Genomic DNA, 72,089 nt, shown 5'->3' on the forward strand with positions numbered 1-72,089 from the left:
CATTATAAGTATTACAACCCTTTCATATACCATAACTTGTTCAGCCATTTCCCAATAGTGAATACACCATCAATTCCAATTCTTTGCCACCACAGAAAAGAGCTTCTATAAATATTTTTGTATAAATGGGTCCTCTTCCTCTTTCTTTAATCTTTTAGAAGCATTGACCTATTTTGGGATATTAGTGGGTCAGAGAATATACACAGTTTAATAGCTTTTTGGACATAGTTCCAAAATGTTTTACAGAATGGCTAGACCAGTTCACAGTTCCAACAACAACACCTTAAAGTACCTCGCCTGCCTAATCCCCTCCAACATTCATCATTTTCCTTTTTTTTGTCAACATTGTTAGTCTGATGAAAATGGGGTAGTATCTCAAAGTTGAAATATGCATTTCTCTAATTATTAGTGATTTATGGTAATTTCTTTATATGGCTATTGATAGCTTGGATTTTTTCCTCTGAAAACTGAATACTCATATCCTTTGACCATTTATCAATTGAGGAATGGTTCTTATTTTTAAAATTTTGACTAGGTTCCCTATCTATCTTAGAAATAAGACCTTTATTATTTATTTGTTTATTTATTTATTTTTTTTTTTAGTGAGGCAATTGGGGTTAAGTGACTTGCCCAGGGTCACACAGCTAGTAAGTGTTAAGTGTCTAAGGCTGGATTTGAACTCAGGTACTCCTGACTCCAGGGCCAGTGCTCTATCCACTGTGCCACCTAGCTGCCCCAAGACCTTTATTTAAAAAAAAAAAAAACTTGCTGCAAATATTTCCCCCTGAATCTCCCACTTCACTTCTAATTTTAGTTACATAGTTTTGTTTGTGCAAAAACTTTTTTGATTTTATGTAATCAAAATTGTCCATTTTCCCTTTTATGAACTTCTCTATTTCTTGTTTTGTCATGAACTCTTCCCCTGTCCATAGATATCAAAGATAATTTCTTCCATATACCTCTAATTTGCTTATGATGTCACTTCATAAGATGGAACAATTTTCAAGATGATTGTTTTAAAATCAGAGCTTTTGTTTTCATGTGATTGTTTAAGATTTGACATAAAACCTCACAGTCATCAAGGACCATACAAGGCATCAAGACCAGTTTCCTATCTTCATATAAGAATCCCTTCTATGAAAACCTGGAAAGATTTATATGAACTGATTCAAAGTGAGTGAGCAAAACCAGAATAATGTAGTAACAGCAATACTGTAAGGGAGATCAACTATGAAAGACTTAGCTACTCTGATCAAGACAATGATCCAAGATAATTCCAAAGGATCCACAGTGAAAATGCTATCCAACTTCTCAGAGAGAACTGATGATCTCTGAGTGCAAATTGAAACATATTCTACTTTAAAAATTTTCTGGTTGTGTGTGTTTTCTTTTGTAACATGGCCAATATTGAAATATGTTTTGCATGACTTCATATATATAACTGATATAATTTTGCTTGCATTCTCGAAGGGTGGGTGAGGGGTGAGAGGGAGGGATAGAATTTGAAACTCAAATTTGTTTTAGATGAATTTATAATGTTTTTAAATATAACTAGGAAATATTTAAGGAAATAAATAAAAATATACTTTCAAAGACAATCTCTTCCATGACATCTCTGAAAGATGGTAGCCAGGCTATGCCTATCTACTTCAAGACAATACTTTCCATTTTTTGAGATTCCACTTTTTTATGGTTCTAATAATTACAGAATCACAGAATCTCAGAGTTGGAAGTGATCTCAGAGGGAACACACTCCAATCTTTGCTCAAACAAGAATCTTCTCTACATTATCTCTAATCAGTTGTCAGCCCCATATGAAGACCTTTAGTGATTCATTCAATACTTATTGAAGATGCATTTATTAAGTGCCTAATGCATGCCAAGTACTGTGCTAGACACTGGTGATAAAAATGAAAATATCCATACTTCTAGGAGTTTACACTCTTGTAGGGAACAGCACATATAAATACAAATAAATTTAACTACCCCTTGAAGCAGTCTAGTCCACTTTTGGTTAGCTTTGGTTGTTAATTACTTTTAGCAAGTGGTGTTAATTTCCACGGATTGCTCCTACTTTTGCCCACTGAGAGTGAAGAAGAATTAAATTAGGTTCTCCTGCATATGCTAGATTTTTAGCTACTTGAAGACAGCTATAATATATCCTCTAAAGGTTTTCTTTGCCAGCTAAATACCCTCATTTCTTTTATATTAAACTTGTGTGGTATGAAGTGATGTGATTAGAGAGGAGAAAGACTGGAAACAGGGGAACCAGTTAGAAAAGCATTACTATTGTCCAGGAAAAAAAACACACCATGAATTCTGGATTATTACTGTAATAGTAACAATGGAGATTTCTAAGGTTGAATTAAGAGAACTTGAACTTGACAACTCACTTGGAGATGGAGGAAGAGGAAATACTCAAGAATGACTGAGGTTTTGAGACTAGGTAATTGAAGATGATGGGTGTGTTTTGGAGGAAGAATGATGAGCTTGATTTTAGACTCAGTGAATTTGAAGAAAGACATCCTGATGTCCACCTGGCAGCTGGAAATCATGGCTTGGAACTCAAGGAGATAGAGACTTACATCTGGGAGTTATCAATGTGGAGATGGCCTTTAAGTCAAGTGAGGAGATCATCAAGGCCAAAAGGCAAGACCATTAAAAATTATTGTGTTAATTTCAGAAAATATGTAAGGAATTTGTAGTCTTATAATTGTCCAAACTAATAAAATCCAATTGGAAAGATTATTATCCCCTAAGCATTACATGATAAGGCAAAGACAATGAAGTTGGATCACTTAGCACCAATATATTATGAGCATCTGTTGTATTTCTAGGATTCTGCATTTATTGTTTATTTCTTTGATTTTTGTCCCTCTGTTACTCTTTTTATTTGATAGAGAAATCAATGGAATTAGTCATTAAATTACATGAATGCTATTTTAAAACAAATACTTAAAAATAATATGTATAAAAACGTTGGTTTTACCAAAGGGAATCCGGGTCTTCTGAGTTTACTTATTCCATTATTGACTCTAATCATTAAGCTTCATTTTCCCTAACTGCATTTCCTTGGAGCTTACTTAGCAAGCACATGGATATTCTACTAATTATGTTAGCAATAAAGTAATGGAAATAATTGAAAAGCAGCCTTTTAAAAAGTTATTTGGTAATATTTACTGTTTAAATAATTCCTGTAACTGACATTCAAAAATATTAGTTTCTTCATATTGTAGGATGGTTTTATGTTATGTTAGTTGTGTGTATTATCTGTACCAATATAGATGTCATTTAAAGAAGATCAACCAAAGTTAAAAAAAAACACTTTTTAAAAATGCAGGGCCAAGAAATTATTTCATTTTATATAAAATGAAGTAAGTAACATACAACATACCAGAAAAACTGTTAACCAGGATAGCACATATTTTAAGGATCTGATGAGACAGCAGACCTTGAATTTCCTTCTCCTGTTTCAGTGATGTTATCAGAAATCCTAAGTGTAGGTATAAGTCCAGTTTGCTAGCTTTCTTTGTAGGGTTGAATAAAAGCATATCCTTAATCTCACCTCTCTAGGTTTTAAAACCTGAGGAAAAATTGTTTGAATTTAAATATCTAAGGGTGTAGCTAAATGAAATCGTTTTCATTCTCATTTGAGGTAATAAATCGATCCATGGGAGTTGGGGGGTAGGGAAGCCAGTTGTGGTGGATAGAGTGGTCTTGTGGTCACCATAGTAACCAGTATTAGCTACCGGTTAAGTGCTGGGGTTAGTTTTTAAATGTAAGAATGTGCTATCTTTAAAAGGTCAGAAACTTTAAGCTAAACCTAAAGACACTGCAAGCATACTCTTCCTGTCTAAATTCTTGAAGTATGGATATTGCCTGTCATAAAAGCTATTATGACATCATGTCTTGGTATCAGGAAAATCGTCATTGTTTGGAAATGACAGTTTATGACTCTAGAGTTTCAAAGCAGGGTCACTGAAAGTACTGTGGTAGCATCAACAGACATTAGAAAGTTGGAAGAAGGGCCAAATCTAGAGGGAGATAATGACGTTTGCTTGGGGCATGTTGAGAGACCCAGAGGTCATTTAGGTATAGAGGTCTATTGGACATCAGATTTATAAATTATGAATCATTAATGACTCTTAGGAGAGCAGCTTTGGTAGTATCTTGGAGTATGAAGCCATAGTGTAAAGGCATTAGGAATGAATAGATATCTGGGAAGTAGAAGTAGTAAGCATTAACTAGGAGTTTTGTAGTGAGCAGGAGGAAAAACCTAGGGTGACATTTTCAGAGGGTCAACAAAAGGTATGTTTTCCTTAAAATAATTTTGTTTTGCTTTTTAGAATACAGAAGACATAATCGTGCATCTAAACAGTGGGACTACTGATAGGTAAAAGAAATATTGAAGATGAGAGAGAATAAGAGGGAATGATCAGTGGAACAAGATCCCAAGGCAGGAAGAATAAGAGACAAAGGTTAAGAGGTAAGTCATCACAACGAGGAGACCACCTCATTTTGAGACTAGAGTACAGGAAGAGAGGATGAGTGAGAACAGCCAGAAATTTAAGGAACTGAGGGAATTCACATTGGGCAGTCTATTGAGAAGACTGAGTAAATCTTCTCAATAAACAGGAAGCAAAGTCCATACAGTGAGAGGATGGCCTGGGTGTAGAAGCAAGAGCTTGAATAGACAGAAAGTTTTACTAAGTGAACATCAATGCTCTATGCCTCCATGAGGGATGGGGATGGAGTGGGGGGGAGGGGGTATGGAGGGGTGAGAAATTGGCAAAAGTTAAAGAAAAGCGAGGTCTGGACTCTACAGTCTCTTAAGTCTCTTAACTCTCTTTGGGTGCTTCTAGCTTCCAGAGTCCAGAGTGAAGATCACAGGATTCCAACCTCTTTTCATTGTCATGAGGAGAGAAGACTATGGGAAGAAGTTGGCAAGAGAGGATCTACCAGTCTTTGAGCATGTCCCTATTCCTAGTTTGCTACACTAGCAACACTGGTGAAATTTCCCACCTTGGAAGAGATATAGGACTCTCTTTTTGGTTGAGCTAAGTTACCTTGTTCCTTCACCCTGTATTGTCTGTCCTAAATATGCTCTTTCTGATTTCTGTCTTGCTACTGGCTCAGATAAATGGGTTACTTTGCTCTTTGCTATGTGAACTCATTGTGGAATTGGCATTTGGTGGGAAGGGAGTTAAGCCTTGGATGGGGAGCCTGGGGTTTCTCCTTTCCATATTAACCAATAACAATCAAGAATTTGGCTTGAACCTAAACAAATCACATCCCCTAAAGTAATACTGTTTAAGGGACTGGATAGATAAAATTCTAGCACAGCACCCCCTCTCTATGAGGATGGCAGAGTATCCTACCTTCTGGCCCCAACCTTTTGCTTTCCCTCCTGGAAGGAAGTCTCTCTTGGAGAAGCTGGTGGGGCGGGGACTGGGGTGGAGGGGAGGATACACTAGAGATGTATCTAATCTTGTTTCCCTTTGAGTCACATATCACACCCCATGTTACATTAACATATCTATTTTATACTTCATCTCCTTACTAAAGAGAAACTAATCAGCCAAGAGCAACACCAGATTAGAGCACAGGTTTAATTGCAAAATAATATCATTTTACTAATTCTTCAGACTTCAAAAAATATTTATAAAAAAGAGCTTGAATTATGTTCAAAACTATTGAGATGATAGTCCTGTTGTGCTCTGCCCTATTCAGCTCCCACCTAGAACACTGTGTTCAATTCTGGACATCACATTTTAGGAAGGGTTTTGACAAACTGAAATACTTCCAAAGGTGAGAAAGGAGACTAGTGAGAGGACTTAGAGACACTTCCATACAAGATGCTGCAGTTGTGTAGGATAGAAAAAAGAACTCAGGGGAGGGGCTGGGGAAAGGTGAGAAAGTAGAGGATGGAGGTGGAAGGGTATGGTCCAGGGAAATACTGAGTGTGATAACTGTCAAGATTTTGAAGGGAAGTAATGTAGAAGAAAGTTGGGGGCAGCTAGATGGTGCAGTGGATAAAGCACTGGCCCTGGATTCAGGAGTACCTGAGTTCAAATCCGGCCTCAGACACTTGACACTTACTAGCTGTGTGACCCTGGGTGAGTCACTTAACCCCTATTGCCCAGCAAAAAAAAAAACCAAAACAAAACAAACAAAAAAAAAGAGGTTGGCTAGGTGGCGCAGTGGATAAAGCACCGGCCCTGGATTCAGGCTTACCTGAGTTCAAATCCAGCCTCACACACTTGACACTTACTAGCTGTGTGACCCTGGGCAAGTCACTTAACCCCCATTGCCCTGCCAAAAAACAAAACAAAACAAAACAAAACAAAACAAAAAAAAAAGAAGAAAGTTAAAACTCATTCTGATGCTTGTCTCAAAAAGACAAAACTAGGAGCAATAGCTTTAATTTTCATGCATATTTTACCTTCATTTGAAGAGAAAACATTTCAAAAATTATCTGTTCAAAAGGGCTGACTTAGTAAATGGTAAATTCCCCATCATTAGGGATCTCCACGCAGAGTGTGGATGACAATTTCTCAAAAATGTTATAGAGGGGGTTCTTATTCAGATACAAGTAGAACTAGATGCTCTCTAAAGCTTTTTTAAAACTCCTCTTCTGATGATTGTGTATACTGTGTATATGGGAACAGATTTTCAGGGTTTCATATTTAAAGATAAGTTTCCCTTGCCTACAGATCATCAGTATTTAACAGATCAGGACATCTTCTTGAGCTTGTTGTTCAGTCATGTCCAGTTCTTTATGTCCCCTTTTGTTTTGTTTTGTTTTGATTTTGGCAAAGATACTAGAGTGGTCTGCCATTTCTTTCTCCAGTTTTCTTTACAGATGAGGAAACTGAGGTAAATAGGGTTAAGTGACTTGCTCAGTGTCACACACCTAGTAAGTGTCTGAGGCCAGATTTGAACTCAGAAAGATGAGTCTTCCTGATTCCAGTCCTAGCACTCTATCCACTGCGCTACCTAGTTGCAATCTTGAGCTTACTTCTTCGTATTCAACAATGTGTTTTAGTCATGTGTATTCTACAAATATATTCCCTGTTTTTAAGGACATCTATATATTTGGTTTACGTTGGGTGGGGCATTCTATAAAAACACTCTGGAGCCACTGTCAGAGTCCTAAGTGCAATGTAAAAAATAATGATAATAATAAAGTTTAAAGGAACCTTTTGACTTGGGTTTTGTATTATTATCATCATTTTATGGAAGAGGAAGCTGAGACTTAGGGAGACTGTCACTAGTCTGAGAGTGCAGCAGACTGACTCTGAAAGTGAATTTGAGGCACTGAGTAATTGAGAGGCTGTAGAATCCCAGGGGCCTGTAGTGGATCCCAAAAATAGCCATCTCATCAGTGGAATTTACATCTTGGACATCTTTAAGAATACCATCTGGCTTGTATGGGTTAGATGGAATCCTGCCAGGAGGCAAGGGGCCAGATGACATGACCTCTTGAAGTCTTTTCTAGCTCTTTGATAGTATGAGTCAATGATTCCAGACTCATCAGATGGAAAATCTGCATAGGCTACAGAATTTTGAGAGTTTTCATGATCATCTAAATAACTGATGTTAGTCGAACACTTTTTTTCCAGTAGAAAAGTCCCTAAACCTATCTAAAAAGTTTTTTTTTTCAGTTTGAGTTTCTCTAGTCATATTATTACCCAATATCCAAAATAATTTATATATGGATTCTGGTTTCAGTTTTGTCCTTCATGAGCTGTGCCAGTCACTTGATCTTTCTTCGTCTCAGTTTCCTCATCTGTAAAATATGGGGTCAAGAAAATCTTTAAGTCCCTTTCAGTTCTAACATATCATGATTCAGTTGAATTCAATAAGCATATAAAAAGCATCTAATGTGTAGTTCATTGTGCTATGCCACTGTAAAAGACAGAAAATTTAGATGACCCAATCCCCATCCTTATGAAATTTATAGTCTGACAAATATCAAAAGGGCAAACAGTTATAATACACGCTATTTCATAGTAAGCAAACTAGGGAAATAGAATACACAGGGCCACATGAGGTTGAGGGGAAAGGTCATTCCTGACAAAGGGTTTTGGTAAGGCCCCTTGGAAGAGGTGGTATTAGAGCCGGCTTTAAAGAATGGGTAGGAACACAATAGATGAAGTAGAGAGGAAGGAAGACAGAAATTCCAGGGATAAGGAACAGCATTAATCAATAAACCTTTAAGTGCCCAATATATGCTAGTCCCTGGTCTAGGTGTAGGGAAAACAAACACTGAAGAAGAAGAATAAAATAATCCTTTCCTTCAAGGAGATTACTGGAAAGACAACTAGGGAGATCAGAGCAGGCTTCAAGATAAAAGATTATGCACAAAGTTGGGAAAGCATGGGGCATATCCTAGGGCAGTAACTAGTCCAATTTGGTCAAGGGCACAAGGTGCTAAAGAGAGTAATATGAGATGAGGCTGATTCTGTGCATTTTGCAAAATGCATGTACATTCTCTTTGGGGAAGGGCAGATTTTATTGATTTCCTCATCAGTTTGTGTTCTACTTTTTCCTTTGGCTGGGGATCAAGAATCTTGGAGACATTATCAGGTAAGGAAACACCACTTTCCACTTCAAGTCAGGTCAAACTCTACAGTTTTATTATATCTTTTTTTCAAATAACTTCATATTAGAACAAAAAATATATTAGCCTAAAAACTAAGTATCAAATAAGTGTGGGCGTTAATATATGGATATTGTTGTTGTTTTTTTTTTTTTTTAGTGAGGCAATTGGGGTTAAGTGACTTGCCCAGGGTCACACAGCTAGTAAGTGTTAAGTGTCTGAGGCTGGCTTTGAACTCAGGTACTCCTGAATCCAGGGCCGGTGCTCTATCCACTGCGCCACCTAGCTGCCCCTATGGATATTGTTAAGGGAGGGGAAGTCCGAACTAGTAAGAGGCAAACAAATGATTACCAGGTGCATTTATATTCATGAGAATGCTTTTGATATTTCTGTGGTTATAAAAATACATATTTGAATGTGAACATAGCAAGCAATTCATTCCTTAATAGAACAAAATTGCTGGATCTTATGAACATATATGAAGTGCAATAAATCATTAAACTTAAGTTGACAAACAAAAGGTACACAGAATGAGCACCTGCTTATTTAAGCTGCTAATCTGAGCAATATTTATCCTGAAATTTTAAGTTACTCACTGATCTCATAACTGAATCACAGCATTTTAAAAGTTGGAAGGGACTTCTGGAGCCCATGGAATTTAAGGGGCTCTGCCACTTGCTACTTCTGCGAGCCTGAATAGGTGACAATGGCTCTGGGCCTTAACTTCTTCCTCTATCTTCAACAAAATGAAGGGTATCAGTCCATTGATCTCTAAGGTTCCTTACAATTCTACATCCATGATTCTATGATCTATTGATGATCTGATAGTTCAAAGTAATGGGCCCAGCTATTATAGTCAGAGGTCCATGCATCTTTTTTTCCTCTGCTATAGTAAAGACCAAGACTTCAGCATCTGATGAGAAGGGTAAACTTATGGAAGCCCCTACAGAGTTAAGTGTTGTATTGCTGCTTTTTATAAAACAATCCTTGGGATACTGTGCCAGGGTTTACCAAAGGGACATTTTATCTTACTGTATGGAGTGTAAAAGTTACCATAGAAGTTAGTCATATCCTTAGACTTTCAGGATGTGAGACAGTTCCGAAGAGAAAAAAAAAATACATCATGGATAATATTTTAAAACAACAAATCAAAAAACAGTTTAAGGTTTAAAAAAAAAAGTCTTTTTTAAGTGGGTCAAAGATCATGGCTTTTTTTTAAGACCAGAGGATATGCTAAAATAGTATCTTAACCCAGTTCTTAAATTAGAATCAAACAAAAGCATGAATGTAATCATTGTAAAAGAAATATAAGAGAAATTCCACAGATACCCAAATCATTCCTTAAAAAGGTTACCACAAGAACTACTCTTGTGGAAAAGTGAGAGATGAGGTTGGTTGTTAGACATATTGGTGCATTAAAATGAGCCAGCACTATTACAGCCACATAGAATTGGGTGGGGATAGTTCAGCCCTCAAAGAGCTGAAATAACACATGACAGGCCACACAAATCCATTATGGTTTGAGGGCCTTTATACTTTGTGGACATAATGCTATGTATTATGAACTCTAAGGACTTGTGGCATTGCATCTCAAGTTGGTACAACAGTGAGGGCAGCTAGGTGGCACAGCAGATAAAACACCAGCCCTGGATTCAGGAGGACCTAAGTTCAAATCTGACCTCAGACACTTGACACTTACTAGCTGTGTGACCCTGGGCAAGTCACTTAACCCTCATTGCCCTGAAAAACAAAAACAAAAACAAAAGTTGGTACAACAGTGAATCTTGCCTAACATGGATACTCTGAGCATATTGTTACTGTCTAAGGTATTGATCCTATTCAGACCCAATAATATGAACTTAAGCCAAATCACAATAAAATCTTAGAATTAACAAAACTGCCACAATCTCGGACATATTGTGGAAACAATATTTGGAAATGACAAATACATAGGTGATAGATGAAGTCAGCTGAGAACATATGTCTACCCTACTGAGTATCTAGTCTTCTGTGATACAGTGGATAGAGTTCTGGGCCGGGAGGCAGGAAGACTCATCAACCTGAATTTAAATGTGCATTATCCTAGACAAGTGAATTAACCCTGTTTGTTTAGTTTCCTCATCTGTGAAATGAACTGGAGAAGGAAATGGCAAACCATGGCAATATCTTTGCCAAGAAAACCCCCAAAAGGGCCACAAAGAGTCAGACACAACTTAACAACAATGGCTTATATGTTCGTTTCACCTGTGATTTTTATCACCTTTATTATTGCGTAATTGCCCATAGTGAACATAGGCAAGAAAAGTCTCCTTTTCTTCAATAGCCACAACATAATCACAATGCCATCATCACCTTTGCATAGCGAGGTGCTAACTACAGGATTCGCCGGCAAGTTGGAAGGTCTATGAAATCTGCTTGAGATTAGGCCTAAAAATAAATGTAAAGAAAAGGAATGTTTTATTTGCTCAGATATTAGGACCAGCTTGAGGCATAGACCATCTTGGCAGTCATTGTCAGACCTCCCTGGTGTCTGAGGAATTGCAAGCTCCACTCCAAATCCTTTCGGAAATTGCCAGTTTGATAGAATAACATCTCAGGAAACCACTCAAATTGAACATATTTGTTGTTTCATGTTCTGCCCCAGTCAAGTGCCAAAACAATGACAGGACATTGGAAAAGGTCAGAGATCTGGTTGGAGGAAGGGGAAGAGAAGCAGAGTTTGCTGAGTGTGTGTGTGTGTGTGTGTGTGTGTGTGTGTGTGTGTGTGTGTGTGTGTGTGAGGCTGTGCCGACAAGAGAATTAAATGCATTTAAAATGGGAATTTTGGGGGAAATCATGCTTCTGAGAAATAAAAACAAAATATATCACACATGACTACCTTTTTGATTGCACAGTGGCCAGTGGCGTGATGGTTAGTGTGCCCATTTAGTTTTCCAATTTAAGTATGCAATTTGCTTGTTGCTGGAATAATTAATTCTGATTGCCTCTGATTGTAAATGCTGTGGAAGGACAAGACAGATGGGGATTTGATGTGTACTTCTTTGTTAGTAACTAGTTCTTACACCTTACTTTTCTTTTATGCAGAATTTGGTTTTAACGTTTCAACCAGGAGAGTTTTATTTACTGCACATAGATTTTAATAATTTTAAAGATTTAATAATACATAATTTTAATCACTTTTAATTGGATATGTCAAACAAATTATTTAATTTGTTTTTGCTGTTTGAGACTTGTGATTTCACTGGTGAGAGGAATCCCTCATGAGGAAATGCCATCTATCAGTGTAGATTGATAACTTTTCTGAAATGTATAGTCTTGAAGCCTTGCCTGGAATAAATACTGAGGCACTGAGGGGCATGCCCATGGTTACATTGTCAGGATATGTCAGAAGCAGGATATGAATGCAAATCTTCCTGGTTCTCTGTTCACTATACCATGTATCTCTAGTATTATCTATTGTCATTCATCATATATATTTTTAAAACTAGTCAGCTCAAGCTGTCCTAGTATAATGAGGATTTTAAAAAAACATTTTTCTATATTTTTCAAATATCTGCATTTCATAAAGCTCTGGAGGTGATTCATAATACTCTTGGAGCATTCATCATTGCAGAAGGATTGGCATGGAGAAATGTTTCATGAGCTCCCATGCTAGCCATTTTAAAGAGCATGTGTCATAAATTCCCAATTTGGTTCCTTTTCTCTAGTTTTGGATAATTTCCTAATGAGCTGGAGGGTGGATTTATAGAGTATTTTTAAAAAATTAATTCGAACCTTTGATAGCACTTAACATTTCATTGCCCATGGTTACCAGAATTGTAAGTATTTTTTAAAGTCTCATATTAGCTATTAGGGAAATCTTTCTGTTTCATCTCCCATCAAGCATAGGATATCGGGCCAAACACGTGCTATCTATTTTTACAGTATTGTTCTGCATCATTTGCGTGTTGAAAACATTTGATATTTATTAAAAATGAATGGAGTCATTGGTCTACTTTTCCCCCCATCAGTTAAAAAACATTAACTTCCTTTCTAAAAAAGCTAAATTACATGTGTTTTGGCAGAAGCCTAACAGTGCAAACAAGACTCCCCCTGCCTACCCCATTTCCAATATAATCATCATGTTCTAGACATTGGGAGGTGGGGGATAGGGAGAACAAATCCATAAAACAATAAGCTGAAAATAAGTTTGATCCAGCAATCATTTGGACAGACAACACTATTATTTGCAGCTTAATCTCATTCAATCTTTTCTCTTCTTTTCTTTTTTCTTTTCTTTTCCTTTCTTTTCTTTTGTCTTCTCTTCTTTTCTTCCCTTCCCTTCCTTTCTCTTCTCTTTTCCTTCCTTCCTTCCTTAATTCCTTTCTTTCTCTCTCTCTTCCCTCCCTCCCTCTTTCCCTTCCTTCCTTCCTTCAGTCCTTCCTTCCTTCTTTCTTTCCTTCCTTCCTTCCTCCTCTCCCTCACTCTCTGTCTCTTTTTCTCTCTGCCTTTGTCTCTCTCTGTCTATGCCTCTATCTCTTTGTCTGTCTCTGGCTCTCAGTCTATTTGTCTCTTTTCCTCCCTCTGGGCCTCCTTTCCTTCATTCTTCCTGCCCATCCTGCTAATGCTGGAAGTGCAGGGGCTACTCCCTGGATCTTTTCCAGCTACCAATTGGCACAGGAGTTTTGTCTCATGCCATTTCCCCCCTAGTTTGGTGTGCTTCACTGCCCTCTGTTCTCTTCAGGAGCTTATCATATTAATACCAAATTTAGCATGGACATCCAATAGGCTTAGCTCACTTTCACAAGTCCCTTGACAGCAGGGACTATATTTTGCCTCTTTTCTCATTCTTAGTGTTTAGCATGGCCCCTGGCACCTAGTAGTTATTTAATAAGTGTTTATTGTTTGATTGAATGGATTGTGTTTTTTTGTCTTAGACCCTTTTGGTAATCTGGTGAAACCTCTGAAGTCACCTTTCTTAGAATAATTTTTTAAAAACTATTTAAGGCAATGCTAAGTTTCAGTTAGAAATTAGAAAAAATAGAATATATTTTTCCCATCCATGTTCATAAATACCCTAAAATATATCCAGGGACCCCAGGCTAAAAATTCCTGGCTTCTTGGTACTATTTTCATTTTCTAGATCTTAGAGATTCTTTTAAAAGTGATTCCTGAATACTTTTGAATACCATTGATAATATTTTTCCACTATAAGTAGCAACCCTCCCCCAGTGATACAGAAATATATTCAAAATACAAGTAGTAGAATTATCAGTTTGCTAGTTTTTCCCTTTTGTATAGACATATTTTACACATTTCCATGCAATTAGTTGAGATTTTGTTTCATTAGCGAATACTCTAGTAGCCTAAAAGACTTAATGGACCTTCAAAAATGTCTAATTTGATGCTTCTCATACTAATTTGGTTATGGAATACTTTGAGGCTGTAAATCTTTTGACACAACCTACAAATACAGAGCTCTATACCAGCCAGAGATGGATATATTAGCCAGAGGTAGTGTTATAAGACAGAAGACATTATTTGTGAACATTTCTCCATATAGATAAAAACAGCCAAGCATATCTTTGAGTACATAAAGTGAATGTATAATGAATCAGGGGTTTAGAGATGAAGACCCTCAACTCTAGCCTATGTGACTTGTGTGCATTAAGTGATAACCACAACAATATCTTCATCCTTCAGCCTGATGCTTGACTTGTTACTTTCATTCTTAGCCCATGGTCTAAGGTAAGCTCACTATTACACACAATTGTCTTTCTCTCTTCTGTCTTCATAAGTTTGTTCACATCAACTCTGTACCTTTGCTCTCTACTTAAAATGCAATCAGTCTTTCTATCTCTGTTAAAATCAACCCATTTCTTTAAGGTCGACTTTTTAGAAGTTAGAAGTATTTTCAATAAAGGCATTGTAAAAAAAAAAAGGGGGGGGTGGCAGATGTGAAATATGGGGACCTAGGTTCGAATCTTGAATCTGTTATTTATTATCTGGGTGACCATGGGCAAATCATAAAAGTTTTTCATTTCTTTGTCTGTTCTTTATTATAAAAGTAGGGAACTGGGCTAGATGACTTTACTGGTCCTTTACAGCTATAAATTTATGATTCTTGGATATCAGCTAGTAATTTGTATCCTTTGCATGCACTCATATTCTAGGATGAAGTTTGGTTATTTTTGTTACCTATTGTCCTTAATTACATTATAAAGGTCCTTAAAGAAAGGGACCACAGCTTTGGAACACCCCACTCACACTCCAATTCCTAACACAATGTCTTGCGTGTAATAGGTGAATGTAATTATATATCCTTAGTTATTTTATAATAATCATGGGACTTGGGGCATCATGTAATCACTGCTCAAATGAAAACTATTTATGTCATAGCCACATTTAGTGTTTTTCCATGTGTAGCATTTATATTGGAAAGTTCCACCCAGAAGCCCATTGGGCAATTTCCCCTTTGGTTACTTTTTTCCATTTATAGCATTTCCTTTCTTTAAAAATTACTTTTGAAAATGAGATAAAAGTCTTCTACAGCAAAACTTAGGTGCAAGTAAAATTAGTAAAGAAATTCACAGGCACTTGATTCATGTTAAAATAAATCAATTTTATTAAAAGTTAGGGGTATGAGTTTATGTGTCAGTGCGCATATGTAAAAGAGAACTCTTGAGAAGCTAAAATATTTGTTGGGCACAGTAACAGAGTTACATCAATATCAAATCAGCCTTTTCCATGAGAATTTTTTCATTATATTAACCTGTTAAACCAAAAGAAAATTCAGAGTGAACCATTACATCAAGACATTCTATTAAATGAGATCACATTTGGTATGATTCTCAAAAATCACTTGGCATATATTAAACAACTTTCTATATACATTAAGGAAGGACACAGTCCTTCCCTCAAGGAGTATGCAATCTAAATCATAAAAAAGACACAAGGACACATGTGCTGGGCCTGGAGTCAGCCAGACCTCAATTAAAATCTGACCTGACATACTAACTAGCTGTGTGACCCTGGACAAGTCACAATCCTGTTTGTTCAGTTTCCTCGTCTGTAAATTGAATTGGAAAAAGAAATGGCAAGCCACTCTAGTATCTTTGCCAAGAAAACTACAAATTGGATCACAGAGTCAGATGTGCCTGAAACGACTGACCAACAACAACATAGTGTAGATAAAGAAACGAACTTAGAAAATATTTCAGTTAAAACAGCTGATTCAACAAAATGACAATGTAAAAAATAATAATCCTCCAAAAACCCTGAGGGATCAGGGCATGTTCTCAGTTATCCTTGCTTTCAACACCCATAGGGAAAAATGGATTATTTCTGTCCTACCATCTCTTCCCTCTGGAATTTAAATTAAATTCTGTTTGGTCCAGGTGCTATTGGGAGTTTGGGGTTAATCAGACTTCCCTAACGATGTTAGTACAGTCTGAACAGCCATTTGACTTCCTAAGGTAGACTCTCTGTTATGCTTATAGTGATTATGTGGGTGGATAATTGCAAATTTGGCTTGGTTGATTTCTTGTAGCTTTGTGATATTCTTTAATAATAGTGTAAATAACCTTCAGTCAATGTCTTAAGTGTTTGGTCTATCACCTTCATCTACTTGAAAAAAATGGAACCTATGGAGGAAGCTTTTATCCCTCTCCCTCTAACTTCCCTCCCCCACCCCAAACAGTTCTCTTTTTTATTTGGATACTCTGTTCTAGGATGCAAATGGATAACTTCTAAAAAAAATTTATATACTGTAGTAGCTTCTAAGATGATCGTGTTTTTATTCAGATCTATCAATTCTATATTCATTTCTCTGTGGTCCAAATGGTAATCCTCTCCTCTCCTCCATACTTTTCCCTTTTCCTCTTACCTTTAAATTTGAGATGTGTTTAAACAACAACAAAAATATATAAATTCCTTATATTTCAGACAACTGCTGTTGTTATCACAGCTTACTACTAATACTCCAAATTGCTTACTCCAAACTAATAAAAAATGTTCATGACAATTTTGAAAGACTTAAGAAGTCTGATCAATACATTGTCCAGCCAAGATTCCAGAAACTCCATGATGAAACATGCTACCCATCCCTTGACATTATAGTAATGGATTCAAGGTGAAAATTGAGAAATATATTTTTTGGACCTGGCCAACATGAGATTTTGTTTCTCTTAAATTTTCATGATTGTTATAGGTTCTCTCTCTCTCTCTCTCTCTCTCTCTCTCTCTCTCTCTCTTTCTCTCTCTCCACACACACACACACACACGCACACGCACACACACACACACACTGGATAGGGGAGAAAGTAGAATTTTTTACTGAAATAACATTTAATTATTAATTTTTCAAAAAGTATTTACTGAAAATTTTTTTAAAGTCCCATATACAATGAAAGAATTGTTAAGTATAGGAAAATGCCAAATATAGGAACTGTCTGCTACCTGCATTTTCACACATTCAAATAAAATTTATCTTTAGGCTTTCTTTACATGAGGTCCTCTCGATCTTCCAAAATCTCATAGTCTATGTTGTGTAAGCAGAGCACTGTTCTGTGTCGCTACTGTTCTGAATGAGTGGTCAGCCTGTTTGTACTTTTCTGTGACTTGTACTTTTTCTTGGTCACCTCAAGTCTTGCCAATGATAACATCTTGTCTTTTAAGTACAGAGTACAGAGTTTACCAGGAGGGGCTCAGTGGTGGTGGTGGTAAAGACAGAGGAGGAGATTATGCCTCATAGACCCAGAGCTGGCCACAAATAGTTATCTTCAGTTCTTAAGGTGAATCATGAGGATTTTCTAATATTGACTCAAAAATAATCCTGCTTTGTTACACAACATTTGAGGCTGGGCCTGCTAGCAAGAAGTGTGCTCCACAACAAACATTGCTCTCTTCAATCCCTACCAGAAAACTGTCTTTGATGGCCTTAAATTACATCCTCCTTGAATGTTTTGCCTCTCTAGCCTGTTCTCTAGCGCACTACTCAAGAATACCACTATGTGAACTTACCTCCCCAAACAAATTAAGACTTTTAAAACCAGGACTTGTATTAACAGTGGGCAACTTGGTGGCATAGAGTTCTGGGCTTGGAATCAAGAAGATGTGAGTTCAAATTTGACTTCAAACACTCAATAGCTTTGTAAGCCTGGGCAACTCACTCTGTTTGCCTCAGTTTCCTCAACCGTAAAATGGGGATAATAATAGCACCTACCTCCCAGGGTTGTTGTGAAGATCAAATGAGATCATTGTAAAGTGCTTAACACTGTGTCTGACCCATTTGTTTTGTTCAGTCATTCTGTCATGTCTGACTCTTTTTGACCCCATGGACTTTAGCACAACAATACTGTCTCTGGGGTTTTCTCAGCAAAGATACTGGAGTACTTTGTCATTTCCTTCTCCAGTAGATTAAGGTAAACAGAAGCTAAGTGTGTGAGGCCAGATTTTTTTGAACTCAGGTCTTCCCAACTTCAGACCCAGCACTCTATCCCCTGAGCCACCTAGCTGCTTCCAAGGCATACAGAGGTGAAGTGACTTGTTCAAGGTCACACAGCTATTAAGTATGTGATGCTAAATTTGTACTCAGGTCTTCCTGACCCCAGGCCCAGCAATCTATCCACTGAGTCATTTAGTTGTCAGAGCCTGGCATATAGTGCCATATACATAAATATTAGCAATTATTGATATAGATATTGTCCTAGTACATAAGAATAGTTTGCAAGGAATTTGTGTCAAAACCCGCCTAATAAATTTGTGCATATGATGTTGTGATAAGACCTTTCCCCATCTTCCTACCCTACCCCTACTAGTTTTCCCTTAATGTCAACAAAACTGTCCCCTGATTCCTGATCACTGAAGAGCATGAAAATTGTCACCCATATGGAATCAAGGCCTCTCTGACTTAGTGCATCACTGAAGGCCAAAAACGTCACTAGATCCTACCTTGCTGAACAGATGTGTTTCCATATGGAGACAGGGGAGGGAGGCATATTTGTGGAAGGTAGGTGCCACTGCATCCTTGTTGCTTAACCTTGATATGGTAGGGCAAATAAGCCTCTTTCCTAACTAGTCAATGACTTAAGAGTCTGATATTGCCCCCAAATCAAACCTGAACTAACAGGTTCATCAGGCTCACCCCCAACAAAAGTTAATTATTAAACAAGAAGAAACTAGTAGAAACTACTTTTAAAAATGAATTCCATTCAGTTGGCTAGAGGAGAACTAAATGACTTATCAAGAAAGCAACCAGATTTGGTAAACTGGGCTTAGCAAAATGAGCCACAACAGCCCCACTTCCAATATCATAGAAACAAGTTCTATAGATACTTTTATATTTATAGAGAGTTGAGGCTTACATGTTTCATAATTCCAATAACTATCTAGCATGCTACTAGGCACATAGTATTTGCTCAATTAATGTTTATTGATTCATTTCATGAATGTTTATGTTTCTTCTTTACTTCTACTGGAAATGTCTAGAATTTGTCACTTGGGTTAGTATTGAATAAAAATGTCCTATTAACTAATCACTAATTAGGCCTAATATCACAACATAAATTTAACATATAAAACTATTTCAAATAGTCCCAAGGTCTACAAATATTTAAGGCATATTAAGATAGGAGAATAAGCATTACTTTTTAAAATGGATTTTAAAATTTAAACTTGTCAATGATTTAAAAAATTTTCTGAAATGGTGAAAATCCCATAATAACTGGTCAATTACTGGCGAGATTGTTAATTGAAAAAATTAGCTTTTTATGTGGAAAATTATAGAAGTATTTGCAGACTTTTAGGATCATATCACATTTTATAAAGTAGAAGAAAAATGGAATACATCTGAAAGTTCTGTTTAAAAGAATATGAAAAGAAAATAAAGACCAAATGAGATACTATCAGTAAAGCTCTTAGCATAGTGCCTGATATATGGTAGGAGCTATATAAATGATAGGCATGATGATGGTGATGGTGGTGGTGGCAATGATGGTAATTATAATGGTCTTCCCTTCCCCTCTTTTTACCTTCTCTCTTTTCTGTGTCACTGTGACTAGTTCTGTCTCTCTCTGTCTCTCTGTCATTTCATTCCTCTGTCTCTCATTTCATTCACCCTCATACACCCAGTTCCATTTATACAGACATTTGTCATCTCTCGCAAGTTCTACTCTAATAACTTCAATCCTTCTTATCTCCAATCCACCCTCCATATAGATGCCAAATTGATATTCCTAAAGAGCTCAGGAAAGTCCAGCAGCTTACTCTTGCCTCTAGGATAAAATATAAACTCCTCTGTTTGACTTTCAAAGTTCTTTGCAAACTGGCTCCAACCTATCTTTCCAGGTTTATCACACATTACTTTCCATGTACCAAGTGTTCCTGCCAAATTGGATTCTTTTCTCTTCTCAGTACTTGCATTCCATCTTTCGTCTCTTTGCTTTTGGATAGGTTGTCCCCCATGCCTGTCAGCCAGTTCTTCTTCTAATGGGATTTCTTACTTCCTTTAAGATTCAACTCATTTGCCTCTTCCTACCATAGACCTATGTTGATCTCCTTAGTTATTTGGTACCTTCTCCTAAATTACTTTCTATTAATCATGTATATACTTTGTTTTTAATATTTTGTGTACTTGTTGATTTTCCTCTATAAGAATGTATGCTCCTTGAGGACAAGAACTGTTTTATTTTTTTAGCTTGACACAGTGCCGAGCACATAGTAGACTCTTAATAAATGCTTTACTGAATCATTATCTTTGTATCCCCAGCACCTACAACAATTCTTGGCACACAGAAAGCACATTAATTGAATGGTTAAATATTAAATCAACTTGTGCTTCCATACTTAAAAGATGTATGATTTTGTTGGTTTGAGTACTCCTTCCATCACTATCTCTCTGAGCCTTAGTCTAATGTCTTTGTCATTTATAGTTATTTTTTAAAAATGTTACCTTGTGACCAATGTGGTGATGAGTCTTTTTGAATTTACTTAGGTTAGTCCTTGGATGACAAATTGCAGTCCATTACTGAGCCTCTATTAGAAGACTTTCCAACTTGGTGCAATAGGAGTTTGTGATCCAATGGCATAACCTCTGAGAACACAGAGTCACTTCCAAACCACAATGAGTCATCCATGTAGGAATTGAGTGGAGACATTATATCAACCACAAACAACAAACATATTAAGCTACTACTACTCGGCACTAGGCACTTTATGTGATGTGGGGGTATAAAAGGGAGGGAGAGCGACAGAAATAGTGACAGCGAGACAGAGAGGAGAGAAGGTAAAAAAGAGGAGAGAGAGGGAGAGAGAGAATGAGAGAGAGGAGAGAATGGAAAAGGAGAGGAGGGGACAGAAGGAGAAGAGATGAGAGAAGAAAGAAGACAAGAGAAGACAAGAGAAAAGAAGACAAGAGAAGACAAGAGAAGAGAAGACAAGAGAAGACAAGAAGGGAGAGGAAGGGATGGGGTGGAGGGGAAAGCAGACAATGACAGAGAGATACAGAGATAGAGACAATGATTAATGAGTATCCAGAAAAGGAAGCAGTAGTCAACAAAGAGTCAACATGACTTCAGCAAGAACAGATCAGGCCAGACTAAACCAAAATATCTTTCTGACATGGTTATTAAGCTAGTAAATAACAGCAATGCTGTAGCTATAACTTACCTAGATTTTAGAAAATATCCCATGATATTTTTGCAGAAAAAAGATGGCAAAATTAGGTGATAGATAGCCAATAGAATAATTAGATGAATTTTGGAATGATTGGATGCCAAGGTCCAGTGAGCAGTCAATGGTTCAATGTCAATGTTAAAAGATGCATAAGAAATGACAAGCAGGATGATTTCAGAAAGGCCTGGAAAGACTTGTATAAACTGATGTATGGTGAAGTGAGCAGAACCAAGAGAACACTGTACACAGAAACAGCAATATTGTTTGATGAAGAACTCTGAATGACTTAACTAATCTCAATAATACAATGATCCAATACAATCTCAAAAGACCAACAATGAAATATACTATCCAAAAAAAGAACTGAAATTGAACACAGACTGAAGCATGCTATTTTTCACTTTCACTTTTTTCTTTTACTGAAGTTTTCTTGTACAAAATGACTAATATGGTAATGTTTTACATAATTGCATATATATAACCCATATTTGAGGGAGGGAAGGGGGGATAAAATTTGGAACTCAAAACTATAAAGAAAAATGTTTATTATTAAATAATGAATGAACGAATGGATGGATGGATGGATGGATGGATGGATGGATGGATGGATGGATGGATGGATGGATGGATGGATAGATGAATAGATGGATGGATGGATGAATAAATAAATAAGCTTTGAAAATCTCAAAAAGGGGCAGCTAAGTGGCGCAGTGGATAAAGCACCAGCCCTGGATTCAGTAGTACCTGAGTTCAAATCTGACCTTGGACACTTGACACTTACTAGCTGTGTGACCCTGGGCAAGTCACTTAACCCCCATTGCCCTGCAAAAAAAAAAAAAAAAGAAAAGAAAAGAAAAAGAAAATCTCAAAAAAATGATGGAGGAAAGGCAGTAAGCTCTTGGATCTCCAGACACAATCACTCCAAAAAAGTCGAAATAAAGCCATATGACAATTCCTGGAGCAGCAGAACCCACAAAAGGGCAGGCTGAGATCATTTTCCAGTAAGAGACAGTTTAGAAGTTCGGAAGGAGGGGTCTGCTCTACTGGGATGGGAGTGGAGCCCAACCATCAAGGTACTGCCAACACAGATCCAGCCCCAGGTAGGCCACACCAGAGAAATTTACCCCTGGAGCCTCTGAATAAGCTGCAGCACCAGCATCATTGGGAACTAAGCTCACAGTTTGGTGAGAGGGCTGAGCAGTTGGCCAGGGGGAGACTACAGGAGTTTCTGCTGGAGCTGAGGTGGAATTCAATTATTCTACCCCAGCAAGGAAACAGAGGAAAAAAAATTAAGTAGTGGTGGCCCAGTTTGGGGAGGGGCACAGGATCCCTGGAGTTATTACTCCAGCAAAACTTTTGTTGCCTGGTTAATTAGCAAGTAGGCCTGGGGTTATTTACAGAACAAAGCACAGGCCAGGCAAGTGGAGAACCTGCCTCTCCTTAAATTGTATACCTGGGACCCCATGAAGCTTGGGACAGTGCAGCCTGGAAGCAGTGTCCCACTTTAAGAAGTTGAGTGAAGAAATAGCCTGGGAAGATAAGCAGGCAGAGAAATATGTGGACCACAGAAAGTTTCTTTAGTTACAAGGAAGATCGAGGTGCACCCTCAGAAGAGGATAGCAATGTCAGGGGTCCTTCATCCAAAGCTTCCAAGAAAAATATGAATTGATCTCAGGCCATAGAGGTGTTCAAGAAGGACTTTGAAGATAAAGTAAGAGAAGTAGAGGGAAAAAATGGAAATAGAAATGAGAGTGATGCAGGAAAGTCATTAGGAAAAAAGTCAACAGCTTGAAAAGCCAAATGGAAAAGCTCTCTGAAGAAAATAAATGCCTGAGAATTAGCACTGAACAAATGGAAGCTAGCAACTTTATGAGAAACCAAGAAACAAAAAATTAAATCCAAATGAGTAAAAAAATAGAGAGCAATGTCAAATATCTTCTTGGAACAAACTGTGAACCTGGAAAATAGATCCAGGAGAGATAATTTTAAAATTATTGGACTACCTGAAAACCATGATAAAGGAGTTTAGACATCATCTTCCAAGAGATCATCAGGGGAAATTGCCCTGATATTCTAGAAGCAGAAGGTGAAATAGAAATTGAAAGAATCCACCAATAACCTCCTGGAAGAGATCTCAAAAAGAAAACTTCCAGGAATATTATAGCCAAATTCCAGAGCTCCCAGGTCAAGGAAAAAATATTGCAAGCAGCCAGAAAGAAACAATTCAAGTACTGTGGAGCCACTGTCAGGATGGCACAGAACCTAACAGCTTCAACATTAAAGGATCAGAGGGCATTTTGGAAATTTATTTTGATTTGGGGATCCTACCTTTGGGTTGTGATTAGAAAGTCTTAGGCCCTCGGGGTCTCTTCTGTGTGGGAGGTTCTGATGCCCCTCCCCCTCTGCTTTAGCTGAGCCAAAAATGCCCATGGGCTGTACAAGATGCCAGGTTAGACCACTAGGGGAGAAATCCCCAGTTCCCTCCACCCTGAGTGGATCTATCCAAGAAATCCCGAGCTTGTCTAGGCCAGGCTCTGGCATAGCCCGTGCCAAGGTCCCAGGTGCACAGCAGGGGAACGGCCCCTGGAGCCCTGGGTGTGGTATGCACCGGAGGCTCGAGCGCACCCCCCTCCCCCAGCCGCAGCCCTGGCTGGCAGATTAGCTTGGTGTGTGGGGGGTGCAAAAAGCCCCGAGATTTGAGTGGAGAGAAGAAAGATATATATAAACCTCGGAGTTAGATAGAGAGGGGGGACTGACAAGTTTAGAAGAACAGAGAGGGGACTGACAAGATTAGAAGAACAGAGTTTGGGGTGGCAAAGGCAGCAGAGAGCAGACTGATGGAGCAGACAGACAGAACAGGAGGCAGTGGAGAGCAAAGAATCAGTCAGCACAGGGTACAGGTTGGAGAAAGCAAAGATTAAGAGAACAGAAGGACACTGGATCACTAGGAGAACGGAAAGAGAAACACAGGGGTTCAGCGGTGGCAGTAAGGAGAGGAAAGTTAGATGCAGGGGGATAGACAAAGCGAAAGTGAAAGTGAAGCAGGGAAGCTGGAGTGAAGGAGAAAAATAGTGAAAGTTAGAGAAAGGTGGAGCATACCCTAAGGCAAGAGGCTGCTATGGCCCTTATTGTATTAAAAAAGTTCCAGGCCCAGCAGGTGGAAAGAGACAGGGAATGCACTCAGGTTGTACCTTTTATTTCCCTGTATTCTTAATTTTAAATAGTATCTCATAAATAAACTCTGCTTTGATTATTTAGTTAAGAGGCTTCTTAATCTTTTGCTTATCAATTTTGAGAGTGGAGCAGTGTGGTGGAACTCTATAAATGGCCCACATTAAATTAATAGCAGTCAGATAGCCAGTTAGTCAAAAGTCCCAGATTAGTCACTCAGATAGATTAGTCCCTGCAAATTAGGCTAGTCAGTCAAAATATTTCTACAGCATGGAATATGATATTCTGGAGGGCAAAGGAATTGGGAGTACAACCAAAAATCACCTACCCAGCAAACTTGAGTATAATCTTTCAGGGAAAAAAATGGGATCACAATGAAAAAGAATACTTTCAGGTATTTGTTTTGAAAAGACCTGAACTGAATAGAACACTGACTTTCAAATGCGGGATCCTAGAGAAGCATAAAAAGGTAAACAGGAAAAAGAAATCATGAGGGATGTTAAAAGGTTAAAATGTTTACATTCCTAGGTGGGAAGATGATACTTCTAACTCACAAGAGCTTTCTCAGTTTTAGGTCAGATGATAGGAATAAATTTAGACAGAGGGCACAGGAAGGAATTGATTATGAAGGGATGATATCTGTAAAGCATTTATTTTTTGTTTATAATTGATTGTGGGGTTGTAGGGGTTGAGTGGCATGCCTGGGATCATGGGGTTGGTGAGTGTCTTGTGTCTGAGGCCGGATTTGGGCTTGGGTACTCCTGGGTCCAGAGCGGGTTCTTTGTCCACTGTGTCACCTAGCTGCCTCATGATGAGATATTTAGGGTAAAATTGAGGGGCGAGAGGCTTGCACTTGGGAAGGGGGGAGGGGAGAGGTAGAATTGGGTGAAATACCACATGAAAGAAGGAGGAAAGGGCTTATGGAGTAGAGGGGAGAGATAGGGGAGGAGCAGGACAGTGAATGAGCCTTACACTCATCAGAATTGGCTCAAAGACCTTAATCTCATCAGAGCTGGCTCAAGGAGGGGATAACATACACACTCAATTGGGTAGAGTAATCTATCTAACCCTGTAGGAAAGTAGGAGGGGAAGGGGATAAAGAGGGAGGGGTGAAAGAAGGGTGGCCAGAATGCGGGAGGGGACAGTCAGAAGCAAAACACTTTTGAGGAGATATAGGGTGAAAGAAGATGGAAAATAGAGTACATATCAAGGGAGAGATAATAGGATGGAGGGAAACAGCTAACAATAGTAATAGTGAAAAAACCTTTGAAGCAGAGGCAAGAGTAACGTAAGATGAGGGGGCAGGTAGGTGGCCCAGTGGATAGAGCACTGGCCCTGGATTCAGGAGTACCTGAGTTCAAATCCAGCCTCAGACACTTAACACTTACTAGCTGTGTGACCCTGGGCAAGTCACTTAACCCAGATTGCCTCAAAAAACCCAAAAACCCAAAACAAACAAGATTCTCTATTACTCTTGTTGCAAGAATCAGCCTGATGTATTTATTGTAAAGAAATCTCTCTTTAAAGTACTATACAAATGTAGTTTACTATAAAAAAGCTGAGCAAGATGCTATCAGAAAAACTCAGAAAGACCTACATGAGCTGATGCAATGTGAAATGTACTATATACAAAATAACAGCAATACTGTAAGATGATATGCTGTGAATGACTTGCTTACTTTCAGCAATGCAATGATCCAAGACAACTCTGAAGGTCTTATGAAAAATGCAGTCCATCTATAGAGTGAGAACTGATTATGTCTGAATACAAATTGAAGCATATTTTTTTTGTTAATTCCTTTAGCTGAAGTTTTGTTTTTGTCCATTTTCTTTCACGACCTGGCTAATGTGGAAATGTTTTGCATGACTGCTTATGTATAGCTTACATTGAATTGCTAGATCTCTTGGGAGGAGGGAGGAAGACAATTTGGAACATAAAATTTAAAAAATTTTTATGTAAAAATTTGTATTTACAAGTTATTTTGGAAAATAAAATTCTAATTTTTTTTCTTAAATCACGAGAAACAAATATGTATCCAGTGGAGTTCCCTAGGGATCTGACTAGTTTACATTCTTATAAATGATTTTGGTAAAAAGCATAAATCATAGTTTTATTAAGCATGTGGATAAGATAAATCTGGGAGAGATAGGCAACATACTGACAGATAAAGCTAGAATCATGAAAGACCTGAACAGGCTAGAATATCGGCCAAAGTCTAACAAGATGAAATTAGTGATAAAATGTGAAGTCTTTTACTTAGTATCCAAAAAACTGACTTTCCACACGTAAGCTAGGGGAGCCATAGTTCCATAGCATTTGTTAGCAAAAGATTTGGGGATTTCAACAGACCAGATATCCAGTGTGATTCAACAGTGTTGAAAAAATTGTATAAACATACATTTTAATGCCTGGCTCTTTCCTTTACCTTCCCAAGCATTCAGTAGATATTATGTTTTGTGGATTCTTCTTTCAATTCTTCAGTTCAATAAACATTTATTAAGTGCTTGCCTCTGTCAGGCATTGTAACAGGCACTGTGAATACCTAAGCAAAAATTAAATAACCTCTTCTATTTAAAAATTTATATTCCACAAGCCATTTTCCAATTGATAAATTTTCATAGCATATGATCAGGCAGTTTTCTGATAAGAAATCAAAGCTAACAATAGTCAAATGAAAAGAATGTTCTAAATCAATATTGATTAAGGGTACTTTTCAACATTCATTTTCATAAGATTTAGAGTTCCAATTTTTTCTCCCTCTCTCCCTCCCTCCCTTTCCTCCCCCCTCCACAAGATCGCAACCAGGTTATATATGTACATTCCACAAGTGTTCTTTTTATCAGTTCTTTCTATAGGGGTGCATAGTAAGCTTCCTCATTAGTTCCTTGGGATTGTCTTGGATCATTGCATTGCTGAGAGTAGTTGTCATTCACAATTGCTCATTGAACAATATTGCTGTCACTACGCACAATGTCCTCCCAGCTCTGCTCACTTCACTATACATCGATGTTCATTAGTCTTTCAAGGTTTTTTGGGGATCATCCTGTTTGTCATTTCCTGTAGCACAAGACCATTCCACTACAATCATATAACACAGATTTTTCCATCATTCCTCAATTGATGGACATTCCCTTGATTCTCAATTCTTAGCTTCTACCAAGAGTTGCTATAAATATTTTTTGTACAATTTTCCCCCTTTTCTCTTTTTCATGATTACTATTGTTAACTGTTTCCCTTATATTCTATTCCCTTCCCCATGATATTTATTCTACTATCCATCTTCTTTCATCCTATCACTCTTCAAAAGGGATTTGCTTATGTCTGTCCCCTCCCCCACTCTGCCCTTACTTCTTTTGCCCCTCTCTCTTTATCCCCTTCCCCTCCTATTTTCCTGCAGGTTAGAGAGATTACTCCACCCAATTGAGTGTGTACATTATTCTCTCCTTGATCTAATTCTAATGAGATTGAGGTCTTTGAGCCAATTTGGTGAGTGTTAGGCTCATTTACTGCCAAGATTAAATAGATTACTCCACCCAGTTGGGTATGTGTGTTATTCCCTCCTTGAGGCAGCTCTGATGAGTTTAAGATCTTTGAGCCTTTTCTGATGAGTGTAAAATTCATTTACTGCCCTGCTCCTCTCCCATCTCTTCCCCACCTCCATAAGCCTTTTCCTGTTACTTTCATGTAGGATTTCACTTCTTCCCTTCCCCCTCCCCCAGTGAATTCCCTTCACCCCTCAATTTAACCCTAAAGATGTTATCATCTAGCTAAGTGACACAGTGGACAAATCATCACTGCTGGGCCCAGGGGGATCCCAGACAAAACCTGGCCTCAGACACAAGACAGTCACCCACTGAACGACCCCAGGTATATCCCCCAGCTCCAATTTTTTATGGTTCTCTAGGGTCTTGTATTTGAAAGTCAAATTTGCCATTCAGTTCAGGCCTTTTCATCAAAAATATATGAAAGTCTTCTTTTTCATTAAAGTCCCATTTTTTCCGCTGAAAGATAATGCTGAGGGGCGGCTAGGTGGCGCAGTGAATAAAACACCAGCCCTGGATTCAGGAGTACCTGAGTTCAAATCCGGCCTCAGACACTTGACACTTACTAGCTGTGTGACCCTGGGCAAGTCACTTAACCCCCATTGCCTACAAAAAAAAAACAAAAAAAAACCCAAAAGAAAGATAATGCTCAGTTTTGCTGGGTAGGTGATTCTTGGTTGTAATTCCATTTCCTTTGCCCTTTGGAATATCATATCCCATGCCCTCTGTTCCTTTAATGTAGAAGCTGCTAGATCTTGTGCTATCCTGACTGGGGCTCCACAGTACTTGAATTCTTTCTTTTTGGCAGCTTGCAATATTTTCTCCTTGACCTGAGAGCTCTGGAAATCGGCTATAATATTCCTAGGAGTTTTCTTTTTGGGATTTCTTTCTAGAGGTGATCAGTGGATTCTTTCAATTTCTATTTTAGCTTCTTCTTCTAGAATTTCAGGGCAATTTTCCCTGAGAATATCTTGGAAAATGGTGTCTAAGCTCTTTCCTTGATCATGGTTTTCAGGTAGACCAATAATTTTCAAATTATCTCTCTTGGATGTATTTTCAGCAGTTTTTCCCAGAAGATACTTCACATTGCCCTCCATTTTTTTATTCATTTGGATTTGCTTTATTGTGTCTTGGTTTCTCATAAAGTCACTGACTTCCATTTGTTCAATCCTAATTCTTAGGCAATTATTTTCATCAGAGAGCTTTTGTACCTCCTTTTCCATTTGGCCAATTTGACTTTTCTAGCTGTTGACATTTTTCTCATGTCTTTCCTGCATCACCCTCATTTCTCTTTCCATTTTTTCCTCTACCTCTCTAACTTTATATTCAAAGTCCTTTTTGAGCACCTCTATGGCCTGAGATCAATTGGTATTTTTCTTGGAAGCTTTAGATATAGGGGCCCTGATGTTGACATCTTCCTCTGAGGATGCCCCTTGGTCTTCCTTGTTACTGAAGAAACTTTCAATGGTCCTCACCTTTCTCTGTCGGCTCATCTTGCCTTTCTTTTACTAGACTTTTAGCTCCTTAAAGTGGGGCACTGTTTCCAGGCTGCAGTATCCTAAGCTTAAGAAGTCCCAGGTGGTATGATTTAAGGAGAATCAGGTTCTTCCCTCCCCTGGCCTGTTTCCTGGTCCTAGATGACCCTAGACCAACTTGGTAATCAACCAGCTTTGTGTGTTGTGGTTGTCAGCTCCGAGGAGCCTGTGCCCCTCCCCCACCTGGGCCACTGATACTCGAGCCTACCTCCTGGTTCTCAGCAGGAGTGTAAAATCCAAGTTCTGCCTTAGCACTAGCATAGACCCCTATAGTCTCCCCCTGCCCAGGGCTCAGCCCACTCACCAAACTGTGATCTTAGTTCTAGACAACACTGGCACTTCAGCTGATTCAGAGGCTCTGGGAGTCTGCTTCTCTGGTGAGGCCTTCCTGGGACTGGATCTGTGTCAGGGTGACTGTGGGGTTGGGCTCAACTCCTGTATCAGCACAGCAGCTCCCTCCTTCTGACCTTCCAAGCCGTTCTTGGTTAGACGATGATTTCAGCACATACTTCTGTGAGTTTTGCTGCTTCGGGCATTTTCCTATGGCATTATTTGGATGTTTTTTGGAGTGATCGTGTCATGAGTTCGGGAGCTCACTCCCCACTCTTCCTTAAGCTAATCAGGCAAGGGATAATCAAAAAACTGCATACCTTTGATCCTACAATGCCACTGGTAGGTTTGAATCCCAAAGAGACAAAAATAAAGGGGAAAAGGACTACTTGTACAAAAATATTTATAGCATCTCTTTTTGTTGTGGTAAAGAAGTTGAAATTAAGGGAATGTCAGTTGATTGGGAAATGACTGAACAGTTGTGGTATATGACTGTGATGGAATATTATTGTGGTATAAGAGATAATAAACAGGATGATTTCAGAAAAAAAACACCTAGAAAGAATTATAGGAACTGATGCAAAATGAAGTGAGCAAAACCAGAACATTGTACACTATAACTGCAATATTGTACAATGATCAACTGTGAATGACAGATATTCTCAAAAGTACAAAGATCCAAGACAATTCTGAAAGACCTATGGTGAAAATTGTATGTACCACCAGAGGAGAACAGATGGAATCTGAAAGTACATCAAAACATACTTTTTTCTTTATTTTTCTTAGTTTTTTTGTCTGTTTTCTTTTACAAAATGACTAATATGGAAATGTTTTGTATGACTTCATATGTATAACCTTTATCAAATTATTTGCCTTCTCATTGAGCAGAGGGGAAAGAATGAGAGATAATTTAAAAATTATTTATTTTTTAAAAAGATTACAATTTTTTTTACATGTAATTAGAAATTTATTCACTGTAAAAAAATAAGGGGTAGTCTGGAATGACTCGTTCTAAGTAAATCTATGGTAACTAAAAGCATTCAACACTTACCTTTTCAAGTGTTCAACAACCATCTCTTCAAATAATAGAATTTTGCCTGGAATAAGCATCAAATTTCCTAGATTATAGTTAATAATCTCTTCCCTCTTCCTTGTTTTGAATTTAAGAACAAGATCTTTGCATGCTGAGATTTTGTCATGTTTTGAGCTTGTATCAACTCTGTCCCTGGCACAATGCCTGGTATATAGTAGGAGCTTAATATATACTTTTTGACAGGTTGATTTGTTGATGGTTTTTTAATTTGTCTCTCTTTTTCCAACATGAATCCTCAGAGATTAGAGTAGGTCCGTTTCTGATCAAATAATGCTGATAAAGATAAATGTGTCAGGTGACTTTGATGTGGCTTCTTGGAGAGTTCATTTATATAGATTTTTAAGAGAACAAATACAAAGGATGGAAAGAAGCCCAATGAAATAAAAAAAAAATCTAAAAGAGTAGCATGAGAGTAATGTTAAAACTATGTAAATAAGTGCAGTCTTAGGAAAGATACTGAAAGAAAGGTTTAGATAGGTTGGGAATGAGAAGTTGAAATAATAATAACTTGGGGATAGTTAGGTTATAATAACTGAAAACAGATGAACAGCAGAATTATTCAACTATTTAGCTGCTATATTCTTTAATTAACAGAATGATCATCATATTGGTGAGGGTAAATATAAAATGGGAATTGGAACTGAAACCCAAGAAAAAAAAAATAGTGGTGAGTGATTAGTTGCCCTTAATGGAATTAAATTGCCTAACGAATGGAACTTTTACTTGTATTTTATGTTGTCAGAATTCATTCTTGAGAGTCTTCCCATGAGGTTCCACCTGAAGCCTTGTGTAGGTTGCTCTCTCTAAAGGTAAGGGATACATCAGACAGTGCCCAGCTTTCCCTTCCTTATTTATCTCTACTTTGAACAAAACAGAGACTTTATCCCAAGCATTGTTTCCACTTTTCCAACTAGTTCCTCTTTCCTATTCACAAATAGATCTACATTAGTAATTACTCCTTATTATTCCTCTTTAACTTGTGAAAAAAATAGTCAAAAATGTAATAACCATTCTCTTTTTAGCAGATAGGCTTCCAGTAAATGTCCAAATCTACAAACTACCTTGTCTTCTCATCTACTCTTAGTACAGGGCAGCTAGGTAGTGCAGTGTATAGAGCACTGGCCCTGAAGTTGAGAGGGTTTGAGTTCAAATCTCACCTCAGACACTAGCTGTGTGATCCTGAGCAAGTCACTTGACTCCAATTGCCTTAAAACATGTGGAGCCATCTCAAGTCATCCTGATACATATCTTACCACTAGACCCAGATGATCCTGGAGGAGACAGTGAGGTTGGTGACTTTTCATAGCCCTCTCTCACTTAAATCCAATTCACTGCAAGTTATGACATTACCCCAATGTCATGGTCTTCTTCCAGATTAAAGGACAAACAGTAGCAAACCACAAGTCTTAGTATCCACACATTAGTTAGCATAGAACATAGCACATGATAGATGCCCAGAAGCTGGATGGCATGATGGATGAGACTGCTGAACCGGAATTCAGAAAGAACTGAATTCAAATTTTGACTCAGACACAACAGCTGTATGACTGAGCAAATAACTTAATTTCTCTCAGTTTCTATTTCTTCATCTGTAACACGAGTGTAATGATATCCCCCTACTTCAAAGGGCTATTATAAGGGTCAAATGAGAATATGTATAATATTTTACTCATTTTGAAGTACTATGTAAATGCTAGTTTGTATTATGATGTTATCATGTTACATATGTATGTCATTATAATATTTTAACATTTTATAATATGTTCATTGGACTTAACCTTAATAACAATAATTTTGTCTTCTAGCAAGTTTTCCTCAAGTTCACATTTGAATATGGTTATGATAAATATATATTATATATACACATACATACACTTGTTTATATGTACATATGCATGTTTACACATATATATGCACACACATATACTTCAAATATATATATCTATGCATAAATGTACAAATAAAAATATATCAGGGACAAACTTCTAAAATTCATTTTATTATTTACAAAATTACATAAGAGAGTTCTTAAAATGTTCAACTCTTATCTATACAAAATTTCCAGAAAACAAAATAGTCACAGTAACCTAGAATTAAAAATACCTGGGAAAATAATTTAATCTGGGGAGATTATTTAATCTGTATGATAAATTGTATTCAGTTAAATTATTTAATAAGTGCCTAGTATAGACATAATATTATGCTTTATGCTACAAGAGGAACAGATTTAGTAAAACATAGTCCCTGCCCTGAAAGACAAGTAAATGAGTAACTATGATGTAATTTAGGATATGATAAATTCAAAAGAGGGTTAAAATTTTAAAAGGACTACTAGAAATTCAAAGTTGAAGAGTCCATTTCTTTCTGGGGAAGTGGGGAGGATGTCACCAACACTTGCCTAATGGAGAAGGCAATATCTGAGATACACTTCGAGAAATGGAAAGATACCAAGTAACAGAGGTAGGGCTTGAGGCAGAAGTATTCCAGAAATAGGGACCAGTGTGAGAAAAATCATAGTAATGGGAAAGAGTAAGATTGAACTTGGGAAGGAGATATAGTCCAGTTTGGCCAGAAAATAGAGAATGCTAAGATAAAATAAGACCGGAAAAGTAAACTGGGGCCAGATTACAGAGGGCTTTGAATGCCAGGCTACTGAGGTTATATTTGGTAGGAAATAGTTAGTCATTAGTGATTTTGATCAAGGGAATGAGGTGATCCAAGAAACTGTTCTTTGGGAACAGTATTCTAGTACTGTTATATAGGAGAGCGTGGCACAGGGAGATGTTAAAGGTACTGCTGTAATAATTGCTGTTCATTTCTTTCAGTCGTGTCCTACTTTTCATGAACCCATTTGGAGTTTTCTTGGCAAAGATATTGTAGTGGTTTGCCATTTCCTTCTCCAGCTCATTTTACAGATGAGGAAACTGAGACAAAACAGTTACATGATTTTCCCAGATCATACAGCTAGTAAGTGTCTGAGGCTGACTCCAGGTGTGGCACTCTAACCACAGCCACCACCTCACTACCCCACTATAGTAACAGAAAAGGTAAATTTGAAGTTTCCCTTCTTTAGCTTATTATGGGTAAATAAATGGACATATTCTGTCCTCCAGATCAGAGGAGTGCACTAATTGTACCTTCACATTAATTCCAAGATATCTATCTCCCACAATGCCTCACTTGCTACCTAAGCACCTTTGGTTTACATTGAATGCTACAACAAAGATTCTTTTTTCTTACTGACTAGATCTAATTTCTCTCCTTAATTAACTCTTACCTCCTCAAAGTCTTTTACACAAGGTTCAGACCTTTGACTGGGTCCTTCATGAGTTGTCCCTCATCCTACCCTTGCTTTTCTCCCTTCACAGAAACATTTTATTTTCTCCTCTTGCCCTAGTAAGAACAATTAGCTTGCTTAAGGAAATTCATTCACTATCCCTAGCCTGTCTTTTTAATTTAGCTCAAACTAACATCCAAATCTCGTAAAGCTTCTCATTTCCCATTTATTTCAGCTCGGCTTTCCCAATTCAGTTTAGGGCCCCTTCCCCAGCAAACATAAGGAAATATTTGACCACTTCTCCAGTCCCTTCTTCCCTCTCTCAAGTATAACTTTGTTTAACTTGTCAATTCTCACTGGCTTGACTGTATTTTCATTATGTAAGTTTGTAAATTCCATGAGGGCTGAGACTGAATTTGCTCTGAGTTCTCCCACCAGCTCACTTAGCCATTGTGCACATGGGAACACCTCTAACATGCTCGACTAATATTAACTACATAAAGATAGTGATTGTCATTTCCATCCTAAATGTCAGTAATTTTTATCAAGCTAAAAATGATTCACTGTGGTTTAGTAATTCTGTGTGTGACATGCTTTGCTCTGCCACTAACAATGGCATTATAACAAACCCTCCCTCCCTTAACTGCTAATTTGAGTAATTAGGCTATTTTGTCATTATGAGACTATTTTGTTAATGTGAGGGGGATCATAATTGTTCTTTGTTCTGAACATTATAGTGAATCAAAGGGCAATACACTTATATCGGAGAAAAATATAATCGAGCTTTTTAATGAGGTGGACACAGAGTCTTTTCAGTAATGTATTAATCCGCTCTCGGCCAGATTATATTCATTTGCACAAAGATTTCTGCATCAATAACTTAGACAATTACTACTCTGACGGTAGTCTGTCACTCATGCTTTCTTTTGAGTAGTCCAAATTCATATGCACTTCCTCCTCTGTTTAAACAGAAACTTGGCAATACTTCTATTTCTGAATAACAGATTAACTAACCTGCCACTGAAGGGGCCTTACACAATGGAATCAGCCCCAAGAATGGTCTGGGGAAGGTGGGGAAGGAAGGGAGAAAATGTGTGTGCCACATTTGTACAGAATTTACTCAGATGGATCTTTGGCTCCCAAGTGCTTCCCAGTTTTTCAGTTGTAGAACAACTTGTCACTAGGGGAAAAATATATAGCTAAAATTAGAGTTGCATTTAGTTGCCACCAACATGAACCATTGAAAAATCTAGTCAAACTTTTTTCCTTCTCTATATCATGGCAAATAAAAAATTTATCCTTTTTTTTTTTTTAAACAGTGAATTGGCTGGTTGTTTCAAGTGGCTGAATCAATCGGTTGTTTTGAATTCCTGTAGAAATAGCCCTATGCCTCAGTCCTCATGCTAACTAAGCCTTTGGAGACTAGAAAAGAAATGAAGAGTGGAAGTTGAGCAATGAGCCAGGTAATTAAGAAGAAGTGAGGGGCAGGGGGGCGAGAAAGACTATTGAGAAAACATACATTTTGGCCTGAGTCCTCTGTGTCTCCACCGACCCTGTCCATTGTATAATTGCTTGAATTTGCACTTCGGAAAAAGTGTTTAAAATCAAAATCGTTTTTGACTTTTTATAGAAACCTACAGGGGAACTGAGGCCTTTTGACATTTCAGGGGCACATTAAAAATGAGACTCCGGTGCAGCTAGGTAGCACAGTGGATAGAACACTGGCCCTGGATTCAGGAGGACCTGAGTTCAAATATGACCTCAAACACTTAACACTTACTAGCTGTGTGAACCTGGGCAAGTCACTTAAGCCCAATTGCCTCACGAAGAAACAAAACAAAAACAAAAACAAAAAAATGAAACTCCTTTGATCAATGTTGCATCATATTGCACTCTGAAGAATCCTGAGCTTAAAATCAGGAGATAACTGGATTCAAATCCTATCTCTAACACTTAATAGCTGTGTGACCATGGTAAAGTCACTTTACTTGTCTGAGAATCAATCTTCTAAGATAATACCTGTAGTACCTACAAATTGCAGGGATTAAATGAGACGAGGTATGCAAAACATTTTTCAAACTTTGAAACCTTGATAAATGTTAGGTATTGTTTCACTTTATAATTTTAAGAGAAGGAAAAATATAATGAATCAATCATAGAATCTAGTTCTAGAATTGGAAGGGGCCTTAGAAATGCCTATGTTAGTCCCTTCACTTTACAGATGAGGTAACTGAGGCCCAGAAAGGTTAAGTGTCCTGAGGTCTAAAGTCACACAGGTTTTCAGTGACAGAGCTGAAATTTGTACCCAATACCTCTGACTCAATCCAGCACGTTTGCTGCCTTCCTTAGTAGTTAATGTTCCTGTGATACTCTAATGTTCACTGACTCTTGACTTAAGATTCTTAGTATTAGTGCCTGCTGATTTTCCATTACTAATTATACTTACCTAGTCTGGCCCTGTTCTTAGATTTGGTACTTGCTCACCGTATAAATAAACACTTTGGCTTTTTACACTTTGTCATCTGGCCCCTTGAATTGGACTATATTGCATAAGAATAATTTTCTTTTGAGAATTTCTTGATATTTCTTGTCACATCCTACAGTATCAGGAAACCAACTCTTGAAATTCCTTCTCCAGATAATTGAGACCAGGGATGGATTGACAAAAACAGTTGCCTCCCAAATCAATCAAAAAGCATTTACTAAACACCTGGTATAAACTAGGCACTGTTAAGATTCCATCCTTTCATAACCAGAATGTTCTGGATTATAATTGGAAAAGTAATGGAACAAATAATGTTTTTGAATTAAATTTAAAGGGTTCAGTTTTGAATAATTTCCTCTACTCTTTGCATGTCAGAAAGATATGAAGATGAACTAAATAAGGCTAAGGTGGTAGAACAGGGGTGAACAAGAAACATTGCAAGTGAGGAAGAGCTAAGGGTGTTTTGTTGAACTGGTAAAAATAGGAGTATAAAGGTAAGTTTAAAGGCAGCCTGGAATCCAAGATTTGGTCTGTCAAGCAGCCAGTTGTCTGGGAAAGCGTACATGTATATTTTTTCACCAATAAGCTTGTTAGGATCAAAGATGTTCAGAGTTGATAGGGACTTAAGAAATCATCTAGTACAACCTCTAAATGAATTATGAATCACTTCTACAACCTTTCTAACAAGTGGCCAAACAGGCTCCATTGAGAATCCCCAGCAAACAAGAAACCACCATTCCTTCAGGCAACCCATTCTATTTCTTTGAATGCTCCTAATTGTTAGGGAGTTTTTCCTTCCACTGAGTTAAAGATCTTTCTCTCCAAAATTTCTATCCATTGGTTCTATGTCCTCTTGTATGAAACAGAACAAAACTAATCCCTCTTCTACATGAAAGGCTTTCAAAAACTTGAAGGCAGTTAGCACATCCCTACTAAACCTCTTCTTAGTAAATATCTGAAAGTATCCTTATATGACATGCTTTAGGGATGGATCATCACCCTAGCTATCCTCTATGATATACTCCAATTTAAGTAAGTAGTATAAGTCTATTTGAAAATGTGGCACCCAAAAATGTACATTGTACACCAAATGTGGTCTGATGAGGGCAGAGTAAAGTAGTACTATCTCAAAGTATGCTGTGTTTAAGTATTCCTTTCTATGGACACATTCTTCTATTAATGTTATTTATGATCAGATTAGATTTTTTTGTTTGCCACATCACTGGGTTGACTAGAGTTAGACAGGAAGCCTACTAATACACTCAAAATCTTTACATAAACTCTTTTTAGTCATTTCTGTACAATAATATGTTTATTTAATTATGTCTAAAATCAGGCTTTAAATTATTATTAAATTTCATTTAGTTAGCTTCAACTCATCCTTCTAACCTACTAGGATCATTTCTCATCCTAATTCTGTCATTTAGCATGCTAATGACCTCTGTGGATTTTATGTATCATGTACATGTGATAAGCATCTTTTCTATACTTCATTGAGTTTTCTGGTTTAATCACAATTATATGGTATATTGTCATTTCACAGCACTTCCACATTCATTCTTTCAGTTGATTTTTACAACAACTTTCAAGTTATGTGAGAAAAGTATCATAAACAAATTTCAGTCAAGATAGTGGTATGAAAAGTCATAGAGGGATTCAGTTCTCTAAATATATTCTAATAACAATATTTTAAAATGGTACCAGATCAAATAATTTTTAAGAAATCAAAAAAAAATTAAAAACCCAGTATGTTCATTGATTACAGAAAGTATAGACAGTCAGAATCCTATAGGCATTGGGGGATTGATCCTGCCAGGGAATCCAGCCTGAGTACAGGTAAATAGGCTAGAAGCCTACCAGAACTCTGAATGGGATGCTACCACACTTTGACCTATAATGATTAGGGGATAGTGAGACCTGAAACCTGCCAGCATTCTGATGGAAAACATGCCAGGGGAGGAAAAAGTTAGAGGCAGAAGTTCAGGAAATCTGGTCAGGCTTAAACAGCCTGCAAAGCCCCATCTAAGAATTCAAGGAAAGGATGGTAGAGTCTGACCCTGACATAAAATCCCAAACCAAGAGCTGAGGCTGGAGATATGAGTAAACAAAAGAAGATATCAGGCATAATAAAGAAATGACTGGTAAAAAGATGCCCAAGAGTTAAATCCAGTAGGAGAGAGTAATTTTACAAATAGAGAAAGTTGAGTGGTACAGTGAATAAAATCCTAGACTTAGAGACAGAATATGTCTTAGTTCAGATCTGACCATACACATTTACTACTTGTGTGAGCTTAGGCAAATCACAACCTTTTTCTGCTTCAGTTTCCTAATCTATAAAATGGGGATGGATAATAACCAAACAGACCTCCCTGGGTTGTTATGAGAATAATATGAAATATTTATAAAGTATTTAGCATAGTTTCTGGCACATAGTAGGTGTTTAATTAAATGAATGTTTAAAAAAATACAAGAGAGAAGAAAAGAGCTAATCCACAAGGGTTCCAAGAATAACTGGAAAAAACACCTCCCTATTGGGAAGAAACCAACAACATATTAATTTTTTCACTTGAGAGGAACCAAAATAAGGTATGTTCCAGTCCTGGATTTTATACTTACTATCTGTGGGAGTTTAGTCAAGTCACTTAAACTTGTTGATCCTCCATTTCCTTATCTGTGAAAATGGCTGTCAGTTCAGTTCTGTGTAACTCACAGAGTTATTATAAATATTAAATTAGACAGTGCAATGCATAAAAAACTTTAAAATCCCAGAGAACAATAAAAATATTATTCTTTTAAAAGACTTAAATCTTTCCTTTTCAGCTCCAGAGTTCCAACCCTGGATGCCAAATCCACTCTACCCCACCTATTCCCTCTCCCCATCCCAACACAGATACATGTAAACACAGTGTTCTGTTTGCTAAGTGCCTCATCTGGCCCATTATTTCAGCTGGGCCCCCATCATACTTCACTTTTTTCTCTGGATGTCTTGTCACTATCTGGCTTGCTGCCATACGACTACCCCACCCCCTTTGAGTCTTAAGGCCATAGTCAATCAGTACTGCCTTAAATCCTAGAAAGGATGTTATAAAATATTAGCTACTATTATTATGCATGCAAAGAGTTTATCACAGTGCCTAATACATAGTAGTTGCTTAATAGATGGTTCTCCTTCCTTCCTATAGTTAATAGCTGACATTTATATAGTGCTTCAAGCATCCAAGCTTCAAAGCATTTTCCAAATATCTCATTGTATTTTCACCAACACCTATTAAAGCAGGCAGAGCTATTATTGTCACCCTCATTTTACACATGAAGAAACTGAGGCTGAGAGAGTTTATGTGATTTGCCAAAGCTAACCGGAAGTACAATTCATATTCAAATCTCCCTGACTCCTAGTCCAGAGTTCTCACCATTGCACCAAGCCACCTCTGCGGACAAAGTCATTTCCAAAGTGCTCGAAGCCAAGGGAATCAGAAAAGGCCTAATGTAAAAGGTAGTACCTGATTTGTATTTTGCAGTAAGCTAGGGATTTTAGGAGATAGAGTTGAAGAGGGAATGCATTCCAGACATAAGAGATCGCTTGTACAAAGCCATAGAGATGATAATCCAAGATAAAAAGCATCTTTCAGTAATTCATTTGTTACCTTTCAAAGTCCTCAGAGACTGACTATCCCCATTTCCTTCCAGTGATCCTCATTTGGCATGCTTTCAAGTCCTCTCACCTTTCTGGTCACCTAATTAATTGTTGAAACTTTGGGTATAATGGAAAAGAGACAGAATTTAGAATGGGAGATATCTTCTTCATCTGTTTTGTACATATAGGCTGAGTAGTAAGTCAAAGATTATTTCACCATTTAAAAAATTACCATTTTTTTATAGCTGGCATCTCCAAGTCTTCTGAGATTGAAAAGGAGAGATTATTAACCTTGGAAAGCTTTTTGGATGACATTGTAACATTTCTTGCTAAGGAATGTCTAAAAACCTTTCAAAGAGTACTTAATAAGTTGGATTGATATGACGATACACCATTAAAAATACTTGACTCCGCTGATAGTGATAGTGTATGCACCTTAGAATTTCACCTTACTGCAACTGAAACATAGAGGAACATAAGAACATGCCCGGAAAGCTGTGGGAAAACTGGTTCTGATATTAATAACCATTATAATTTAAAATATTTTACTGGAAAAACTGACCACATCTTAAGAAATCATGGAAAAAAATTAAGGGTAATAGTCTGGTTATTTCAGGTGGGGCTGCAAATTTTGCAATATTTTTCTCATTAATTTAATTCACAAAAAAAGTAGCAAATGTTTATTATGTATAAGGTCCTGAGATATCATGTGAGAGAGATGCATCAGTCATTATTCTTAAGGAGCTTGTTGCAGAACTCTCTAACTGTTCACAATTAAGTAGATCATAGGCAGCTAGGTGGCACAGTGGATAAAGCACTGGCCCTGGATTCAGGAGGACCTGAGTTCAAATCCGGTCTTAGACACTTAACACTCACTAGCTGTGTGACCTCAGGCAAATCACTTAGCCCCCATTGCCCTGAAGAAGAGGAAGAAGAAGAAGAAGAAGAAGAAGAAGAAGAAGAAGAAGAAGAAGAAGAAGAAGAAGAAGAAGAAGAAGAAGAAGAAGAAGAAGAAGAAGAAGAAGAAGAAGAAGAAGAAGAAGAAACAAAGGCCTTTGATTCCAGGTAATCTGTTAACAAGCACTCATAAAGTGCTTCCTATGCACTGAGACACTAAAGATTGCAAGAAAGGCCAAAATATGGTCCCTGTTCTTAAGGACCTCATATTCTGATGGGGGAGACAAGATTTGAGCAATTAAATATCGACAAGATAGTTACAGTGTAGATGGAAGGCAATGTTAGAGGAAGTGCACAAGCAGCTAGAGGGCATTCCATGTGGCTTAATTTAAAAAGTAGGATTTGACCTGTGTCTTCAAGGCAAACAGGGAAACCAAGAGGAAAAAGTGAGAAGGGAGAGCATTCAGGGTAGGGAGACAGCCTTGCAAAGATACAGGAGATAAAATGTTGTATGTGAGAAAAAACAAATATGTCAGTGGCTGGATTGAAAAGTCTATGCATAGGAGTAAAATGTAGGAAGACTGGAAACATAGGAAGGGTTAGGGTTAGAGTTTTAATAGGCAAATATCCTAGGGAGCCACTGTAGGTCATTGGCAGCTTAGCAAAGGACAGATTAGAGTGGAAAAGAACTTCAGGTAGGGAGACCAGTTAGAAGCCTATTATAATAGTTCCAGGGAGAGGTAATGAGAGACCAAATATGATGGTAGCCATGTGAGCTGTGAACAGGGGATGTGTATGAGACACGTTGTAAATGTTGAAATGTCAAGGTTTGACAATGGATTACACATGAGGTGAATGGGAATGAGAAGTTGAGGATTATTTTGAGGTTGCAAAACTGGGTGAACAGGAGGATGGTGGTATCCTTGTCAGTACTAGGGAAGTTCAGAAGAGAATGTGTTGGGGGAAAGACAATGGATTCTGTTTGGGCATGTCTGATTTGAAATGACTATTAGACATCCAGTTTAAGATGCCTATGAGGAAATGAGTGATATGTGTCTAAAGCTTAGGAGATAAATGAGCATTGGATAAATAGACTTGGGAGTCCTCAGTATAGAAGCAATGATTGAACCTATGGGAACTAATGAGATCATCAGGTGAAATAGTACAGAGTGAAAAGAGAATAAGGGCAGATCCTTGAAGGATATACACAGTTAATGAATGTGAAATGGATGAAGAACTCAAAAAGTAGACTAAGAAGGAGCAGTTAGACAGATAGGACAGAACAGAAAGGAGAGAGTAACCAGGACAAAGTGATCAACAGTGTCAAATATTGTGACTTCAAGAAGGATGAGGACCAAGGAAAGATCACTAGATTTGGCAAAAAAGAAATGAATGATAACCTGGAAGAGGGCAGTTTCAATTACACAGTGAAGTCAGAACCTAGGTTTCAGAGTATTTTTGTTTGTTTTGTCACTTGTTTTATTGTTGTTTCATTTGTACATTTACAGAATACTTATTGAGAGACCACTTATAACAAAGTGAAGCATATAAATAAAACTAATAATACAGCAACTTCACCTGAAAATTCATGCAACACTACATCTGTAGTACTCCATTCACCTTTCTAATTTTTTAAAGGAACAAAAGTCCATTTTTTTCTCCCTACCACTGTCACACCAAAACCTCCTGGAAGACAAAATTATTGTTCTTATGGTACCCAATGAATTCCTCTAGATTTGTAACTCATAAACATATCCATCCAAAATGTCTAACCCTTGAGCCAGATTCAAGGCAGGTTAATTTTTTAAAGGAAAATTACTATGAAGTCCAAGGTAAATATTCTAGATTGGACTGATATGATCTTTATTATCAGTTGAATCTAAAGAAAGTGGAACAAGAAGACAACTTTCTTTAAAAACCAGATTAAGTCTTTACGGCATTTGGGAAACTATATGAAGACAGTTGGATGAGATCTGTAAATTGGTACAGCATCCTAGTTCCCCAAGTATACTTACATGGTGCTTTAACTATAAGGAGTAAAGAGTTTCTGCTGGATCTCAGCCATCCATATTTGCAAGTGAAAATGAACAGAGAATCATGGAAATTCATGACCACTAACAAACACAAAGGTCTGTTTATGTATAACAGACTCTCCCTTGGAATCATAGTGACCATATTTCAGAGGACAATGGAAGTCTTGTTATAGCAGAAATGAAGGAACCATCCACCTTGATGACATTACTCCAGAGGAACAAAATGATAAGCAGCTTTGGAGACCCGGTTGAACAGCTTCAAAGAGCCAACAGAAACTGAAGATGGAGGATATAAGTGGTATTGTGGGTTTTCTCCTTGATGACTCCATATTAATCTATAGACTAATCCTTCCAATATTTGATCCAATCTATTTTAAAGAAAATAGAAAAGGAACTTATTAGGAAAGATTATTAATACTGAATTAGTATCACTATCCTACTAAGAAAAGTGTCTTAGCGAAGGGAATGAATTAAAATTCAGACACATTTTACTTTTTTTGTGTTCCTCCTGTCCTGTTCCTATGTCTTTCTCTGAAATGCCAAGTTAATTTTCTCTAAAAATGGATGTTCTACAAGCAATCAAGCAATAAATAAGCACTCCAGATTTTAAAAACATTCCATCCTACTTAAAACTTCCCATCTTGCAAAAGACTGCCCTCATTCAAGGTTTGATTATAATAGAAGTCATTCACTTATCACAGTTTGGTGGTTTGGTGGAGAGTCATGCTCTCATTTAGGAGGGGAAGAAACTAAGTAGATTTGTATTCTTTTTAAAAAAAATCGGGTGCTGTGGTTAGCACTCCCAGAGGCTCTAGCCAAGATGGACTGTGTACACATCTTGCAGGATACTTCACTTGTTCATATGAGCCATCTAAATGTTGAGTTATATTACATATGAAAACCATAACATGAAAATAAACAGTGTTAGATGAATAGGCTTTGACCTGCTGTACCACAATTTACAAAGTATTTGAATGTACTGTCTCTGCTGCATCTCTGGGAAAAGCAGAACTCAAGAAAACAGAGGGCAGATGCCCTAAGAGTCATGCTCATGGAAGCATGAATAGCTTCTAAATGCATAATTATCAAGAAAGGAAATTTAAGATCAAAGTACCCTTATGGTACTTAATTAAATGTCAAGCTTTTAAAATGTTTTTTATTTATTTATTTTTATTCTTTGAGACTACAAATGATCAGCATATATATCCCAGAGCCAACCCGTTAGAGAAGTCATCTTTTATTTCAACTGTATCCTGACTTCTTTATAAGATATACTAGGGATTTACAAATGGTAGGCAACCAGTGCCATTTAAGGATCTTTTCTGGAAACAGGGCATTGGGAATTGGTGAGTTTGAATCTGAACTAAACCTACCTCTGCCTGACATACAATATGGTCTTAAACAAGTAAATTAACTCCTCTGGGCACTACAGACTTATTAGTTGTAGTCAAACAAGAAGCTGTCTTATAAAATGCCCTGAAAACATCAATGAATACATAGCACAACTTCCTCCATTGTGCATAAAAATTTATTGCCGATTATTTTTTTACCTTCATGGGATACTAATAACAGGTCACTAACTTGTTCCTGGAGAAGCAATGCACAAAATCTATACCTGCTCATTTGAAAGGTAGGAAGCATAGTTGATTAAACAGTTAGGAAAGATAATGGACAGAGTGCTAGACTTGGGAGTCAGGAAGACCTGAGTTCAAATCCTACCTCAGACTGCCCTTGATGAATCTCTTAAGATTTCTTTGTCTCAATTTCTTCATCTGTCAAATGTTAATAATCAAACCCACCTCGAAGGGTTGTTGTGAGGATCAAATGGAATATTATAAGAAAAATGTAAAGTGCCACTTAACTATTAAATTATTCTTGTTGTTATTATTCATTTTAGAAGACCAATGACATCCCAGCCAATGTCTTGACTTGCAAGTGAATTGAATTTAAGTGAGGCAAAACTGCACAAAGTTGTCAGCCTTACTCCTCCGTAGTCATCAAAGTCTAGTGGCAAGATTGGCCATGCTCCTGGATGTAGTGGATGACCTTGGCATGCGTGATGTCTAACTAAGCTCTAACTGTTCCCACAGTGCTGTTTCAGCTGCCTCCGTGGCCATTGGAACAAATTGTTCTCATCCACCCATTCCACCAGGAGAAGTCTTCACATGCTTGGTAGACATGCCCCTAATTTGCGGAATGGTTTGAAGCCTTTCAGTTATTCTCAACCTGGTCTATCCTATCTGCTGAGAAGGTATTATGGGGTGTGGTAACTGAGGATGCTACAACATCTTAGAGCCATAGATGAGAGGTGGGTGACAGGTAGACACCAAAGGTGGATGAACAACCCTGAAAAGAGCTTGGCCAACCCTCACACAAGAGGAGTTCATCTTCTCTCAACACCCCTCTCTACCCCATACATCCCACTCAAGATCCCGGATCCCCTACAAATATTCCACTATTCTGCTAAAAGAAAAAAAAATCACCCCTCGACTTGGATAGGCAAGGCTCCCAGGCCGGAATAGAACAAAGAGCAGAAGGAAAAGAAGGAACAACCATCCTTGGAGCCTTCTTGGCAGTTTCAGCACTTTCTGTGTGAATTCCACAACATCCAAACCCAGAAAACATGAGCCTTCCCCAAGGCCTGGTTGGTCTACACGAGAGCAACTCTGGGGAGTAATTGTGAGGATCTAAGCTCAACTTAGGCAGCCTAAACTTTCTATGAGCAAGCCACATCAAGGCATCCTTGGTGGATGGATCCTAGAAACAGAGCCTGAGTCTGGCCGAGTCCCAATAAGTTTCTGAATCCAGCCTGACCTAGCAAAAGGAATAGATTCTGATATTCCAGGCTTTTCCAGTGGCCACACAAAGCCAAACTGAGGGAGAAAGACCTTGGCAAAATCTAGCCTGAGCAATCCCTGAATCTTCTAATGGGAGCCTAGTATGGAAATAGTCCCTGAGCCCAACAACAGGAATGAGGACCTCATGAAGAGCCTACTGCAGGGAGAGGTCCCACAGTTCATTGACAAGAAGGAGCTCCTAGGCCAACTCCAGAACCTTACCAGCTCCAGAGTATCTTGAATGAGGGGCCTAGTCTATTCTACTATGCTCAAAACCTATCAGGCCCTTCTCATACCATTCAGCTTCATAGCTTGCCCCAAGTCAGGTCCTCAAAGAGAAAACAAAGAAAAATCCCAACTACCATGAGGAAATAAAGTTATCCCTTCCAAAATGTAATTTCCCCATTGCGGTTTCAATATATCGAGGGTCAGTATAATAAATTAAATGAGAATTTGGGGGGTATTTGCAGAAGTTATGGATGACATGCAAAGGCCAGCAGATGACACAGAAAATGTTTAAAAACTCAGAAATGCAAAAAATATATGTATAGTATTGTAAAATATCAACATATTTTATCTTTTAATACCATAATAATTCAGACTTCTCAGACATGAAGAGGCAAAACATTTTATATTATTTTCCAGATCATGGGGCTCCACCCACAGCTATACTTTAGTTTGAGAGACAGCAAGGGAGTACATATATTCTTGTCAAGAGGATGGTGACCCCATAACAAGTGTAGATAAAGAGAAAAAATGCCTTAGTCACAAGGACTGAATTAGTATCTGGAGAAAAAAGATATAAGAATGGAAAAGCTAAGGAGGAAAGACAACAGAAAACTTCAAAAACTGAATGTCCTGAAAATTAGTATTGGGTCAGAGAGAAAACAATGACTCAATAGTACAAGAAATAATAAAACCAAAAAGTTTGGAGAAAAAGAAACATTCAAAGAAAATATCAAATACAACTGATCAGACAAAGGATAAACAAGTAAATAATTATTGGACTATTGGAATATTATGATGAGAAAAAAATATGGATCATGTATTTCAGGAAATTATAAGTGAAAATTACCCAAACTCTTAGAACTAGAAAGTAAAGTGAAAAAAAAAAGAACTCACCTCAAGAAAGAAACTAAAAAAGAAAGAAAACTCCCAGGAACATCATAGGGAGAATCTATAGCTTCCAGGCAAAAGTAAAAAAAAAAAATATTCCAAGCAGCCAAAAAGTAAAGGTTCACATACCAAAACACTATAATAAGGATTGCACAAGACTTATTATTTACATCTGTAAAGGCAAAGAGCCTTTAGAATATGATATTCCAAAAGGAAAGAGATGTAGGTTTAAAATCAAGCAAAATTAAGTATAATACTACTGTGGGCAAAATGAATCATTAATGGAATAGGAAAATTTTAAGCATTCTTGATGAAAAAAAAATTTTGAATATACATTTGAAATCAGAAACATAAAAGTATACATTTTTGTATATTTGAAAGGAATTATGCAGGAATGAATTGTTTACACATTAAAAGGGGAATAGAAAACAAATGTTTTCTTAGAACCCTAATCTTTAAGGGTCATAGAGAAAAGTTACTATCACATTCCCTGTGGGTTACTTATTTCAGTTTTAGTGTTTTTAGCAGAAGATAAAAATAGAAATGACATTAGATCCTACTGAGGCAGGGAGGGGAATCACTGCCTAATAGAGGTATACACAATAAAGAGTACGCAGTGATTGAGGAAAGATTGCCAAGGATGAACATCGCATGGATCTCACTCTCATCTGAATCAAATAAAAGATTTAACACAATTACACATTCACAATATGGCTCTTGGTACAGAATTACATTAAAATAAGAGAATTGGAGGGGACTCCTATTTAATTGTGCTTAAAGCATTGAACTCTTTGGGATATTTTTTCCTTATTTTGCCTCTTTCAAGTGATCTATTTTTTTCTTTTATCTCCAGTCTTTGGGTTTGCTTTATAATTTATGCTAAAGCAATTTTCATTTCTACTCCCCAATACAGGGATGAGCTACAAGTCTCTTTTGTCACTAGAGAACCAGTCAATAAACATTAGATACCTACTATATGCCAGGCACTATGCTAATCTGTATAAAAGATAGTACCTTCCCTCAAGGAGATAACAAGTAAACAAATATGTACAAACAAGATACACACACATACATACATACATACACACATACATATACGTACATACACATATATTACTGAATTGAAGAATATGTGCTGAAGAGCTAGGTATGAAATGAATGAAAAAGTAGGAGGGGACTAAGTTATGAAGGACTTTCAATGTCAAACAGATCATTTTGTTTTTGATCTAGGAGGCAATAGAGAGCCACTGGAATTTATTGAAGGCAAGAGGTAGGGATGGCATGGTTGGACCTGTACTTTAGGAAAAACACTTTAGGAGATGAACGAAGAATGGATTGGAGTGGAGAAAAACCTGAGGCTGGCAGACACATCAGCAAGCTATTGCAATAATCCAGGCATGAGGTTAAAAGGGATAAGAAAAAGGAGGGGATAGAGATGGGTCTAAGAGGGAGGATAGGATAGTGAAGGGAATAGTCATAAGCAAACTCAAATGTTGAAACATAAAGGAAACTGAACATAAAGGAAGGATTTTTTTCTTTTTTGTTTTTCTTTTTTTTTTAAAGGATTAAAAAAAAGAAATATTAAAATCCTAGGGTCAGAGACTAAGGAGAAGATAAGAGCTGCCATAGAGAGAAAACTGTTTCACTTATAAGATCACAAGTGTCAGGCAAATTCCCAACTATGCTATGACCTCATTTGCAAAGGGCATATTTGGAACAGAAAGAAAAAAAAACAACACAGAAGAGAACAGGATGAAGGGAAATGCATAATTAACAATTTTTATAGCTATGAATGGGAATGGGAACAACTAACCAATAAAATTGAAAAGAAGAGAATGGATTAGAAAGCAGGACCCAACAATATTATATTTACAAGAAATGTACTTGAAACCCAAAGATACTCATAGGCATCAAAATGAGGGCCTAGAACAGTCTTTTCTTTAGCTAAAGTCAGAAAAAAATGTGTAGTAATCATGATTACAGATAAAATTATAGTAAATGTAGATAAGATAAAAAGAAATAGCTGAAAGATAATATTATAGATAATGAATCACACCATTGTTTAATATACATGTACCTAATAAATAATATCAAAATACTTAAAAGTAGGAAGATTTTGATAGATAAATTATAATAGTGATGAACCTAAAGTACCCCTTTTAGATCTAAAAACAACCTAACAAAAACAAATCAAATGTCTCCAACTAAATAAAATAGAAATTATGAAAATTAAAGAAGATATTAATAAATAGGAAAGGAAAAAGACCACTGAATTGATAAAACCAAAACTTATAAAAATATATAAAGTCAACTATCCTTATTTTTTTCTGAGAGCTGATGAAGGATGAAGTGAGCAGAACGAGGATAGAAATTTATAGAATGCTAACAGCATTATAGGCAAAAACAAATTTGAAGACCAAAGCTGTGATCAACATAGTGATATACCTCTAATTCAAATGAGTAAAAATAAAACATACTACTTGTCTCTGCACAGAAGTGGTGAAGTCAAGATGAAGAACTATGCACTTTTGGACATGGTTAATGTAGGACTTTTGTTGTAGTTGTTAGAGTTTGTAGATATGTATCAAGAGACTTATTTTTTGTTTTAGTTTTAAATATACTTATGGGGGAAGGCTAAGGGGAGGGATACATCAACTTGAGAAATAAAACTTGAGAAATAAATTGATAACTTGAAAAATAAAAATGATAAAGCTAAAGTGAATCCCAGGGTCACACATCTAGCAAGTGTTAAGTGTCTGAGGCCGGATAAGAACTCAGGTACTCCTGATTCCAGGGCTGGTGGGTGCTCTATCCACTGCGGCATCTAGCTGCCCCACAACAATGTTGTTTTAAGAACAATGTTAAGTAACTAAGTAATTTTGACTATTATAAATATAAGAAATTAAAAAGATGCCATCTACATCCAGAGAAAGAACTGATAAATAGAAGTATGTATAGAATAGTTTTACACACATATATAAATATATACATGTGTGTGTATGCATGTCTATGTATGTGTATATATGTGTGTATACCTATATATGCCTAATGGTATACATCTCTAGGCCAGGGTGGGGGGAGAGAAGAAAGAAAAAGAAACAAAGGGAGAATTTATATGATAAATGTATTATATACGTAAAAGGAATAGCAAGGGGGCAGCTAGGTGGCACAGTGGATGGAGCACCGGCCCTGGATTCAGGAGGATCTGAGTTCAAATCTGACCTCAGACACTTGACACTTATTAGCTGTGTGACCCTGGGCAAATCACTTAACCCCAATCGCCTCACCAAAAAAAAACCCAAAACCATCAAAAAAAAAAGATGATTGCACATGGAACTACAAATTTATTATGTACAACTTGCAATCATCTTTTTATTATACTATGTTATGTAAATGCTTATTTTATTCCATAAATTAAAATTTAAATTAAAAAAAAGAAAGAAAAGAAAAATCAAATGGTAAAGGATACCAATATTTCTGACCATGACATGCACTTAGATGAACAGTCCATTTAATTAATATTTTGGTACTATGCATTTTGGACAGTTATTGCAGATGCACAGGGAACTTAATCAGAGACACAAAAGCACTACGTAATTAGAAGGATAATTTGAACCTAGGTCTTCCTGACTCAAGCTGGCTATGTATTCAGTGTTACCCATGACCCTTCTATGAAATGAGAAAAATTTATACAAAAAGTAGTTTGTGGGGAAGCTAGGTGGAGCAGTGGATAATGCACCAGTCCTGGATTCAGGAGGACCCAAGTTCAAAGCCGTTCTCAGACACTTAACACTTACTGGCTGTGTGACCCTGGGCAAGTCACTTAACCCCTAATTGCCTCTCAAAAAACAAAACAAAAGTAGTTTGTATACGCTCCAAATCAACCAAACCCATTAAATCCAAACCAAAGCTTATTTATGATTTCAATATTTTTTTTAATCTACAGAAGTTAATTTTCTGTCCTGTATTTTTAATTTATGTTTTCTTTCTTCTATCCTGGGAATAAAGGAAATATATACATTTTGACTGAAAACTCTAAGTACCATGAGGATCAATGAAAATGTACAAAAGTGAGATTGCCAGGAGTATTTGGAAGGCTCTAGAGCTCAAATTAGCTCTGATTAGATTGAAATAAGTACTCAGATTTTGGGGATGATTATTAAAACCACAATTACAGCAACTTCTCTCATTGACATAAAAGGACAATAATTCTGGTACTTAATAAGGGTACCATTCCATTGGCATTCGTTTTTCTATGTATAGTAATTGCTATGGACATTAAAGACCATCATTATAGTTCATATCTTTATCTTTCGACATAAGAAAATAAGTTATAACCAAATGAAAATCTGTCAACTAGAGAAAGATAGAGGTTGCCTGTCAATTGTTATTGATCTTTATAAATTTAAATGTGCCTTATCTCTCTCACTATAGCAGTCTGACCCAATGGTAATGTTAAAAACATAACCCTTTGAAGAAAAACACATATGTTTTCCTTTTTGCTTCATAAATATATTTTAAGAACTAACAAAAGAAAGGTGGTACTGAGTTGGTGAGGCACCATTTGTCATAAGCACAGTGGACCTCTCCCTTCGGAGGAAATCACTAGGCTCAAAGGCCAAACTATATTTTTGTACTACAGCATCTGAAAGTCTGCAGCATGAATTTGTTAGGCTTAGTTTGCAGCCATGTTTGCATGATTTTTTTAAACAATTAGGGATCCAATCCAAGAGTATGCAGACCGGTCAGGAATTAGAAAGATACATGTTCTATTGTCTTTTCAGCAAGCTGGATTTGTCCTAGGCAAATGACACATGACAGATATGACTAGTGGGGGAAATTCAGTATTAATATTTGATTCATTTTCCTATCTATGACTTGCAAACTAGTTCAAAAGTTGATCAGTAAAGCTACTTAATCATTTCCTCTTGGAAGCATATAGTTTCTTTTTTTTCCTTATATTTATTTATTTATTTACATATAAATATTTTATTATTTTCCAGTTGAATCTAGAGATAGTCTTCAACATTTGACCTCATAAGATTTCCAGTTTCTAATTTTTTCCCTCCCTCCCCTCCCTCCCCCATCCCTAAGACAGCAAACAATCTGACATTGACTATTGTTAAGGGCTAAAATTCTAGCTAAACTGTCTAAAATATCTAATGAGTGGTCGCCAATAAATTATAAGCTTTAGCAAGAGTTAGACTTTTAAGCATTTATTAAGGAGAATAAGAATTTGGTAAAGAGAGAGAGAAAGGCCTAGATTCCTATCTATTAAAGGGAGAGCGCATTTCTAGCTCCCTTCTCCGCCAGAGTCCAGAGGAAAGAAGAGCGAGCCTGAGCGCCAGTCTCTTCCTTCCTCCTCCCACTAGTCCGCGTCACTTCCTGATACCAAAGACAAGACTCCTGGTCTTGCCCTCAAAGACCTTCGCTTCATGGGCAGAACTCTTCTACAGTTAGTATCCAGCAGGTGGCGTTATTCCAATCGTTACACTATATATCCACAATCGCTTTAAACATATCTCTGTACTAGTAATGTTATGAGAGAAGAATCAGAACAAAAAGGAAAAACTTCAAAAAAGAAAAACAACAAAAGAAATAGAAATAGTATGGTTTGATATGCATCCAGATTCAACAGGGTTTTTTTCTGGATTTGGAGAGCATCTTCCATCATGAATCCTTTGGAACTATCTTGGACCATTGTATTGCTGAGAAGAATCAAGTCTATCCCAGCTGATCAACACACCATGTTGTTGATACTATGTACAATGTTCTCCTGGTTCTGCTCACCTCACTTATCATCAGTTCATGCAAGTCCTTCTAGGTTTCTCTGAAATCTGCCTGCTCATCATTTCTTACAGCACAATAGTATTCCATTACATTCATATACCACAACTTGTTTATCCATTCCCCAGTTGATGGACAACACCTCAATTTCCAATCCTTGCCATCGCAAAAAGAGCAGCTATAAATAATTTTGTACATGTGGGTCCTTTTCCCGTTTTTATGATCTCTTTGGGAAAAAGACCCAATAGTGGTATTGCTGGGTCAAAGGGTATGCACAGATTTATAGCCCTTTGGTCATAGTTCCAAACTGTTCTCCAGAATGGCTGGATCAGTTCATAGCTCTACCAATAATGCATTAGTGTTCCAATTTTTCCACAGCTTCTCCAACATTTATTATTTTATTTTTTTGTCATATTAGCCGATCTGATAGGTGTCAGGTGGTACCTCAGATTGCTTTAATTTGAATCTCTCTAATCAATAATGATTTAGAGCATTTTTTGATATGGCAATAGATAGCTTTGATTTCCTCATCAGAAAACTGCCTGTTCATATCCTTTGACCATTTTTCAATTGGGGAATGCCTTGGATTCTTATAAATTTGATTTAGCTCTTGATATATTTTAGAAATGAGGCCTTTATCAGAAGTACTGGCTATAAAAATTTTTTCCCAGTTTTCTGTCTCCTAACTTTGGCTGCATTGCTTCTGTTTCTACCAAACCTTTTTAATTTAATGTAATCAAAATCATCCATTTTGCATTTCGTTATATTCTCTTTCTCTTGTTTGGTCATAAACTGTTCTCCTTTCCAAAGATCTGAGAGGCAAACTGTTCCTTTGGAAGCATATAGTTTCAAAGGATCTATGAAGTATATTATTGTTTGTAGAATTAAAGATGTAAGGAACTTCAGAGGCCATCTAGTCTCACTCATTTTATAATTTAGGAAACTGAGGGTCAGGTAGGTTAAATTATTTGCCTAAGGTCACATAGACAGTAAGCATCAGAGATGGGATATAAATATAGGTCCTCTGACTTGAGAGCCTCTTTCCATTGTGCTGGGTTTTGGACAACACTGAAAAGTTTCCCATTTGTCCTTCAGTGTTTAATCTCTTTTAACCTATGATACGTGGGGAAACAATTTCCTTAGAAAATAGTTTCACTAGCATTTAACTTTACAAATTTTCCCCATAGGACACCTTAAAAAGTATTAGAAAATGACCTTTACATTTTCCTGGGCCTTAAGGAGAAATGAACACTATCCCTCCCCCACTCTCCCACCCCACTTCTGTATCCATAAAAAGCATTTTACCTACCATAACAGTCATCATTCGTGAGCACTGCACAACTTAAAGTTACCTCTCTTTTATCCCTCTCCTCCTCCCAATTCCTTTAGTAATTATATTAGAATTTTTTTTCCTTTTTAAATCTGGGAAAACTCAGTTTTGTTAGACCATCTGGTTTATAGTGGAGTGCTTTTATTCAGTTTCCCAGATGGGCTGAATAAGACAAAAAGTTTAAGTGACTTAACTTGAATTCACACAGTGAGTCATCTGCCCTCAGCTTGGACATGACAAAGCTTGGGATTTTCAAGGTGTTTTTTCCCCCCACTGCACTAATTTAGAGATCACCTAACTTTCAGTAAATTAATCTCTGAAAAGGACAGAGTAGGAAATATTCATGTGATCAGTGAGCTCATTTGGGAGTTCTTTAAATATCTCTAACATAAAGAAGGAACATATTGCTTTTTCAAAAACATAGCTTCTCTGGGAGCCTCACTTTGGAAGTTTCCTTTTATTGAATTTGAGCTATTATTTTAGAGACTATATTCTATTAGCTGCTCTTCCTAGCTTTAGTTTCTCCCCAGTGTAAACCATACTGTTGGACTAATCTTCTGAAAACATCTAGATAAGGTAAAGAACAAGCACTAGATTTGGACTGGAAGAGGAAGGGCACAAACATTTATCAAGTACCAACTGTGTGTTAGGCCCTGTGAATGTAACCCAAGCATCAAAGCTCATTGTTACATGACTCTCTTTTAGGGGAGTGGGGCAGAGTTAGAGAGAAGAGAAAGGAGAATCTCTTGAGTCTCTCTGGGCTCTGCATTCCCTTCAGGAGCTTCTGGCTTCCAAGTCTGAGAGATAGCACGGACAATACCAACTGTATGTCAGATTGCTGAAAGAAAAATAGGACTCTGGGAAGAAGACAACATGACACGATCTGGCAGTTTTTATCATGTCTCTATCCCTACCTTACTGTACAATAGATTTCAAGGAATTTCCCTAAAGAAATATGAGATCTGGGACTCTATATTGGTTGAGCTGAATTACTTTGATTTCTATGGGAGCGCTCCTTCATTGTGTATTGCTGAGTAGATATTCTCTTATGAATACATTCTCTGATTTCTGTTTTGCTATCAACTTGGAGAAATAGGTTTCTTTACTGCTTATGTGTATTTATTGTGGAACTATTTTGGTAGGAAGACAGGCACCTTAAATATAAAGCTTGGTTCCTACTTTTCCCATTGATGAACAATGATCAGAAGTTTAGCTTGAATTTGAAAACTACATTCCCTAGACTAATAATATTTATGGGAGCAGATAGATATAATTATAAACTGGTAACCCCTCTGAGGAGAAAAAAGTGGCTAAGCTTCTGGCCCCAACTTCTTGTTTCCACTCCTGCCAGTAATTAAAGTCACCTTTGGAACAGGGCTTCTTAAACTTTTTCCACCCCCAACCCTTTTTTTGCCTGAGAAATTTTTATGCCACCCAAGGTATATAGGTATATAAAATAGGCATACATAACCTTTTGCTGTTGCCAAATTTTTCATGACCCCCACATTTAGTTATATGACCCTATACAGGGTTGTGATTCACAGTTTAAGAAGCTGGGCTTTGAGGAAGGGTTGGGGAGAGATATTTATTGTACCTCCCTTAGAATCACACACCATCACCATAGTACATGTAGAGGACATTGCTTACTCCACAAATATTAACTCATTTTATCTTTACAACAACACTGTGAGGTAGATGCTATTATCCCCACTTTACAAATGAGGAAAGTTATGGGCAGCTAGGTGGCGCAGTGGATAGAGCACTGGCCCTGGAGTCAGGAGCACCTGAGTTCAAATCCGACCTCAGACACTTAACACTTACTAGCTGTGTGACCCTGGGCAAGGCATTTAATCCCAATTGCCTCACTAAAAAACAAACAAACAAAGAAACAAACAAAAATAAATAAATGAGGAAAGTTAAGCAGATGGCAGTAAAATAACTTGTCCAAGGTCACACAGCTAGTAAGTGCTTGCATAGTATCTACCTCAAAGGGTTGTTGTGAGGAAAGCATTTTAGAAAGTACTACAGGAATATATATATTTAATATTCTACAAGATCCCTGTTAATGCATATATGATGGCTTTCATTCAAGTCCTGTATAAGTTCTTGTACAAACTGTTACCCATTGTCTATCAGACCAAGTCCAAATTTTTCAGTCTGACATTGTCTTGCATTTTGAGTCTAATATTCAAGGCTCTCCATTTATCTTGTTCTTCTGCACATACCATAGTACTCAGAATTATACCTCACATTTGAATACCATTTCATATATTACAAAGCAGTTTTATTTCCATTTTACTCTCTAACAAGAACCTTTCACTTTATTTCAGGCACTCAAAGAGCTTTCTCTCTCTCTCTCTCTCTCTCTCTCTCTCTCTCTCTCTCTCTCTCTCTCTCTCTCCCCCCCCATATTTTGCTTATGTAGGATTGTCTTTCACAAGAACATAGTTTTCCTTCCCCACCTGCTGATCAAATTCTTCACTACTAAGTTCTACTTCAAGCCTTTCTAGTGTATATTTAATTTTCCTTTCTCCAGATACCTACTATACTCACTATGTCATATAATTTAAAACTACATTGCAGGGGCAGCTAGGTGGCACAATGGATAGAGCACCAGCCCTGGAGTCAAGAGGACCTGAGTTCAAATCCAGCCTCAGACACTTATCACTTACTGGCTGTGTGACCCTGGGCAAGTCACTTAACCCCAATTGCCACACACACACACACACACACACACACACACCCAACAACAAAAAAACTACATTGCATACTCTTTTAAGTTGTACAGAGAACATTTCATATGCTTTGTTTTTCTTGGAATTAAAACCATGAGCTTCTTGAAAACAGGAACTATCATTCCTCTTTTGAATCTCTCTGTAGTATCTGGCATAGATTTTGAATTCAATGAGTATTTAATGATTTGATTTGATTAAAAAATTGGGTTTTTCTAGTAGAAACTCTTGGGTCCAGAAACTCTTCAACAAAAGTTGTTTAAACATTTGTTTACTAAACTATAAAAAGTAATAACAATGCCTGCATTAGCCTCAGCATTGTATATGAATCTGCCTTTGTTGAAAGAGTATTAGAAAGGGCAGCTAGGTGATGCAGTGGATAAAGCACCAGCCCTGGATTCAGGAGAACCTGAGTTCAAATCTGGACTCAGACACTTACCACTTACTAGCTGTGTGACCCTGGGCAAGTCACTTAACCCTCATTGCCTTGAAAAAAAAAAGAGTATTAGAGGTACTTAAAAATTTCCAATTCAAAATATTTTTTTCCTGTCTGAGATTATGACTATAGGAATCAAAAACACTTTTGTGCATTTTAATAGTCTTGAAATTTTCTGTCCAACTTCTGAAACCTTTTTGAGACAGTGTAGAAAAACATTGGACCTACTTGTAGAGTTAGGAGAGACTTGGGTTTGAATCCTGCCTCTTCCCTTTAATAACTATTTCAACATGGGAAAATAAACTCTCTAAGTTTTCAATTTCTTATCTTCAAAATAAAGTTAATAGTATCTTATGTGAAGAAAGTGGGTTTGGATCAACATCTTACACCATATTCCACAAAAATTCATATGTAACATAGATATTTAAAAAATAATATCATGGGGGCAGCTAGATGGCACAGTGGATAGAGCACCGGCCCTGGATTCAGGAGTACCTGAGTTCAAATCCGGCCTCAGACACTTAACACTTACTAGCTGTGTGACCCTGGGCAAGTCACTTAACCCCAATTGCCTCACCAAAAAAAAAAAAAATAATAATAATAATATCATGCCTGCATTCAAAGAGAAGTTAATTATATTTCTTTCATAACTATGAGTATAGCTATAGAGTTAGTTACAATGGACAAAATAAATCATTCTGATTTCATGAAATTTGAAAAGCTTTTACTTGAAGAAAAGTAATACAACAAGGATAAGAAAAGAAGCCAACTAAGGGGGAAGTGTTTTATATTAAATGTTTTATATATTGAAGAAAAAGAGATGACTAACAAATTTATAAATAAAAACTATTCCCCCAAAATAAGAGGTCAATGGATATGAATGATTTTTAAAAGAATTATAAACTATTAAAAACCATATAAAATAATGCTCCAAATCTCTAATTATGAGATTAGAGAATGAAAAGAAACTTGAGGTTTTTTACCTCATACCTAGCAAATTGGCAAAAATGACAAAAGATGAGAATAGTGACTGTTGGAGGAATTGTGGAAAGACAAGCATTGGAATGCATTGTTGGTAGAGCTATGAATTGTCTGACCCTTCTAGAAAGCAATTTGTAATTATACAAAGAAAGTGAGTAAGATTTCCATGCCCTTGGACCCATAGATTCCACTGATAGGCATATACCGCACAAAGGCCAATGACAAAATGAAGGTGTAACATATACCAATGTATGTATGTCAGTATTGAGAGGAATAATTGTGTCTCTCACATTAATAACGATTTACTGTTGGAGTCATCCAGGATTTTTTCCCTTCCTATTTCCTCATTCTTTACTAGGTCAAAGCAGCATCTGAAGAATAGGGTTGATAATGAGATTGGCTTTAACATTTTCCTCAATTGTGTTCAGACCCCACTCAACTGGGAAAGTTTAGATCTGATCAAAAGGTAAAGAGATTTTTGTCTAGTTGAATTCTGGTCCATTGTGTTCTACTCAGTATTGGGGGATGGGGTAGGGGTGTGAATTCTTTGTCTAGATCCTAGATATTTAAACTGTGGGTCCATATAAGGTCATGTAACTGAATGTGGAGGTCATGAAAAATTTGGCAACAGTAAAAGGTTATGTATACCTATTTTATATACCTATGTACCTGGGATCTGGTAAATATTTCTTGGGTGAAAAGGGGTCAAGAGTGGAAAAAGTTTAAGAAGCCATTCACAATCCTTTTTTTTTTGGCTGATAAATTTTTATACAACCCCAGGTATAAAGGTATATAAAATAGGGATACAACTCAAACAATTACTGCTACATTTTTTACGGCCCTCATATTCAGTTATGTGACCCTATATAGAGCTGTGGTCTACAGTTTAAGAAGCTTTAGTCTAGACTGGCCTGGGCTGTAGTGGTCTGAGAGTAAGGGTGACATAATCAAAGTCATGTCCCCCAGACCCTCATTAGAATAGGTCTACCTCTCATTATAATATTAATTCTCATTAATTGTTAACCAATCAGAGTTAATTGCCATCTGTCAGGAACACCCACTCTTCCAAGGGTACATAAACATCATTAGGTTGCCATGATCCATCTTTGGTTCATGAGAGATGGCCAAATGACCATCCTTTTATTAATTATTCACTAAGTGTAATTAATAAAATAATTACATAGAAACTATGTCTCTTGAATGTTTTATATGTCACAGTATTATTTGTGGTAGCAAAAAAAATCTGGACAAAATTTGAACATTCATCAACTGGGGAACAGCTAAATTAATGGGATATCCCATTAATAATGAGAAATAATGAACATTATTGACACAAAGAAGCATATAAAACATATAAACTAATTCAAATTGAAGTAAAAAGAACAAGAAAAATAATATGCACAATGACTACAACTATGTAAATGAAAAGAACAATAGAAAAAATAGATGCATGTCTATATGTTATGTATATATACACACTCTACTATATATATGCTATATATTTTCTCTCTCTGCATACACACACATACATATTGAATGATGTACAATTATCACTATCAAGCTTGACCACAAAGAAGAGGTAAGATAATATACCTCCTTTCTTTTGTAGAGGTAGGATATCCTGGGTACAGAACTTTTCAGACTTTTTTAATATGTTGCTTTGTTATTGCAGAACTCTTTTTTCCTTCCTCCTTTTAAATTTTTTACTAAAATGGATAGTTCTCTGGTGCAGGCTAATGAAAGGATGAAGTGGAAAAAATAAATGATATAAAAACAAAAGATATCAATAATATATGTATATTTTAAAATATATTTTTAAATAAAAGAGATGGAGACAGGAATTAAAGTGGTACACTGGTAAATGCCTGGATTATAAAGAATAAAAGGCATCATTTCATCTCCAAGAAATGAAATAAAAATTATGTGAAATAGAAAAAAAAAACATAGTTCACAGGGTTATTGTGTGGTTCATATGAATATAAAGTGTTTTGCAAATCTTGAGTCCTATCTAGCAATGTAGTAGTGGTTATGTTACGCTGTCCAAGTGAACTGGCATTGTCACTCATTCTAGTCTCCACCCTTATAGATGACACTATTCTCCCATGTAGCCCTTCTTTTTTGTGACTTTCTATCTAGATTCTCCCCCAGTTCTACCACTCGGTAGCAACAGTTTTACTTTTAAACTGTCAGTGGGAAAAGAAAATGTCCAGAGGTGCCAGCTCTTATACCAGTCCTAGCTAATCATAGTCTCTCCCAACCAAAAGCTATTAAAATCATTGCTTAGAATAACCTGGGTCTAAGTTTTGCTCTCTCAGTTTTAAGAAGATGCAAAAATGAACCCATATTCCTTTGTTTATACACACATATACACACACATATATGTGTGTGTATATGTGTATCTGTATATACACATGCATACACATATACGTATGTTTATCATGTGTACATGTGTACATACACACATGTATGTGTATGTATGTATGTATGTATACATGTATGTGTTTATGTGGAGAGAGAGATTGATTTCCATACCTTTGGATTGTGAGAATTAAAGCACTACCAACCTGTTGAGAAAGACATTGTAGGGAAGCTCCGCCATGAAAAGAAAGCATGTGACTTTGGCGTCAGGAAGTGATGATTGCCACCTGTGGGTCCTGTCAGTCAGAGCTACCAGCCAATTAGCTTGGAGCTGTGTGTGTGGACAGTCCTGTTTCCTGTTTCACAGAAAGCTTCTGGGAGAAGTCGGGGGGAAGCAAGAGGCCTTTTGGTTTTCTGGACTGTGGCTTGGTGGCAGGGACAGGGAGAATAGGGAAAGTAGAAAAATCTCATACTTTATTCATGTGTTTCTCTTTACTAACCCCTAACATACTTTAATAAATATTTAATGCCCAAAGATTGGTGCTATAACATTTTCTAATTTAAGGCGAGCATTCATTAGATTTTAGACATCACAGGATCTAGAGATTCCACTGATAGGCATATACCCCACAAAGGTCAATGACAAAAAGAAAGTGTCACATATACCAATGTATTTAGGTCAGTATTGAGACACATATATACATACATACATATATACATACACACATATTTCATGAAATCAATTTTTTCTCTCTTCCAAGTGTTTCTCACCTATTGCTTTCTCTTCTGCATTTCAATAATGAAACAAATAGTTCAATGTGCATTCATTGGTTCACCAACTATATCTTTAAAAACTTGGCTTTAAAATCAAATAGGGACATAGAAACCAAACAACCAAGAAGAGGAGATTCAAGGACAAGGCACATCTCTCTTGGGAAGGCAATTACAGGTAGAAGGCATTGAGGGATCTTGATGTTTGAATAGTTTCAGCCAGTACAGCATACATTCCATGCCTCTAACATAGTTAAGTGCTAATGACCTCATGGCTGGTGCTCTCTCCTCTTCATTTCCTTGGTCTCTCCTTTAAGTGCCCAACATAGGGTCCTATGCTTCCATGTTAATGTGGAGGACACCCCCTCCCCTTCCCTTGCACTCCTCTCTATGAATTATGCCCTCTCTCTTAGGCTAAGCAAACTAACTTAGTCAAAGTCTGGCTGAGTTAGTCAGAGGCAAGACAACTTCTTGAAGGTTGAAAAGGAAGAAACACTGAAAAGCATTTCTGTCTGAAGCAGCAGACATTTCTTTCCAGAACCCAGATCTCTTTGACAATTTTATAAAGATACTTTGTCTTCCTTCTTCCTTCCTCCTCCTCCTCCTCCTCCTCCTCCTCCTCCTTCTTCTTCTTCTTCTTCTCATTATTCCATGAGAAACATCTCTGGAATCAAGGGTTTCTTTTGTGACTTCTATCTAAACCACATTTGGTTTCATTTGAGGGTTAATCATGGTATGCTACTAAGAGCAATGGATTGTTTTGCATCAATTTAGGTACTGTGTTATAGTGAAAAGAAGAGTGGACTTGGGTTTATGTCTCAGCTCTTCCACTTGTTAACTATGTGATGGTATCTTAAAGTTGTCACTTAAACTTTCCAAACTTCAGTCTCTATCTTTGTGAAATTCAGTGCATTTCCCCCACATTGAACCACACCAGCTGATTACCACCAAGATGCTATGAATCATGGAACATAATAATCTCTGAGAAATCAACATTATGAGTGACCTCAAATAACTCTTCATTGCTAAAGAGTTGAAAAACTATTTGGGTAAACTGCACAACTGGGGCAAGTAGTCTGCTGCATTTTCCCAACAATGATATATATGAAGTATCAAAGGGGTACGGAGGGGGCACCACAGAGTTGGACTTAAGATTTCATTGGAACTTTTGATGTGTATGCTCTTTTATCCAATACTAATGTATAACTGTTCTGCAATTTATAGTCTTGGATGCCTAGGACACGGGAAAAGTTATGATTTACTATGACCATACAACCATTAAATGTCAAAAGCAAGACTTAAACTGAAGTTTTCTGTGCTCTGGTTTGTGAAACAAGAGGAGAGACATAACTGATGCTATCAGGGAAATGTATGATTAGAAAAGTACATGATAGAAGTGAGTAGAAAGAATTTCAGAAAGGAATGCAAAAAATCTGGGCAATGTTGGAATTACCTTCTACATTTAAAACAGACACACCATATAATGTAAACAAACCATACATAGTGGGAATTCACAATTTCATAATCAATATTCTTTTTCTTCTTTGAAAAAGGAATAAATGTCATTGTCTATTGATGTTTAGTAGCTATTTTTTGACTAGAAATTTAAGGATTGCAAAACATGTTATAAATACTATCTCATTTGATTCTCACAACAGCCCTGAGGGATAAATTTGATTAACAACTCCATTCTGCAAATGAGATAAACTAAGGCAAAGAGAGGTTAAGTAGTTTGCATGGGATCACACAGCTAATACGTATCTGAGACTGGATATGAACTTTCCCAACCAAAAGCTATTAAGATCATTACTTTGAAAAATCTGGGTCCAAGCTTTCCTTTTGCTACTCTAAGAAGGTACAAAAATAAATAAATGAAACCCCCACAAACAGGTTAAGTGATTTGTGCAGGGTCAAACAGCTAATAAGTATATAAGGCTGGATCTGGACTCAGGTTTTCCTGACTTTGTGCCACACACTCTATACACTGTGCCATCCAGCTTCCTCTAGAGATGTTTATCAAGTTCATAATAGTAAAAATGAATTTAAATTGTTTTCAAAAGAATTTATTATTTATTTATTTAAAACATTCTTTTTAAACAAATTCTCAGTACTGAATTCTCTCCCTTTCTTCTCTCCCCCATCCAGTGAGAAGGCAAGCAATGTGATACCAATCGTACATGTGAAATCATGCAAAATATATTTTCATATTAGCCATGTTGCAAAAATACAGCAAGAAAAATAAAGTGACAAAAATCATGCTTCATTCTGCATTCAGAGTTCATTGGTTCTCATTTGGATGGTAGATAGGATTTTTTTCATGGGTCCTTTGGAATTATCATAGATCATTTTCTTGACCAGAGTAGCTGTCACTCACAGTTGATTGTTATAAATTATTGTTATATGTACAATGTTCTCATGGTTCTTTGCATCAATTCATTTGTTTCTCCAAGTTTTTATGAAACCATCCTATTTGTCATTTCTTATATCAAAATAGAATTAAATCACAATCATATACCACAACTTGTTCATCCATTCACCAACTAATGAGCAACTCCTCAATTTCTATTTCAAAACTTCAAAAAGAGCTACTATCAATATTTTCTACATATAGTTCCTTTACCCCTTTCTTTGATTTCTTTGGGATACAGATCTGGTAATCGTATTGCTGGGTCAAAGAGTATTCATAGTTTTATAGTTCCAAATTGTTCTCTGGAATGGTTGGACCAATTCACAATTCCACCAAAAACGCATCAATATCCCTATTTTTCCACATCCCCTCTGGCACAAGTTATTTTGCTTTTCTATCCAGGTAGCTAATCTCATAGGTATGAGATAGTACCACAGAGTTGTTTTAATCTACATTTCTCTATTCAATAGTGATTTAGAGCATTTTATATGACTATAGTTAGCTTTGATTTCTTCTCTGAAAACTGCTAGTTCATATCCTTTGACCATTTATCAAATGGAGAATGGCTTATTTTTGCAAGTTTGGCTCAGTTCCCTATGTATCTGAGAATTGAGGCCTTTATCAGAGAAACTCACTGTAAAATTTCCCCTAAGTTTCCTGCTTTCAAAAGGAAAAATATTAATTAAGAAAAAAAGATAGCCCAGTCATTAATTGAAAATAAGTGGTAACATGATGTACTGTTTAATGTTTGTATTTATACTGATAAGAAAGATAAAGAAAAACTCCAGCCCATTGGGTAAATCTTCTGTGGAGGGTCTATAGGGGAACATGGAAAAGAACTGTATAAGATTAAAAGATATGGGTAGGTTTGTCATTTGTACTAATGGAGGAAATATATCTCAGGAGTCAGACAATTATGGCTCCCAGGGTCAAATCCAGGCAGCCTATTTTGCCACATCTTGTGAGCCATAAAAAACAGGTGATAGAGAGAATTTGGCACGTGACTATACCCTATACTTGATCAAACTAAATTGAAAACCCCAAATTAGATCATAGACCTGTTGGCATTTAAGCAAAATAATATATAAATGTGATTTATTGTATCAGTAGTTGTTAGGAAAAAAAAGTATTCACCAGGCTCAATTAGATACAAACTGCTTACAGAGACACTCACCTTTGGGTTATTCAAATCTAATTTGGTTTCATAACAGCAATATAGAAATGAAAAGGTTTTTCCTCCTTCGTTATATACCGTATCTAGCCAAAGGATGGTAAAAGATGAAATATATTCTCCCACTCACATACACTTCATTACAAAGCTGGCATGGCCAGAAGGATACTTTGCAGATTCTCACTTCAGAAACACATGGAGTTGCTCTGAGGCAACTGTGTACTGTTTCTTTTAAAATAGCACAAAACATCTGGGAGTAGGATTCTATCTGTCAAATGCTATCAGAAGAATTGTGTGTCTTTTTTTTTTTTTTAATTGAACCCAAACCTTATGGGGTGGTAAAAATCTGTATTGTATCTTGGGAGTCTAGAGTTTTACATTTGTAGATACCCATGTTTAAGAAAGAAGGGGGTAGGGCAAAGCCCTTTTTCATCTACACTACAACCTCTGAGAGCTGCCAAATCTGATGCAGGGAGGAAAGGTGAGGTCAACATATTGAGAAAGTACGGAAGAATCTCACTGATCATCAGTTAAGTATTTCCACCCATAACAGGTATTACAAATCTCTTTTCAAAGAAAAGCACGTGTGGGACACTCTATAAATTTTCTTCTTCCTCCCCCAGGATTTTTTTTCTAAAGGAAAGTATTTCAAATGCAATAAAGTATCTGCTTTCATTTAAATGAAGCGGGTATTATAGTTGTCCACTGTAAATTTGTAACAGCTCTAAGTTGGGGCACCTCTCACTATATCTTGCTAGTGTCATTTAAGTAGGCACAGACCTGGGTGGTTTCCCAGTAGTTCTAACCACAATACTTATTACAAATTAGTTTTATAATCAGGTCAAATCTTTCTAATACTAGTCTTACAACTCTACCATACTCCATGTTTTCTATGTCAATTTATCACTTCCCAAATTGTCATTATGGGATTTGGGATGACCAGACTTCAACAAATATGATTTCATGAGGCTGAACCCAAGGAATTAAAGGGGCTTCAAATATCAAACCTATATTTTAAGACTTTTTTTTCTCTCAAAGAATAGAACTTCCTTTGCCTTTTATCCATTCCAGGCATCTTGGTCTCAAATTAAATAAATGGTCCGTTCATGGCTTTGAAGCCATCTGCTATTGTCCAGTCATAGTGGAATGTACATAAACTCTATTCTACCCACTTTTTACCCACACTTGATTTAAAGTTTCATTTCTAAAATTTGTTATTAGGGAATGCCAAGTTGGCAGAGCTAACTCGGGGATGTTGAAAATGAGGAGAGTTAGGTTTTCAGTAATCTTTCATGGAACTACATGGACAGGGGTATTTTACATTTCCATCTTTCACTTTTCAGCTAGATCTGGCTTCATTTAAATACAGCCAAAGTGTGTTAAAAATGTTACATTAAGATTGCATGTAAGAAATGTGAAAGAGTAGCACCATTAGCCTTTTTTTGTGGGGCAATGAGGGTTAAGTGACTTGCCCAGAGTCACACAGCTAGTAAGTGTCAAGTGTCTGAGGCCAGATTTGTTTTTTGGTTTTTTGGTTTTGGTTTTTTTTGTGAGGCAATTGGGGTAAAGTGACTTGCCCAGGGTCACACAGCTAGTAATTATTAAGTGTCTGAGGCCGGATTTGAACTCAGGTCCTCCTGTATCCAGGGCTGGTGCTTTATCCACTGAACCACCTAGCTGCCCCTCATTAGATTTTGTATTTTTTCTAAATGTTTATAATGTGCAACTTTTGGTCCAACAACAACAACAAAAGGCCATCTTCTGACCTATAAGCACCAGTGCTGTGACAAGCAGTTATTTGAGAATAATTTAGCAATTGCTTGTGTAAAAAAAAGGTCAAAGATGATCAAGCACAACATTGTCATCAAGTAAGATCTAATTGGTTAATGTCATAAATGAGCTCATCTTTTTCATTGAGTTTGGAAGGTCAAAACATTTCAATTTATAACCAGCTGTGGTATAAGAAAATGATTTTCAGTATAGAATTCCTAATAAGACTTAGTGGTGGCCCACTTGCTTCTAAGCTGTATGTGTACACTTGAAAGGAAATGAATGTGAACTTTTTATAGAATGAAAATCACTGAATTTTCAATTTGGAAAGGAAGCTGGAAGTTTTCATCTTGTCTAATCCATATTTGAAAAACAAACCTCACTACAATCTACCTAATAAATGCTCATCCAGTCTTTGAAAACAGCAACAAGAACTTGTACCTTTAAGAGCAGAATGCTTAACAAACTTATTTGTGAGATATAGATGGATCAATAACCTAGTCTTAAACTTTACTCCATTTTTGTCACATTCTTTACATTCTCTATGGCTTTCTGGGGGGCAATGTTGATTGAACAAAGGAGAATACTTACTGTCCTTTCCTATACTGAATTCTTTGAAGAAAGTACCATTCCTTCTATCCTTTGGTCCAACTACCTGCCAAGTATATATGCAAAATGTACAAAGACAACTCTTTGTTCCTTTCATGTTGCCAAATCAATACTTTTGGGAGTAAAGGCTTTAGACTAATCTTTTCCTTTAAAAAAATGTCTGTTTGCATTTGAAACCTAATGGTTTGTTTTATAAAGCTGATGCTCCAATGAAAATGTCATTCTATTGATAAACTTTTGAGATTGTTTATTATCTTGGATATACAGTGCCATTTGGGACTGGAGCTATCTTGAATGTGTAACATGGCCTACTAGATCTAGCAGGCCCCAGACATAGTTCAAATTATATCCTACATATGCCTTGCCATCCACCCTGCCACTGCCTACACATACCTCTTTCCCCTGTCTTCCCCCCAACACACATAATTTCTGCCTTTTTATCTGGGAACTGTAAGAAAACCAACACTGTTATTGCTATAAGAAAGGGCATGTCAATTGACTCCTTACTGCTGCATTCAACATCCCTATAACTTTCCAAATCAAAAGGTCTCTTTATGACCATCCCTCCACTATACACACACACACACACACACACACACACACACACACGCATTTAAGATCCTTGAGGACAAGAACTATCTCACTTTTGTTTTTGCATTCCTAGCACTGAGCACAGTACTTCGCACATTAGTAATCACTTAATAAAGGATTCTTCATTCATTCAATAAGATTTAATGTAGTTATTGCAGACTAACCACATTCTTATTTCCAAGTATTATCTTTGTCAACTTAATCCAGAAACCAGAAAGCTGGAAGAAAAGATCACTCTCACATAGTTAACAAATCCTTTGGCTCTAAGAACTTTAGTATTGGTGTATTATAGAAAAGATGATCAAGAATCTTTACAGAATAAATTCTCAGCCTTGGGGATTCTCCACCTCAGAGTTCCTAGAAAATTTCTAAAGTTCAACATATGAATGTTAAGATTATTTGGGTTGGAGTTGAAAGTAATGAATATCAAATAAGCCAAACAATTATTTCATTTATCACTCAGCATTATTCAGATTTTCTTGTACACTGTCAGCGACTGCAAACTTTTGGACATCTAATGGATGTATCATGTTTAACATCTAAATATTAATATGAACATCTAGTTACACAGATTCCATGGATGGAATTCTTTCTCCTGGTCTTTGCCTCTTCCATTCCTTGGTTTGCTTCAAGTCTCAGTTAAAATCCTACCTTCAACAAAAACCCTTTCCTAATCCTCCATAAAGGTAGTGCCATTCCTTAGTGATTATCTCCAATTTAACCTGTATATCTTTTTTTCCATATTGTCTCCCCTGTTGGACTCTCAGCCCCTTGGGAGCAAGGAGGTTTTTTGCTTTGTTTTGACTTTCTTTGTATTTATAGCACTTAGCACAGGGCTTTGCACATAATAGGCATTTAGTCGATAAATGCTTGCTGGCTTGACTTGACTTGTTGATCTAGGTCAGAGGTATGATTATTAAATAAATGGAATGTTTTAACAGTGATCTGCATACTTCAAAATGACTTCATGCAGAAAATGTAGCATTGTATAATACATAAAATATTGTGAGTTAGTAATCACTAAAAAACAAAAACGTGATTTGTCAAAGGACATTGTCATCAGCATGTGGAAAGTAATTGTTTCCCCATTAGCTTAAAAGTTAGTATCAGAGGAAGAGAATGAAAGAGTTTTCTTAGCTACAACAAAAGGCATGGGCTTCATCATATCTGAGGGCATTTAGGTTAGGTATGAGTCAGTGTGGTTAAGTACACAAGGTACTGGTTTTTAATCCAGAGAGGGTTTGATTCAAATCCTACTTCTACTTGCTTCCTACCTCTAGGCAGAGGTATATGGGGTGTTCAGGGAAGACTAGCACCTCTGGTGTGAGGGCTTGCTCATCCACCTTTGGTGTCCACTTGTCACTTAAAACTCACCTGTGGGCTCTGAGAAGTTATAGCAGGTACAGCAGCCACAACCCAATAAACCGTCTTAGTTGATGAGCTAAATAAGGTTGAGGGTAACTAACAGGCATCAAACCCATCACTGAGTTAAGCCCATACATTGTATCCCAGGCCATTGCCTGTTATCTTGACTTTTGTCTTGCCACTGGACTTTGATGACTCTGGAAGAGAGAGTGGAACTGATGACTTTGTTCAACTCTGCCTCACTTAAATCCAGCTCAGGCATGAGTCAAGACAGCACTCTGTGATATCATTGATCCTCTTTGAAAAGAAGCATGAACAACGAAACCTCTAAACAAATCATTTAACTTCTCAGTATGAATTGTTTCACCTAGAAATTAAGGACTGTACCTTGTGGACGAGGATCAAATGAGATAATATAAGTTAAGTATTATATAAATATAATTTATTGTTCATACTGTAGGGGAGGGGCTCCAATGTACTTCAACAAAACACAAGAAGTCCTCTATTATTTTATTGACTCAACTAATCAATCAAAGCTGTAAACTAGGCTCAAATAAGTCCTTAGTCAATTTGGGAAGAGTGAAGTGCTTTTACTATTTGATGAAAGCAAATTTTATCACACAGGAAATATTTTAAGATTACTTGAAGAAAATCAGTCACTCCTTGGGGTCATACGTAACACAATAAGTCAGTTCTGACACTCATAGTCTAGCAGTAAAACAATCAAACTTCTTGAGCTTCTGTGCTCAAAAGCATCTTCCAGAGAAATGCCCTTCCACCTATACCAGAGGGCAGCAAGGCAAGGGGAAGAAGGAGGAAGGAGAAGAATGACCCTAGAAGGCTTGTTACACCATCTCGCCACTATTGACCAGGTAACAATTTTGTAAACTTCAAAAGGTGAAAAAATCTGGAGTTCCTATTACACATCAGTTGCAGGGTCCATAGGAATCAGTAGCTTGATGCCCAGCAGCAGGGATAGATGACAATGTCTGCATCAGGATCTGAGGAATACACCGTGAACACACTAGACACATAAAGGAAAGGCAGCTTCAGGAATCCACAAGGACACTGACCCCCTTGGAACTCTGTACAGAACTAAAGAAAGTGACATGAGGACTCCAAAAAGGGAGAAAAGAACTCCACAGGTCAGGACATTCAAGGTGTGCCTTTGTTAAAAATAGTCCTTATGGTGTGCCTTGCCATTTGTATACTTCTGATTTCAGCCCATTCTTTCCAGTAACCTCGGAAAGAGTTCTCCTTGGGGTGGGAGGGAGTATGCCCCTAGTTAGGGAAGGGGAAGGGAGGAAGGGAGAAGGAATATTTTGCAGCAACTGTTCAGCAACTACATACCTTTTTCTTGAAGTTAACTGAGGCTACTGTGTTGATATTCATTGTGCAACACATTGGATGGGGGCTTGGAATGATAATCCTAGAAAATACCGTGAGCTTTAAGGCCTACTTCTAGGATCTTGAGGGGAATAGGAGTCAGATCAAATCTGACAATGCTAGAGGAAGATGGGGAAGTAGCCTCAGAGGGAGAATCACAGATTTAGAGCTAGACTTAACAGTTTATAAATGAAACAAACATGTTCCAAAGAAGAAAAGTAACATTCAGTGCCTTTACAAAAGAGAGAGAGAGAGAAGCACATTCCACTAATTTAAAAGTGTCCTGATTTATCAGAAATTTCTTTGTCATCAAGCATAACATCTTGCTAATGCAAAATTGCATTATGCAAACTACCAAAAGTTTTGATTGAGAGAATGGATATAATATGTTGCTTTTAATCTCAACACTCCAAATTTTTAATTCACCATTACTGGCCAAGTAAACAGAGACATAGCTCTTCTAAAGTGGGTTTAAAACTTGGGTGATGACCATGCTTTGTCTACTTTTTGAGAATGAGTATCTTCACAGAAAAAAAATGAAGCCATAAACTGGGGTTCATAATGCTTACCCTCCATTGACTATTTCCAATTTATTGTGTATCTATCTTTTTTTCTTTTGTACATGGTCATTTATATGTGTTTTCACCATTAAACTATGAGCTCCTTAAGAATTAGGGCTGTTTTTTGCCTTTATTTGTATAACCAGCTCTTAGCTCAGTGCGTGGCACATGGTAAGAGTGTAATAATGACTTATCAAATGACTTATTGACTGATTTACCTAGTAAAGGTGTCAGAAATTAGTGTGTCAAACGGCATCATTCTATCCAGACACACGATTTAACAAAATACCTTCAAACCTGTGTAAGTAGGAAACCATTCCTATTTTTTTATACTCATGAGCAATGCCCAGAGGCCTTCCCCATGTAGCCACTTACACCTCTAATCAGAAAAACTGACCTAAATATATCCAAGATTTAGGTTATTCAACTTCCATAAGTAAGCTAATAATTCCGTTTTTTTCCTGGTAAATAAGACTGCCAACAAAACGTTTCATTTGTCAGCTAGGCAAACTTCATTTAGATATGTTCAAAATTAAGAAGCCAACATTTATCAGAACTGAGTGTGACAAAAAGAAACATTATTTTCTAGGGGTGCCACATGTCTTTTAGATCATGGCACACTACTGGAGGG

Source organism: Dromiciops gliroides, chromosome 3, assembly GCF_019393635.1.
Source record: "Dromiciops gliroides isolate mDroGli1 chromosome 3, mDroGli1.pri, whole genome shotgun sequence".
Taxonomy (NCBI): Eukaryota; Metazoa; Chordata; class Mammalia; order Microbiotheria; family Microbiotheriidae; genus Dromiciops; species Dromiciops gliroides.